Raw genomic sequence first — 71632 nt, 5'->3', positions numbered from 1 at the left:
CTGCAGTACTCAACTTTGTGCTGATAACCAACCCAACAGTGTCTCACACTCCATTTTACAGTAATAAATGTTTTAAGTAAAAATTACTCTTGGATATATATACAATTGGTAAAATGCGTTTTGAGGAATTAATCTCTGGCTAATCACCACGTCTGGAAACTGCACTGACAAAAAGTGTTGTTACTGTCTCTAGAGGCATTCCATGAAGTTTTTTGATTCCTCAGATAATCCTTTTCTGCAGTACAAGCAAGGGTATATGAAGAAGCTTGACATTCACCCAATTTCAATCATGTGATGATGGCATCAAAATGAGATGAGGAAACACCTGCAATGCAGGTCACACTTGGGAACGTACCAAGGCCCCTTCGTGGGCAATCCTTTCCTACAGTACACCAGCTGTGTGCATTCCCCCCTAAACTCAGACTAGTTTCTCCCAAGAGGCAGGATTGCTCAGGGATCACCATCTGCTGCACCTGGCTGGTGAGAGCAGCAGGGAGCTGCAACCCTGCACAGTGCTGCAGCAACACAAGGTGAGGAGCAGGCAGGGGCAGGGGCAATCCAGGAATGCAGACAGCACCAAAGCTTTCTTTAAGCTTGTGAAGCCTGGCAAGTCTCCAGCAGCCAGAGAGAACTGATTCTTTATTTCAGCCATGAACCATTCTTTGGAAAGAATGCTGGAGTTAATCTCAGAATTATAGGATTATTTAGGATGGAAAAGACCTCTAAGATGATTGAGTCTAGCCACTAACCCAGCCCTGCCAAGCCCACCACTAAACACTTTGTGTTTAGAAAAAGACTGGATGTGGCACTCGGTGCCATGGTTTAGTTGAGGTGTTAGGGCATGGGTTGGACTTGCAGATCTTGAAGTTCCCTTCCAAACTAGTGATTCTGTGATTCTGTCAACCATGTCTCCAAGTGCCACATCCATGTGTCTTTTAAATACCTGCAGGAACAGTGACTCCAACACTTCCCTGGACAGCCTGTTCTGATGTTTGACCACCCTTTCAGTGAAGAAATACCTCATTCTAAACCTTTCTTGGTGCAACTTGAGGCCATTCCCTCTCACTCTCTTGAGACAAGAGGCCAACCCCCACCCCACCACAGACTCCCTTCAGGTACTTATAGAGAAGGATAATTCAGGTTATAAAAAACTATTCTAAGAGTAGTTACTTGAAAACATGCAAATGTGACTTATAATAGAAGAGATTCTATGTTTATCTGTTTTGATTTTATGTTTGTTTGTTTTCCTCAGACACATACAAATTACTGAGTTACAGAAGTCTGAAGAGAGTAGAATATAATTCAGAAGGTTCATGTTCATAAATCCTGAGTTGACAGTGTAAAGCTGGCATACTGTGTGGGTCTCTGCTCTCTGCAGTGCCTTGCTGAAATCAGCTAGACTGTGTGTGGGTGTATAAAGCTAAAATTAGGGGGTTTTGACTGCCACAAAAAGCAAAGTGAGTGAGTGGGTTTGTCCCAGTTGCCTGCAGATAATTCTTTATGAATATTTACTTCCTTTAATCAAAGTCTGGAGTAAGTGTAGGATTTTATTGGAAATTTTTCTGACAGTTCGTGTCAAGCACTGTTTTATTGTATATTTTGGTCTTCTTACGTTGTTAGATTTTTTTTTTTTTAAATAAGCTGAAAGGAAATTAATGATCCAAATGATCGTTATTCTCTGGCCAAGAAATATGTTTATTGCAAGAATATTGCACTAGAGTAAAAGACTGCTTATATCCTGGACACACATATATATATATATTAAAAAGATTTGTATATTCTTCACATTTCACAGGAAAACAAGATCAGCTCCATGCCACCACAGTACTGCAAAGCTATTTTGCTTCACAGGCAGGCAAGCTGCCTAGCTGCAGCTGTCTTAAATCATGACTTTACATTTTCTTAACTCAGGTGGGAGCCATCTGAAAACTCACACAAAAAGTGAAATAAGGTAATAAGCATCACTTGCTAGGCTGTACTTTATGTGCAGCATCCCAAACAGGTTGAAGCAAGTAATATGTGATTCTCTAGTTCCCATAGCAAGTAAAAATACTGTAACTGAATCTGTCTTCATTAATTTCAGCCAGCATATGCAGATTTGTCAATTACCTACAGGTATACTCTAATCAGAATCACGTTGAGTTGCTTCCTGAAATTCTTCTTGTTTTCAACTCTGATCCATGCACAAACATAGTTTTGGACAGATCTTCTGTCACTGTAATTTGGGGTTTCTCGGTGTGTTTATACCTCTAGGTACAGCAAATACATAAGAAGTATAATTTCTCTCTTCTTTTTTTCTCCTTTAATCTCTCTAGGTATGTTGTGGCATTTCTTAACTGAAATACTGATATAGAACCTGTCACTCTCCATGAAGTGTGTTCCATATGATTCCATATGCGGTTTTAAAGTCAGATTTATTTTATTGAAAAACAGCGAGATCCCAAGTGGCTGGGAATTCAACATGTTTTATTTTCATATAATGACTAAGAGAAATCCTTGAGCAAGGTTGTATCATTTTGATATAATCAAGATCTGGGAGCCAGCTACTTAGAGAGAATCACTGGAGCTGGCAGCTTTCCTGAAATCTGATAATGGAATTAGCTCTTGTACTGCCTTTGACAGGTGACAGACAGTAAATGAGCAAACTCCATCCTGGAAATATCTATTCTCCTGTGTACTGTGGATGTAATGGAGGTAAGGCTAAATTCCCTTGTCTAGGTAAGTGGAATGACTGTTCCTAATGTAGCAATCCTGTTTTCCATGGCAAAGAGAAATGTACTTTTAGTAAAGCAAGCAACACCTTGCACTACTGCTGGTGTCTCATTCCTACCCTGTTATGTCAGATGGATTGGAAGATGTTTCCCTGCAGAGCATGAGCACATCTACAGCTCACTCCCTGCTCTAATGGAAAGGGAGCAAAGGGAGGATGTATTCTTCTTTTCCTTGGAATTGGAAGTAATTCCATGGAAATTAATGGAGCTTCCCAGCACAAGATGAATGTGAAATAACCTGGCTTAGAGGTTATAAATTAAGTGTAAGTGAAATTCACAGAGAGAGGTTTGGGCATTAAGAAGCCAAATAAAATGTGTTCTACTCGACTGGCTGAGAACAAAAATGAATCAAAATATTAATGAGTATTGCAGACCAAGAAATAAGTTCTGCTTCAATGCCTCTTTCTTTCCTCTTCTTCTGCTGTTTTCACACTGAGGTTATTGAGAAAGCTAACTCATATGATCTTCCTCATGCAAGTGATTAGGAGAGTCCTTTCAGACACAAATTATAATATCTGTGACCTGCAAGGAAAGAACATACTAAATACTCATTTAAAATAAGCTCCAAATTGTTAGACTAATTCATTAAAAAGAAGCCACAACATTCTAATTAAAAATGTGTGTCTTTTTGTTCTAGAAAATTTCTAAGGTAATTTCAGGTGATGCTGAAAGTTGTTGTGGAGCATGCCAGATATTGTATTCCACTAATTATCAGCACCCAGCCTGATGGGAATGAGGAAACATAAAAGACTGTGAATCAGTGCTTCTAAAAATAGCTCTGGTTACCCCTTTCCTCTTCAAAAGAAATATAAAACCTTGAAAAAGATGAGGCTGAGAACAAGGTGAAGTAGCTGAATGGAGCAAAGAAGCTCCTGCAAAAAACCGAATTTTCTAGAAAGTGGTTCTTTTCTGTCTGCCTCACTTGTAATAAAATAAGTGCCCTGTGTTGATTTAATTGCTGGACTAGTGTTGAGATGATAAGAGAAATCATACAAACCTAGAAAGATGCAGAAAAACACAGAAAATCAGAAATTTTGTTTAGCTGAAATTGATTTTTACTAAAAATTTTCTCTGCAGTGAACTGCTGCTCTCCTCTAAGTGATAATCCTGAGGAACAACTCTTATTCCAGAGCGACATTTGTAGCTGAGTTAATTTTTTGTCTCATATACATTGAAGGTTGCTTACTATGGGATATACTCTCCCTAACTGACTGCTCAAGCTCAGGACACACTGGAGTTTTAAGTTTTCTATAAACAGATGGGCATATATAATTATGTTTATGAGCTTGCACTGTGTGCTTGTCTTGAAATACATCTTATATAAAATTGTCAGTTAATAAACTTTATTTTCTGTTTTATTTCAAGGCTACAGTTGATCTGTCTCTGGTGCAAATTGGTTTTCCTCTTCCTAATTCGTGCGGGTGTGTTTGTCCATATACCAATCAACTTGTGCAATACTTCCTCTTCATTCCACATGTGGCCTAATTGCTCACTGGCTATTGACTGAAAAGAGGAGCAAGATTGTGCAAGCAGGGTAACAGAACCTGGTTTCCTTCCCAAAGTCAGCTGAAAGGGACTTTGCTTCAGAGGTTAAATATATCTACTTCACTTGGAGAGAGCTGTTATTACTTCTCTGCAGTTCCTTTTGCTGATTTACACTTGGAAATTACAAAAGAGTAGGAATATATGTTTTTATGGAACCTAATTTTGTATCTATTTCAGTTATTTGAAATTACCCTAAAGCAAGCATGTTAAAAGCCCCTAATTTTCCTAATGCCCCAGTTGTGTAATCGGTGTGCCATCTTTAGCTATGTGAAATACCTTTGCAAAAATGTTTTAAACTAGTGGCTGACAAGTTCCTTTACAAGTAATACTCAATCTTCTAAGCAGGCAGAACAATTTTTTTGTTCTTCCCAAATTTGCAGAAGGGGTAACGAAATTAAACCCACGTGATTGAGAAATGGTATTGTTCATCTTCTCAGAGTTTCCACAGATGATTAGAGTTATCTGATCCCTTTCACAGCTGGAAAATGCTAGAAATGCTAGTGTTACATTTTCAAGGTTAAGTTCAATAACTGGTCAAACTGAGAGAAAAACAGGTTTATGATCTGAATTCTTCACAGACTCACTCACCCCATTACCAGGGGCAATACTGGAGACTCTGGACCTGAAGGAGTTTATGGATTGTTTTGGAGGACTATTTGCTCCTCACAAATTCTACACCTTCAAAATAAGCAACACACTAAATTTTGAACCTGGGGAACCCATGTATTCTAAACCAGGGGTGTTCCAGTGCCCAGTAGCCAAGTTTTGAACAACATGTGCAAGCAACATCCCAGATTAATTTCCTAGACAAGAAAGGTACATTTGGCACTGTGCCTTAAAATCACAGAGGGATTTTCTCAATTACTGGAATTGTTCTATGCCACTGGAACATTAATTGCACATTCCACTTTCATATAATAACCAGTGTTTTTGCTGTTCATTACCTTGGCCATCAAAATTTATGTGCCATTTTGAAATCTCTTCTCTTATACCCGTTGTGTTACACATTTCAGCGGTGCTGGGGCTCAGGTTAAGCATTGCACCGTCATTACCTTTCAAAAGCTTCATTTAACAGCTAAAGTCTGAAGAGAAGTTGCACCTACTTGAACCAGTGCCTTGTCCACCTGGAGTCACAATGCCACAGATGAATTTTCTTCACAGGAATTCACCTTCCAATGAATGTGTCCAGAGCTTTTTGTTCATTTTCCACATTTGGGCATGCACCTTACCTACTTTTAAATTAAAAGTTTACCTATCTCCCCTTTGAAGCTGAGATAAACTCAATCCTTGTCAAACTCAAGCATGCAGCAGCTTTAAAAAAAGTAAAAAATGGCCTCACCTTTCAGAAAAATATAACAATTATCTGAAAAGTAGGGAATTCATTTGTAGTACTATTGCTTTTATATTTAAAGAGCTCACACACAGCATGTAATATCTTTGTTTAGGAACAATCAATCCAGAAATAAATTATCAGATAACCAAATTATTTGCATTTAGAGAATGTCCTCCAATCTGTTTTTTGGGAGGAAGGAGCAAGTCCCATTTATTTGAAAAGGGGATTGTCAATGCTTTCAGCATTGAGAACAATATACTTTGTCATTTGGTAGCATTTTTTAAAGTAACAAAAAGTAAGAATGAACTTATGTGTGGGCTATTTATTTAATATTTCATATACTTCTGATCTGCTCTGCCCTTTCTGTTTGTAAAATAGAAGTAACACTCCTTTGGTTTTCAGCTCTTTACAATGGTGTTTTCATGACAGGATTTTGCTGAATAATTTTTGGGAGATTTTCCTCCCTCTGAATGGTGCTGAAAAGGTTTTGTTTTGTTTTGTTTTTTTAATCAAGAGATATACAAGAGAAAACACAGTACAGTATTCTATCATTTTTTTCTGAAAGGAAAAAGAAGGTTACAATATTCAGGACTTAATTAACTTCCTTTTGACACTGAAAGGCATCAATAAAGTCCTTCATATTATGCCAAAAATTCTTCAATCAAATTCTATTTCCTGCATTGCAAATGGAAATGACTATTGCAATGAGAATTCACTTTCCTTTTAATAATACTGTAATGAATATGATAAGCCTGAGAAATTGGTTTTTTTACTTCCTTTATACTGTGCAGTTGAAAAAGCCAGACTGTAGGTTTGGGGCTAACCTAGGGAACTTTATCACTTGCTTCTCAGTCTACACAGTATCTCCAATTACCTACTTGATTTTTGCTAAAAACAAATATACACGTGGGTGGATGTAGAAGAACATTTTAAAGCAATGATGGCCAAGTGGCAAATAAGGTAAGTGTTCTAAAAGTTGCATAAGGATCCATGGAGTTAGGATTAGCAACATGATTCTAATAAATATTGATGAGGTATAATTTTTCAGTCAGCCTACAAGGCAACCTGCATCATTCTTTTGTAATTGAATTCAAATGACATCCTTTCCTACCGTCTTAATAAATTGCAATACTTTAAAAGGCTCTAACCATCCAAACCATCTATTTGAGATTTTAAAAGAAAAAAATCTGGCCTATATCTTATTAAATAAAGTAAGAAATACAGTCCTGCAATTTTATCTGATGATGTACCAATTATCTCCTAATAATTTTCCTTTGGGGTATTTTTTTTTTTCTATGAAGTATAATAAGGACAGGCTACAAAAAATTATTTGACATACAGCTAAAGTAGATGGTCCAAACTTTTAGGTCAGTTGTCTGTTATTGGAAAGAATAGTTAATTTTTAGGTTGGTTTATCGCTCATAACACCACCTTTCTAGTTGATTTTAAAGCCTGGAATTTCTGTTCTAACAAGTGTAATTAAAATGAGTTACCTTGGTTACAATGGATCATTAATAGGTGGAATCAAAACGACATTTTGTGTTGAGTCATTAACAACTGAGGCTTGCTCAAATAATGGCCATAGAGTGCTTTAAGTGTGCCTTTTACGCTTTAGTCACCTTGTAGTTTATTGAAAAGTGTGTTGAGGCTGTGAAGAGTGACCTGTGACAAAGAACTCAGTGTTCTCTCACAGGATCTCTGCAACACGAAATTGAAATGCAACCAAATACACATGGCAAATAAAATATGCTTTTAGAAATAGCTCTTCAGTATGGGAATAGGTGGCCAATGCCATCTGAAAGCAAACAGTGGAGACGTTGGGATCAAAAGAAGATGCTGTGAAGGAAAATCCTTGTTCTATTGATAGGACTGGCTCTACATTGAACTTCAGTCAATGTGTAGCCAGCTATTACACATGAGAGCTATTTTGGCCAATTTTAGTCTCCTTTCATCCTTACCTTGGACTTTCAGATGAGATATTCTCTGGTCATTTATTAGAAATGTAAAAATTTCAGATGTAAGAATCTTAAACTCTGAAGATACAATTAAATTCCTAATGTTTAGTAAGTTGTCTGAGCTCTGCAGTGTGCAGATAGAGAAAAAAAAAACCCAAAATATTTCTTGAAGAGTACATATTCATTCTAAGTTAGATCATAAAAATATTTCAAGATTCTAAAGCGAGAAATATGAAACTTAATTTCCCTGTTCATGGAAGAGGCAAATAACATATATATGATTTGCATTTATGTAAACAGAATGAAAATAATCTTTGATTTCAATACTTCTCTCTCTGTCTGTCTCTCCAGTTGACCTACATGGCATATAAGGTAATGGAGACAGACTGCTGGTTTCACATTGATTATTCACTACTAAATAATTTCCAGCTTTAGCTTTAGCATCTGGGAGAAATGAGGTACTTCTCTCCTTCTATTCTCTTCTATTTTCAGCTCTCCTGTAAAAAGAGGGCTTTATTTCCTATATTTTTGCTGGTTGTATACTTATCATGCAATATTTCAATCTAAGAACAGTCTCTTTTCACAGATTGAAAGCTGGTGCTCCTATTTATCTTTGTGGGAAAATGCTCTTTTTATCTCTGCTGGAAAATACAGCAGTATGTTAACAAGGTGCTATTTCAGAATCCACCCTCATTTTGCTCCACTATACCTTTTTTTTTTTCCCTTTTCTCTTCCTAATACGTGTAGTCTCTTTCACAGGTTTTGTTCTTTCTCACTGGGAAGCATTCTGTAATAAAGATTATTAATTTGGCTCCTTCTCTCTTTTTATTCTTAAATGTCATTCCCTTCTGTTCAGACCCTTTGACATTTTATCATTTTACAAACTGAGGCAACAGCAAATATTGACCCTTGCTGAAGAGTGAATTTCTGTTTGTTTTCTATAATCTGCTGAAGAGGCATATTGATCTTTGTGTTACTGGAACACTGGCACTGCACAGCAGCCAAGACATTCTCGACAGTGGTTTCTGGTTTCCTGTCAGGAAAGCTAATGCCATATGTCTAGGAAATGTCCCAAAATGCAGTGTTTTCAGAAAATAATTCAACACTTAGTATAGAATTTACTAAATGGCAGCTAAACAGCATCTAATAAAGCATTTAGAAATATAATTTAATGCCGTGCCCATCTCCGTGTGTGTTATGGCAATGCCATGATTCCATTTTGCAAGGCAGAATCTGGTGGCCTGCAAAGGATCCAGAGAAGGCTAAATTACCCATTTAAGGATTAACTAATTACCCTATAATTAGTGTCTGAGGAACAGATTTAAAGCTTTGTTGAATCATGAAGATGTGACAGCTGTAATTCAAACTTTGATTTTCACAGTTTCACACCCTTCAAGTTTGCCTATTGGAAACACAAGTCCAGATTTCATTGTTTTTTAACAGAAAAAAATCACAGTTGAATTCTGCGTGGGATCTATTGTAATAAAATAAAATGAAAAATCTTGGTTGACTTTCTACTTTTTGATGGGATAGTGGTGAAATTAAAGGGAAACCTTTAAGCTTTTCTTCATTATTAAAATTTTTATGATTAAGGAGTAAAGGATAACTTTGGAAGTAGTAGCCTCTCTGAGTTCACTGCTATAGATAAGATTTCATTCCTGGCAGGAAAAAGTTGATTAGGTAGTAGGATTTAAAGGGAAAAAGGTAATAATCTGAGATCAATGTTTGTTTTTTCTGCTCTCACATGGACCTTTTAATGACCAGAATATAATCTTATGAGAGAATAAAAAAACTGAATCTGAGAGACTGAGATGTTTGTAGACATTTCAACCATTGTCTGAGACCTAGTCTGTTCATTACAAAGACAATGGACTAGATGAACTCTCACTATCACCTAACTGCTTTTTCAGCAACAAAAATTGTTTCCAGAAATAAGAAAATTCAGGAAGGTAAAGCACACGCAGGAAAAAAAATGTGCTCTCTTTCTACTTCCCACCACTGAAATGTCTGAAGCCATCTGTCCTTCTCTTCCCTGGACAGGCCATCTGGAGCAGAAAAGATGAGACTTAAATCACCAGCAAGGCTGACATGCTCAGTTTGTACCCTTGTAAGGAAATTCAAATGCATTACAAGCAAAATTTGAGAGCTGATAATTCCAAAAATGGTATAAAACTTATTGTCAGTTTCATTTTATTTCAGTGACAACCTTTTCATTTCCTCATTAATGTAACATAATCCTGTTTTTAATGAGAGATAGCAGTATATAGAAGTATTTATAGCAATAGATATCTAAAGGTTGACCATAAACATGGTCAAGACTAGTGAACAAGCAGGATAGGTTCAGAAAGACTAAAGGGGAGGAAAGTCTTTTCATGTCTGTGGTTGTGATGCTGGTGGAGCAACCAACCACCTTACATCCCACTATTCTAACCATAAATCCTTAGCAGAAAAAAATTAAAAAATCAAAATAGAGGATTGTCCTGAATGACAAAGTAGGCATTGAAAAGCTATTATTTTTTAAAATTAATTTCAAATTTTAATTATGTAATTTAATTATTTACTGCCACTGTATCATTGGCATTTCTGTATCAGGTATAGAAAGTTCCTCTGTTAATTTATGGAGATTTGGAAAACTAACCACAATTTTGTCTGAAAAGTCATTGTACTTCTTCAGAATCAGGCAAAAGATGATTGTATCTGCAGCAGCCTAGCAGAATTGATACCTAGATGCTGTAGATACTTGCATCCTATTGCTGTGCACAGCTCTCACAAAGGTGATTTAGCAGACCTGCAAATCTATAGCAGAAAAGTGCCAGAGTGTTAAGAACCTGTGTTAATGGAAGAGAAAAGTCTAAATATAATTTTTTTTTTTCATAATAGACAAAAGAAGAGAATTGGAAGTGGAGAGTGACAAACTTTTGGGATGGGGATTTGGCAGTTTTCTTCTGCTGCTCCCCATTCTTTAGAAAAAATGGAGACCACATTTTCTCTGCCACATCACTCTGATGTGCAGACTTGGGTATACCCATAGACTTGGGAGAATGAGCAGTCTTTCAACACAAAGGTAACTCAAGAGTAAGAAGGAAATCATAAACTTGAGCTTTGGCACCCAAACCAATTTTTGAACAACAAAATGCACTGACATTGCTGGTTTTTTTCAGCTGCCCAGAACACCGAGCAAGAGTAGGCAATGACAATCTTGTGTCTTGACTTAGACATTTTATACAGCTGCACTCAGCATTTTCCCTTTTCCTGGGTCTAAGAATGCATTCAGTTTAAGCCTGCCTAATGACCAGTCAGTTGCAAAACCAAGTGGATTGTAAGCCTGAGCTTTAGCCACAGCTTCCTTTAAGATGTTCTTTCACAAGCCACCTCATATTTTGAAGTGATTGCTTATGCATTGTTTTGTTGTGTCTGAACATAATTGTTCAGTCTGAACTGCAGTCTTTAACCTTTATTAATATTCAGTAAACCTGTAATAATTGTAACTTTGGGCAACACAGATTATTAGTTGCTAATCCTTTTTAATAAAAATACTTAAAAATGAGCATAGGACTGATCTAATCACAGAAGTCACAGCATGGGCTAATGGATTCCAAGAGCATAAATAATGCTGGGTAAAAATTCTGTGAGTTATTTAGTCCTTCTTCAAAATGTAAGACTTCATCCCTACTTTTCTGCTCCTGGGGGCAGGTTGTCTGATAACTTCCACTGAAATTTGGCCTCTCCACATTCCAGATCTGTGTAGCACAACAGATCCATGATGTAGCTCCTATGTGTGGAAAGATCTCTATTATGCCCAAGCCATTAAATATTTCACAGATCTTGGTTCAGAGCTAAAATATCACGAAACTGTATTCCATTAACAGAGTGTTTATTTGCTTGATTATCTTGCTGTGATTGTTTATGCTGCAAAATGTTGAAATGCCCCAAATGGTCTGGATTCACACAGCTCCCTGTGTTGTTCCAGATACAGCAGTGATGTCAAGAAAGGGGGTGGATACATTTGCTTCTCCATGACTCAGTTTCTGTGATCAGTAGGCTGAGGGTTGAGTCCATCAGTAATTATTAAATGCATCTCCTCTGGCTCTGATTAATTTTTCTCAAAATTTAATTTTGCAGGGTATGAAAATATACTTCTTTTTATATGCTTTAAGCCTGCATATAGGTCAGATCATTTGTTTGGAGAGTTCACAGTTTCTGCATTTGGAGGGGAAAAAAATGTCTAACTGCCTTCTCCTAGCTGTTAGTTTTCAAAATGAAATATCCTGACCCATTTACTTTCCTTTGTACAAAAGCCACCCACAGATCTGCCTATCTTTATTCCACTTCTACTTGTACTTTTTAAAACTATGCTCTTTGAAGGTGCAATTATCAGAACTACAACCACGGATTTGTCCCTTAAAAGAGGGAAGTCTTTTTATAAAACACTTTCAAAGTATATTTCTGACTCGATTGCTGATCTGCCTAAAAAACCTCTGTGCACACAAATGACATAAACTCACTGCAGGATGGCAACAAGAATGCAAACATATTTTCTGGATATTTTAATCTCCCCCTTTCTGCAAATCCCCTATGGCTCCAGGATAAAGAGAACAGCCCTGGAAATTTGATAGTTTACTGTTGACTCTTAAAGCATTTGGGTCATTTAAACCCTTTCTAGACTTAGCTGAACAGAAGGAGCTCTAAAATCATCAGCGAAGAGTTTTGAACTAAGCCAAACCAAATGCAGGAATAACTAAAATGATCATATAATTTTCAGGAAATTAAAGCAAGAAAATATTTTCTGTTGAACCACAAAGAATAGAAATTAATAATTTCATTTTTTGCTGCAGGACTATCTACTTTCGGATTTTTTTTTGTTCACCTACTTTTTATGAATGTTGGAAAAAGAAAGGGGAAACAAAGAAGACAGAAAGGACTAGAAATTTAAGTAACAGGCCATGTAAATGTTGGGTAATTGTGTCAGTATTGGTTGGTCACTTTGTGCACAATTTCTCCAGTATAAACTTTTTCCTGTGAATTTAGTTTGCTTTCCACAGAAGCTGAGTTGAATTTTTTTTCCTTTGTTACCTTTATTGTTGTTTTATTTCAGTGACAAACTTTGGAAACTTTTGTTTAGGCAATCAGCTGGGAACACAGGGGAGGGTACTCAACAATATAAAAGGGTAGCTCTAGAAATTGTCATGACAAACAGAGAAAGAAAATGCTAACTCCAAAGTCAATAAAATTACCAATTTATCCCCGGTATAATAGAAAAAAGACAGAACAGAAGGATGTTGGTCTTTCAGTGTAGTGCACAATAATTTAACAAGTAATTTTGCCCTCCTAGGTTGTCAAGTCCTATTCTCTACTATCACTAAAACTCAGATTTCATGTTAGAAAATAGATGCTAAATAAGCTATAAAGAACACTTACTTATATATATAGAAGGTATTATGAATGAAAAACCTCTCCCTATCACAAAACTTATTTTCCAGATTTCCTGCATCTGATTTTATGTACCTTTGGTTTCATGTCACTAATCCTAAAATTAAATATAATTTCATACACATTCATTGATCTGTTTGATTCTCTCCCAAAGCATTCTGAAACACAGAACATATTTCCCTTGCATTTTTTTCATTGTCTCTTCATTACAGTTTGCATTAAATATTTGCCATGTATTCTGTCAAAAGATCTTGAGGGAAAAAGTAGACATTTGGTCAAAAAATGTTCAGATCCAAGATGCTGTTGGTGCTTTAGTGGATTTATTCTTGTTTGCTTTTTTAAAAAATATTTATCCCTAAGTAAATTTAAATATTTAAGACTATTGTGGTTTTGTTATATTGAGAACAGAAAAAATAATTTTATAATCACAGCTCATAAGAATTCAGTATTTATTACTGGTTTTTCCACAGACACTTGGAAAAATTATAGTTAACAAGTTTTCATTTGTGAAAAACTCTCTGAGCAACAATACACAATTAGAGCCTCTAATTAGATTTTGGCAGACTGATTTCCACAGCAGTTTTCTGTTGTTCTTATTAAGTATATGGAGCTCCATGAAACTTCATTTTAGTTACTCTGTTTCAGATCAAGATAAATTATTAGCATTGAGAAGTAAATGAAAATAGTCACATTTTTGCAAGATATAGACATCCCTACAATAGAATCAGCAGGTGCTAAATGTAAAAGAGATGTAAATTCCTGATGTAGGGATTATTTCCATTTTTTCCTTTATACAGACCATAGGATTTGGGTCCTCTTCTGTGGCTGGGACTTTTAGGTACCAATACCAGCAGTAAATAATATGAATAGATGGCTACCCTAGGGCTGCCTTAGAGTTTTATAGGATAATTTTTCTTTGCTGTCTTTGGGATATGAAGCAAACTAGCAGGAAAAACAAACCTGTTGGAGGCCCTGAGATAGTACTACAAACAGTCCCAGTTTGCTGTAGGTTATGCCAAAGGCTAATTTTGTTTTTTACAACAAAACTGATGCTATGGCCTGGAGACTGGAAAGAAGGTCTTGTGGCATAATGCACCACTAATCCATAAACACACTTAGAAACGAAAGGAAAGCTACCCACTGAAGGAAGAAGTTTTAGCTAACTCTAACAGAAGTAGTCTAAAGCTGTGATTCAAAATCTACTTTAAACCTAGAACTTTTAAAAAATGCAATGAAACAGAACAAAACAAAACAAGAAAGTAAACAAAAGAAATCCAACACCCTTCAAGATTAGTATTCTTTTAATGTAGTCTGGAAGATTCACTGGAATTTGTAACTATTTCTAGAATTTCAGTTTGGGTGTTCTTTGTATTCAGCACAATAGATGTAATACTCTTTCATGTCAGAATGTCTTACTTCCCCAAGGAGTAACTGCAACACTGTTACAATATTAGATTTTTTTTTTCCCAAACATATATTATCTTGAAATTCTGAGAGGCTGGTGATTGCTTGGTCAGGACAGAATTTTCAGAATTTCACTTGTTCTAAGGAATCAGCTGCATCAGCAATATTTGGGAAAGTGTTCATGCCCATGATTGAGCAAACAGATAATATTAAAGTCGACTATTTCTCTTTCAAAATATAGGGAAATTCATTTATGGCCAAAAGGTCTTGCTCTTTTTCTCTTGAGGACCAAGAGATGTGATGATTTTTTTTTTAAATGGAACAAATTAATGGTTACTTAAATGATAGCCAAATAAATGGAAAATTTTGTAGTCATAAATATAAGCGACAACAATTATGGCAGCATCACTATCTCCACTACTGTCACTACATGACTCTCTACATAAATGAGGTATTCATAAAAATATACTTATTAATTTTTAGCCCTTCCTTATTTTTTCATATCATAAGCAGAAAATCAGGAAGACTACTCTCAGGAAAACATTAGATTATTATTTAGGATTGCAAGACACTGAAGAATTTTTCTGAGGACAGAAAGGCTCCTTCAGCTCTTAAGAAGATTCAAACTATTTAAACACTATCTCATAAACTAAACAAAGCTGTTATTGAGAAGTGAACAAAACAGTGGAATTCCAACAACTGCAACCTTTGCTGAAGTTATCTGTGACTTATGCAACTTAAATGAGGCTGTGACAGAAAGCTTAATCAGAAAACATCTGTCTCCTAAGACATAAGATTCTTCTTTCTCTGAAGTCTGTTTAACAAACTCTGATTGCTTTTTCCTAATTGCAGTAGAATGAGTGAGACCAGATTGATTCTATTTATATATGCAAAGAAATTGCATCTCTTAGGATAAGATTTTAGCCACAAAAAACAGAGCAAAGCAAAAGTCCTCGAGTCTTCTAGAAAATCTTCTATCAATTTATTCCCCCACTGAAGTGATTATCGGCCAAACTACATGACTTAGTTTTGTGCTCTGGTTTTTAAGACTTGAATGACATTTTAAAAGTAAGGTTAAGGAAGGACTCCAAGAGTGTAAACTTATCCTGCAGTCCTCTCTTAGTATTTCTTAGTCACTCTCCATTTCCAAAAATGTTCTAAGGAACAGCTATTAACCCAAATGCAGCAAACAGAAGTTCCAGACTAATTCTGATGTCAGTATTTCAAGCCATTAAAATTCTGCTTTCTATAATAAAAATATTTTATTTTATTTAGTTAATGATGATTGTATCTCCTGCTGCATTTATTTTTCACCTGTACAAGTTACAATGAAATAAATCTGATGGTTCCCAAAACTACTTTTTTATCAGTCTTTCTTTATACTGCACCTACACACTGATAAAAATAATTTTTGCTTGCACTTTATCCTTGCTATGTAGATTTCAAACACCTATGCATGCACCATTTTAAAGGAATATGAACACCATCTACTGCAAGATATTGTCTTTTCCACATAAGATGCTTACAATAGTATGGTATAGCAAATAGTTATATTAATGATGCATAAAAAATTGCAAATTGCCTAATCTCAAGATGATAATTATAGAACCATAGAATCATAGGTAATCCTGAGGTCAAAGGGACCAACAGGGATCACCAAAGTCCAACTTCTGGCCCTGCACATGACAGCCCCAGAAATGACACCATGGGCAAAAGAGTGCAGTAAGTTTCAAACTTGAAGTTGTAGTACAAAAGAAAATCCCAAACTTTCTCAAAATACTTCCAATCTGACATTTGATTTAATAATGGGATTATAATGGGTGTAATGAGGTTAGGGCACATGACCCCAAACTTGAGAGTGATGTTATATTTTTCATTATTTATTGGTGTGAGTTTTATGTGTTTGTGTTACACATTGAAGAACACTTACATTCCCAGAGCCTAGATCACCCTGACAAAACTTGATTTAATCTTTAATAATAATTAATCGGTATTTTAATCTTTAAAAATCTTACACAGACTGTGCATTTACTTGGAATTATCAGGCCTCTTCTCATGCTTCTTATCCTGAGATTTTTAACTCCAGGCATTTTAACTCCTCATTGACCTTACAAGAAGGGTTACTTGTAAGTTGTGCAGGATCCTGGAATGCTTCTGCCCTGTATAACAAAGTGTGACTAATAAAAATCACGCTGCTAAATCCAAATAAATGAGAACCAAAGGTATTTATGAAAAATACCAACAAAGTAATTGCTACACGAAGGATTAATAATGAAACCATGTTACGCTCATTTATCAATTTTTATTACTACAATTAAGGAAAACAGAAAAGGAGAAGAAGAGTGTTAAAGCAGTGATGGCAAAAGATTTAAGAAGCAAAACCACAGGGAACATTTAATGTAATTCTCTGTAGTGAGAAGAAAGCTGATCACAAAATTCTGCCTGTGGCTCCAAAGGGGTTGCTTGGAACTAAGGGAGGTTTGTGCCTTGGCTGCAGTTGACTGAGTTTGTTTGGGGGACAGGTGGTGTGAGTAGGAAAGGGCTCTTGTAAAATATGTGAAAGAATAATTCTGCTTCTTGGGCTGTCAGTTACAGCCTAAATAAGGCAGATGGGCTGGCTTAGCTAAAAGTGAAGACAAAGTGACAGTCAGCAATCAGGGAGCAAATAGACATGACTTGACAGTACCAGAATGTAAAGATAGGGTGTAAGAAGACAGAATGATGTTGGTATATTAATGATTAAGCTTACAGTAAAAAAAGAAAAAAAAAATGCAAGATTTGCAAGACTGATGAGGTACCTTACTACTTTTTTGTTTATAATAAGTGTTTAAAACATGATGAGATGAAAAAGATGAATGACAAAAAATTGTGACAAAAACAAGCAGCCTTTCTGCCTGAAATATACAGACTATGGAGGCAGCCAGCTGAAATTTGGCAACTTGTGTAGGAATATTGATTGGAGCAGAAACAGACTCAAGACAGATCATTATGGAAGAGAAAAACAGCTAGTTAAACAAGAGTTTACTACAACTGATTCAAAGACTAGGTACAAGCAGAAAGAAATAACATGAACATGTGGCAGCAGATGACCTGGGGAGCAAAATGTGAGATTTTAATTTAGTATTGCAGTCTGCAAAACTGGATATAACATAGGCAGCACATTCATATGTGTATTCTTTTAACAGCCAGCTCTAACAAATGATCTAAGCAATACACAACTCTCTACCTCCTTGGATAGTCTCTGACACAGCTTCAGTGATATCAGGCTGGTATCAGGCTCTGTTCTTACTCTTGATGATGACAGCAGTGTAAGATACTTTTGCTTCCTTCAAGATCTTCTGGCATTCCTTCCTGCCTGTTGTCTTACAACACCCTATATCCACAATTAAAAAGTCACAATGGTGTGAGGTGTCACTCTTTCAAACGGATTCCAGAAGTGATCCAGATAAGAAGATCGTTAAACCTCTTCTTCCTCCCCTATCAAAGAAAAAAAGTGCTGTTATTTTCTCCAAAAGATCAGTGCCTTAGTTTTGTTAACAGAATATCTTTATGGACAATTGTGCCCATGCTGTGCGGGAAACCTCTTAATTTCACATATGAAGTTTCTATGGCAGCATTTGTTGGACTTCATGAAATATATGAAATTTTGAAATAACTGGCAGATCTATTTTTTATAGCAGCTTTGGAGACAGTGATGGTTTTGCAGCTATTGCTCTGATGAGACCTTTTTTGATTTTGTGTTTGCTGAAAGTTCACTTTTGGATGCTTAGATTGAAAACAGGAATAAGGAAAGAATCCTCATCTTCTTCCTAATAACCTATAATTTTTTAAGACCTTTCTGAAGAAATTCCATTGCGGGAGGAATCACAGCAGAGCAATACACATCCAATGGAATTTCCTCTTCTTACAATAATAAGCGAAGTGCAATGTTGTTGCTTATTCAAAGAAGTGATCTACATATTGTGCAGTAATCTTTTTACTGAAGAAAGTAATATTTAAAGAAGAGGCTTCAAGTATTATGATCAGAGCAGAAGCCTGCGTGAAGTCTTCTGCCTCAACTGTGAGTTATGCTGCTGCTCCTGCAGTGTCCTGCTGCTGGAGACTCAACATATCTATCTTCCAAAATTCCACAAACATTTCTATATATATGATCTAATATACTACTCCACAGGTTGTCTCATACTCATCATGGTAGTCTCTTAAATTCTTACAAAAGTGCACCTAACAGTCCAAGTGATCAAGCCAAAATTAATGTTGAGCTGGAGACATGGCATTTGCCTGTACTTACACAGAGACAGTGCTGTGTAGAGCACCACTTAATGCTCCTCCACACCAAAGCTGGTCTTATGATTTCTTGTACCATGGATCTCACTCCTGTATCTGACAAGATTCTGTGAGTTGTCATCATATTGGTCTTCTAATGTCCTTCCCTATGTTTATAGCATAGAAAAAGATCTAAAACTGTATTTTAAAAAAATCTAATAAAAGCAGAATGTGGGAGAATCATGTGCCAGTAAATACTCAGTTATTCCAGTTAGCAGAGTAAATCAATAGTTTTAATACATAAAAATAAAGGAGCAATGAAGCCACATTACAGATAAAATAAATTTTACTTTAATGTGAGATAGCAATAAGGCATAAAGACACAGTACATTTTTGCTACATAAACCCAAGTTCGTGTCCTATATTACTGTCAGCTAAAGCTTCAACTTTAAATAATACACATAAATAACAGTTCATTGTTGTATTCCTATGGCTGGTTTTGCACTCTGCTCAATAAAATAAATTACATATACCAAGTTACAAAGCTGTTACTAGCAATTCAGAAACCAATTTGTGACAAAATACATCACACAATCTATGCCTCTATCTGATATTGTAGTGTTTTAACCCCAGCCAGTCACCAAGTCCCACACAGCTGCTCATTCAACCTCCCCACAGCAGGACTGGGGGGACAATTGGAAGGGTAGAAGAAATTTCTAGAAGAAATTTCAGAAAATTCCTGGGCTGAGATAGACAGTTTAGTAAGGAGAGCAATTGCTGTGCACACAAGCAAGAATTGATTCACTGCTTCCCATGGGCAGGCAGGTGTTCAGTCATCTCCAGGACAGCAGGGTTATGTCATGTAAAGGTTACTTGGGAAAATAAACACCGTCACTCCAAATGTCCCTCACTTCCTTCTTCCCTCAAATTTGTATACTGAGCATGATGTCATGTGGTCAGGAACATTCCTTTGACCATTTGGGGTCACCTGTCCTGGCTGTCTCCTTCCAACCTTCCTTGTGCTCCCAGCCCCCTCACCATGGTGGCAGTATGAAAAGTTGAAAAGGTCTTGGCTCTGTGCAAACTCTGCTCAGTGGTAACAAATATATATCTGTATTATCAACTCTGTGCTCAGCACAAATCCAAAACATATTCCCATACAAGCCACTGTGAAGAAAATTAACTTCGCCCCAGCCAAAACCTGCACAGACACCCATTGCAATAACATCCATCAAAATATAACTGACAAGTCTCTGTTTCAGGTTTGAAGGAACTGAATTTCTCTCTCTCTTATGAAAAGTCTTACTGGGAAATCCTTGTCTACACTTTGCATCAAAGTGATAATCAGGGAAGCCTATGATGCTGCTGTTATTGTGTGGACGGCGTTCCACTGTACAAATAAACGTTCAACATGCAGCAAGGATTTGACTAATAAAGTATTTGCTTTTGCTTTTACTATCAGTTTTTTGCATTACTACTTCACTGACTAATCAATAACTTTGTATTTCTAGACCTGATGTTTACATGTCAACTAACTCAAGTTTTTTATATTTGAAATGTTATCCTGCAGAGTGTTTGGAAGCAGTTTGCCTGTGACTGAAGGAAGTGATAAATTTGCCTTGTCAGTCTAAAGGATAAACTCTATTTGACCATGAGCTGGGTGAACAAGATAATTTCTCTCTGTTATTATTGAAACAAGATCAAGAGTGTGTGCGTCGTGATGCGTGAGCATCCCCATCTCAAAGGATGAGGGGGAATGGCCTCAAACTGAAAGAGAACAGGTTTAGACTAGATATTAGGAAAAAAAAAACCATTTAATATGAGGATGGTGAGGACTGGAAGAGGCTGTGCAGTGAAGTTGTGAATGATCTATCCCTGGAAGTGCTCAAGGCCAGGCTGGATGGGGCTCTGAACAACCTGGTCTGGTGAAAGATGTCCCTGCCCATGCCAGGGCAGTTGAAACTAAATGGTCTTCAAGGTTACTTCCAACCCAAACCACTCTTTGATGATTACTGAAACAAGATGAAGCTATTAATAATATCTATTGCATAAAAACCATAGTGCAAGTATAGCGACTAAGACAAAGCTGTATTGGGGAGAGAGGCAACTCTCTGTTCTTTTTGCCTTCTGTCTGACTAAACTCCACACACACTAACAACACAGACCTGGATTCTGGTGCAAATGGATCCTGCTGCCACATCAAGAGTGCCCAGGCATGACCTGGCCTGTTGCCGACCCCTTGGCACACATCTATCCATGACAGCATTCTCCAGTGGGACAGAGCGATTACTGGCTGAACTCTATCACCCAGCAACTTGTGGCAGCTAAGTTCGTTGCCAAAGCAAGAAAGGACAGAGAATCGATATGGAGCTTCTGTTGCCAACTTTTAAAAAATACCTTTTTAAAGCAATGGCCTTGGGAGTGAACTGGTAACAGAGTATGTAGATCATCACATTTAAATTTAGCAAATCCTAAAGCATAAGTCTAGCAAAAACTTCAGACAATGCTTCCTATTCTGCTCTGTGAAGAAATGTTAGGTCACAAAAAGACAGAATTATGCAATTATCAGTGTTGGGAGGGACCATCTTCCAAGACAGGGTCACCTAGAGCAGGTTGCACAGGACTGCATCCAGGTGGGCTCTAAATGAGTCTCTGGAGGGGAAGGCTCCATGACCTCCCTGGCATAAGTTCCAGTGCTTGGCCACCCTCAGTGTAAAGAGGTTCTTCCTCTTTACATGTTGAGGTGACACTTGTTTTAGTTTATGGCCATCACTCCTTGTCCTGTCGCTGAGCACCACTGGGAAGAGCCTGGAACCATTCTCCTGACAGCCACCTCTGAGATGTCCATTTGCACTAATGAGCTCCCTCTCTGACCTCTTCCCTAGACTAAGCAGGCCCAGCTCCTGCAGCCTCTCTTCATATGAAGGAAGCTGCCAGCCGCGTTTCCAACTGCTCGGCGTTAAAACAGCTGGAAGCACAACGACATCCACCCGTGGCACAGGGGCAGCGCCGCCGAGGAAGGGAGCGGAAGGACAGGCACCAGCGCTGGAAAGCGGACCCACCGCGCCGTGTTCTGCGGTGACTGGGCACGGTAAAGGCACCCCCGCCCGCCGGCCGGCCAGACCCGGCGGTAGAGCCCGGCGAGCCCGGCGGAGCGGGGCGGGACGCCGGGCGGGGCCCGGCCCGAGCCGCCCCTCACTCCCCTCTCCCCGCCCCCTGCCCGCAACCCGCCGCTACCAGCGCTCGCGCGCGCACCGGCCAATCGGCGGCCGCGGGCTCGCTTCTCCCTCGCCTCCCATTGGCCCGCGGGGGGCGCGGGGGCGGGGCGGGGCAGGCGCGCGCCCGCCCGTCCGCCCGCCGCAGTCCCGCAGTGCCGCCGCCGCGCCGGGGCTCGCGCGCGCCACAACCGCCGCAGCGGCCGCGCGGCTCCTCCCGGTGCGGGACTGCGGCGCGGGAGCGGCGGGGCCGGGCTAGGCTGGGCTGGGCTAGGCTAGGCTGGACTAGACTAGACTAGGCTGGGAGCAACGCGGAGGTGACTCTGCTCGCCCGCAGCGGGGATGCTGCTGCCGCCGCGGCCACCGCCGCCGCTAGCATCGGGACTGCAGGCGGGAGAGCGGGTGGCCGCGGCGCCCGGCGGCATGTGAGCAGCGGCGGGAGCGCTCCCCGAGCCCCGCGGTAGCGCTAAGGGGGCCCCTCCCTCCCTCCGGCGGCGGTCCAGCCCTCCCGGGGGCGCAGCGCGGAGGCGGGCGGGCATCCCAGCTCCAGCCGCCCGCCGGGAGACAGCAGGAGCGGCCACAAAGCGCCGCCGCCCGCCCTCCTCCGCACGCCCCTGCCAGCCCCGCTCCCGGAGAGGCACGGAGGGGGCTCCCCTCGCCACCTTCTCGCCGCCCGATCCATGGGAGAAGCGGGCCGCCTCCCCCGAGGAAGCGCCGCCGCGGCTCGCCGGGACTGAGCGGAGCGGCCGGCGGCCGGCGCGGCGGGAGGATGCCACTGCTGCGGAAGGCGCTGCGCGTCTCCAACCGCTCCATGCTCGCCTTCATCTTCTTCTTCTCCTTTTCCTCATCCTGCCTCTACTTCATCTACGTGGCCCCCGGGATCGGTGAGTCCGGAGCCGCTCCCCGGGGAGTGCGGGCGGTGGTCACCGCGGGCGGGGAGGGCACGGGCGGCGCCGGGCGAGGGGCGGCTCGGCTGTGGGAGCGCGATCCCGCCCGCCCGGCAAGGGTCGGGGCGGCCGGCGGGGGCGGCGGTAACGTGCGCGGATCCCGCATCTTTGTTCTGCTGCTTTCAAACGCTCTAGAAGGTTCAGCTGCCATCGCGAGGTAGGTGGATGCTGCCCTTGCTTCTCGGGCTGGCAAAGTGAAGCGCTGAAGCGGCTCGGCGTTTCGTCGTGTTACGGTGGTATGAATCGGGAAAGAAGCGCAAAACTGCTGGAATCACTTAAATGTATTGATCTTTCAAATTTTTAGTAACTGCATTAATAATAAAGCCCGTGTGAACAAAAATGAAGGACCATTTTTAATATTTGCTGTTTACATCTGTTAGTGGAATCTCTGTCTTCACAGGTTTTACAGTATGGTAACTTCCTCTTCTGAAGGAACCACTTCAAAGGGAGACAAACCGTTGATTTAGAAGAACCTTCATAGAATAACTGTGCAAGTTTGTTTCTAAAACAGACCAAAAAAGGTGCTAGTTTCCTAAGTTCACTCTTCTGTTACTGGGAGTCCATCAGGCTTTTTCTCAGTGGATGATCCTTTTACAACTGGTTAGCATTACCCCAAAGCTAAGGCTAGTGATATCCTGTATGATCCTCTGTGGGATTTCCCTGTGTTGGGTGCCTCTGGATTAGGGAATGTTCCCTTTTTTTTTTTCCAGGCAGTGTTGCCACACTTTTCTGCACATCTCTGCTTATCTAAATACTTGCCAAATCATCACTCTCTTCATCCTTAGTGCTTAAAACTCTTACTACAAAATGTCCACACTGATGTGACCACTGAATCTTCAGGAATTGTTTCCTGTTGATAGTGTGTTGTGCTGTTTGGATCCCTCTTGTTCGCTGTCTTCTATTTAACTTGTAAACACTTTCAGGGTGCAATTGTTGCTTCTATACTTGCATAGTTCTATGTAGTTCACCTGTCGTTTTATAGTTCTCCCTTACTTATGTTCTTCCTACAATATTGGCAAGTCTGCCAATTATTCTTCTCGTTCAAATAAATAAAAAAAAATAAGAAATATAATATTTATAGGGTTGGAGTTGTGAGCTTTCTCATCTGTCAGTGTTTCCCTGCTGAAAGGGATGTGCTGTATTCTTCCAAGTGAGAACGATGCTGACGTCCATTTAGACATTTTAGGTCTTTGAGATGCTAGTGTAGGATACATATATAAAATCGACTTTAATTTCAAGTAATTGGTACATGATTTAAATAGCAAAGTACAGTTTCTACCTCTTTACAAGTAAAACTTATAATGTCTTACATAATGTATGCAACCATAGTATACTTTGTTACTTAAATGTTTCTTGCCAATGGATATTTTTTCAGGAAGTACATTGTCTCACTTGCCAAGGTTTATGCATTACCTTGTTCAGAATGAGAGCCTTTAGTGATGAGACTTAATTTCTGACTTCCTCTTCTCTGCTATTGGGAATTATACCTATGTTCACTTTGCTTTGTACCAGGAATGAAATGGATTCAACAGTATGCACTAAAAGTGTTTTTAGGGTAGGTTAATTAGGTCTGATCAATCTTGAGGGAAAAAATAGTCATACTCAAACTACTCTCTTGCTATCTCAGACACAAATACTGTAGTTGGCCCTTTCAAGATGTGGTTTAACAATCCAAAAATCTTGAGTAGTTACATGAGTTTGTGAGATTACACCTCTTTCCTCTTTTTCTGCTGATCAGTGCTGTACTGCCCTAACTATCTGGTTGTGTTGTGAACTCATCCAGCTGAAGTCAAAACCTTGAAATAATGAACTTGTCTGTGGCACTTCTTAGGTCCATCTTGAAATGCTGCTGTGCTGGTCTGAAGGCTCCTGGGGAAGAGAATATAGAAAATGTAAGGAAAGGGCAGTAGGAAAGTTTTATGTCTCAGCCTATCAGCCTGCAGATGTAACATTGATTTCCCATGAATTTCCTCCTTAAAATGTTGCTGTGTGGAATGGAGAGAAAGAAGGTCAGGTATTATCTAAAAGCCAACAAACTTCCTGGCAGTATAGTGAAAATGTAAGTTGTAAGAACAGCAGTTTTTCAAAGCACTTAGGAACACCCAAGTTTACAGGCAGATGATTCATCTAATAATCCTGTGCTGTATGCTCATGGCATTTACATATTGTGATAGAATAGAATATTGAGTGTAATGCAATAGATATATCTAAGTCAAGGCTGATAGAGTGTGTTTATGTGTGGAGAGGAGGAAGATTAAAGGTTATTGAAGCTCAGCCACCTGACCTGTTAGCTGCAGAATACATTTCATGAAAAGCTGCTAAGTCATAAATGGTTGAGTTCTGTCATAATTTTTGTGTACAGATATGTTTTACTAAAGATATATTTCAGTTCACCAGAACTACATTTTATTCCTCAACAAGCTACAAGGCACAATGTCAGAGAGGAAGAACATTCTAATTGTGTTGTAGGGAACTGGAGCTGCTCCCTGGCTGGCTTCTCTTCATGGTGGTCAGAGGAATTGAAAAGAGAGGGAGAAGTTGGATTCTCAAATGTTTTAAGGAGCAGCAGTGTACTGGAAGGTGGGAGAGGAAAAATAAGGGAGTTATGCAGCAGAATTTTTTCCTGAGATGTCAAAGTTGATTGAAATTTTGAATTCTTATGGGCTAATGGAGTGGGAGTCCCTCTTAGCAATCAATTAATGGCTTATCAAAGGGAAAAGACATCTGCACATGTAAGCCCTTAGCAGTGGAAGAATTCTCAAAGAGGTCAGTATTACATTCCTTCTGTCCTTCAAACTATTTAGAGTTACTGCATTTTTTTTTTGACAAAACTGCAAATTTTGTGACAAATGCAGTTTAGATCAACTTGAAGTATTGACAATTTGTTTAGTGGAAAGAAATCTTAATTACTTATTTTAAGGTATTTAATTATTGGTCTAATATTTAAAAGTTTTCCTTTGCACCATAATTACAGATATTGCAATTCAGATTTTTTTTTTGTTGTCGTTGTTTTGTTTAATTTTGTTTGTTTTTTTGAAGAGACCTCTCAGAATGTTAGTTCTTTAAGAAATAGAAGCTTTTATTATTCCATGTATTTTGTAATACAAGGGGAAGAAAATCCCATTTTCATGTTTTCAGTCATGGTTCTGTGTTTTGAGATGAAGACATCTAGTACTGCAAATAATATAAAAATATAGGGTTTAAATGATTTGAGAAGAATTCATACACCATGTGGGTTTGATCATGTCCCTGCTTTTCCCTTTTCTGTAAGTACAGATGATGAGGTAGAGGTGATTGCAGCCCTACCTCAGGACCCTGGTAGTCTTTTGTTAGTCAGAGGAGATGAAATACGAGCAAATTGATTTCTAACTATTAAGTAGGGAAGACAACTATTTTTCTGATTTTAATTTTTCCTTTTTAGTTCAGTGGATGCTTCAGAGGAAAAACCTTAAGGGATAGGAAGGCAAGTTAAAATGGTCAAAAACATTTCAAATGTTTTAAATTTTAAAATTTCATTTAAATGTTTAATGACACTTCTGTGTGATAGTCTCAAGAATTGAGTGAAAGCAGATAAGAGGTGCTGCTTCTCCAGAAAGACCACTTTTGTGACAGTACTTCATTTGGTGGTCCTCTGGAAAAAGCAGAAACTGAAATTTCTGATCTTGAATTAATAGTCTGTGATTCTGAAACTTCATTGAAAGTTGCAAATATTAATGTATTAGTTAAAGGCTGAAGAAGCTAGCTGAGAGCAGGAATATTTGGTGCCAATATGGGGTTTTTTTCAGTGTTATAAATAAATTTTCAGTGTTACAAATAATCTATGTCTCGTTCTGACAGAGCCCAGAGGTAGGTTCAAGTTTACATCCTTGAAAGGATCCAAAAATTAGGAGAATAAAACAAAATAACAAAGCAATGGTGAACAAGGGAGAGCATTTGCCAGTCTAATTTCACTTCCAAACCAACCTGAGTATTGCAAGAGACAGGTTTTTGGGGTTTTTTTCCTATTTTGTCCCATTTGTTCTCAGCATTATAACTGAAATTACATTGGGCGACGTAACAGATCTCAGAAAATGATCTCTTATTCTGTCCTGGGTTATTCTTTTCTGTTTTATTGCAGCAGAGAACCTTTGCCAGATTGGGTGGAAAAGAATCTTAGAGCTCTCCATATTGCAGGCAATTGTAGTCTAGTTTTTCAGCCAGAGAGTGTTTGACTACTGGAACAGGCTCCCCAGGGAAGAGGTCACAGCATCAGGCCTGACAGAGTTCAAGAAGTGTTTGGACAACCTTCTCAGGCACCTGGTGACATTCTTGGGGAGGTCCTGTGCGGGGTTAGTAGTTGCACTCAATGATCTTGGTGGGTCCTTTCCAGCTCAGCATATTCTGTGATTCTTGCTTGTCTCCTTTGGACATAATAACCCATGCAGTTCAAATAAAAGCTGGTTATGAAACAGTGCAGTGATCAAAGAAGATGCAGTCTGCTTTGACATCAATAGCTAAGAATCCCAAATGGTGAAATGAGATTGAGGAGGAAAAAACAGCTAACGTTTTCTCTCTTATGGTCTTCTGCTTATTTTAGTAAAATCTTGCTCCTTCTTTGTCAATCCTAACCAAAAGGCAGCTGTGCAGCCTACATGAAACTTGGAAACATCTCTATTGATTTTAGCTCACAATTTTATATGAATTTATTTCCTGTTCTATTACTAGGAACTAGTTTTCCTCATAGGATGAATGGTATCACTCCTTTTTGAACTTATGCAGAAATGGAGGGGAGTGCTGAAAATGCTATCAGCAAGATAAATGTTTATCATTGCTTCCAGGTGCTGAGCCCATAAATATGGGCACAGCCTTTGTGCTGATATTTTTTTCCCCTGGCATCTGTGGCAGTTGTGGTATTTCTAAAGACTTGCTGTTTGATTATAGGGTAATTTAGATTGGCAGGGGTGCCTGGAAGTCACCTGATCCAACCTCCTGCTGAAAGCAGATCCTGCTGATCGAATTGCTCAGAGTCGTGTCCAGTTGAGTTTTGAATAAATCCAGGGATGAAGATTTTATTGTCTCTCTGGGAAACCTGTTCCAGTGTCAGACAACTGTGAGAAAATTGTAATATGTAGTCATAATATCCCACCTTATGTTCATTGCCTTGTGTCTTTTCACTGAGTACTTTCAAGTGTTCCATTTAGTCTTCTCTGTACAGCAGCACTATATTGCTGAAGACAGGGAAAAAAAAAAAAAAAGGCATCCTCCTCTTAGCCATTTTTATTTAAGACTGAACAAACCCATTTCTTTTAGTTTGTGCTTGTACATAATATGCTTGATTTTGGAAGGTTTCTTCTGGGCTTGTTCTGGTGTTAATGTTTGTCTCTTACTGGGATGCCCAAAATGGATGTGGTACCCCAAGTACAATTTCACAATCTGCTGAATAGACAGCAGTTGCTTGTATCGATTTGCTGGTTATACTGTTGCCTTACTGTTACTGTTGTCTCTGTGTGCCACAATGATCGGTGGCTGCTAATACCTTGTCTGAGGGTTTTGTAATAGAGCCTGTGTATAGGTTTACTGCACCTCAAGGGCTGCAGTGAAGTAGGATTAATACAACTTGCTTGTTTCTCTTGTTGTGTAGAAGTGTCTGATAAAAGGCTGATGAATTTTGCAGGGTGTGGTGGATGTTCATGTTTGTATTTTTCTTTCCCTGTTATTGCCTTCTTTTATTTCTTTCTAGGGAATTATTATCAGGAGTCTCTTACAAGTTTCTTGAGTAAATTAAACTTGCCTGTCCCATTGTTTGATTTTTCTGCAGGGAAATGCCTGTAACTACAGAACTGGTTATTGTTTGGGAGCTATTTTCAGCTATATTTCATTATTAAAGTTCACCTGTTATTAAAGGCTTCATTTGGAGGCAGAAGTACTTTCATTAGCTACAGAGGTCTTCTTGCTTGCATGTCAGTTTTTCATGTCAGTTCCACAAATTACCACCTGTCAAATTGTAGTTTATTTTCTGATTAATAGGGACTTTCCTTTTACTCTTGTGAAAAGGGGAAATTGAGGTTTAAACACTCTGCTCTGCTTGATCTCTGATTTCCAGCAATCAAATGTTCCTCAGCATTCTAACTAAGGCCCTGAGCTCATTGTACCCACTGAACATGGATAAGTTTTCTGTCTTAATCTGGGACATGCAAGGACTTTGCCATTATATTGGCCCTGTACAGTCATTCTTAGCACGTGATGCTGAATAAATTATTGTAGTCCTGTCATTCATGACTGTCTTTTGCTTTTACCAACAGATTGACTAAACATGCATATTTATTTCAGAATCAGTTCTGCATTTTTATCTGATAGTTTTTCTAAAGCCCTTAGGTATTACTCATTATTAGTCAGGGAACATGCCTGCATAAGAATTCAATCAATATTCATTTTCTGATGTTGTTCTTAGTCAGATAACAGAAAATACCCAGGTACTTAGGGTGTGCAGCTAACTTCACAAGGACAAAGCAATTATGAGACCTCATGTGAAATGAGTTTTCACTTAAGCCAGCCCGTTATTTGAATGCATTCTTCTCATGGGTTGAGAAAGAGAGATTGTATACCCTGGGGACATTTGTCTGAACTAGGATGCCTTACTGACATGGCCAAAGCTTCAACCATTCCCACATCTGTCTGTGCTGAAAGATAGCTTATCTACTGGCTTTTGATTAATAAGACTATTAATGCAATTTTTGCTCATTTTTCTATAGCTCTTACTCTTAGGTAATCTTTTGTATTCAAATTATACAATGATATTACGGGGAGCAGAATTAAATGGTTATGATTTGTGTGGGATCCAGTGCTAGATTCTTGTGAGCACAGAGCAGAGATTGGCTTCAGGACTTTAGAATACAAAAGTTGCTTTTTTGCAAGGTATTGCCAATGGTCAGTTCACTTTCTTACATTTGTGGTTGTCCTTTACCTTCATTTCATTGTGCATTTATTGAATTATTCTACAGCTTACTGTATAATCAGCTAATAGCCTGAGAGTGTAGAATGGCATCAAACATGTTAGAAATTATATTTGACATTGTATCCTTTATCATGCTTAAAACTACTGCTGAGGAAAGAAATTTAGATTCAAATTTTGTCACTGTAGTGAGAGGACTCATCCATTTGGATATCCATTGTTACGAAGAATATACAGAGGTTGTCTGAAGTAATAAAAAACAATTTTGAAACTTCTCTGTTGCAGCTTTGTACATCATCATTTTACAGATTTGTACATTTGCAGTGTTTGAATGGTCACTGTTGCCTCCAGAAACACTGGCAGCTTATGTTTTCCTCAACAGGTTGAGGTGATTTATCTCTTTGTAAGATATTTTTGTTGTAAGGAGGTATACTTATACAGACTCAAATGCAGTCTCACTGTGCCTGTGAAATAAGATTGGATTAATTATTATTTTACAAATAGTGCAAAACTGCTATTAAATATTCAAAAACAAATCAAGTAAAGAATGTATTTCAAGGCACACAGGTTGTTTTTTTTATGTTATTGTATCTGTTTTAAAAACAACAAACATAAAACATCATAACATCATAAAAACATCATAAACAGCAAATGTGTAAGAATAAATTCCGTGTTAAGGAAGTTGAGCACTAACAATTGTGTTTGTTGTAAATTTTCATTTTTTAAATAGGAACCAATTTCCAGCAGTCTTACATTGCTTGGGGTATTTTCCTTCACTGCTAAATTGTTTAATGAATCAGTTTCACAGACTAAAGTCATTATCTTGTGGAAAATATTCTAGTCTCTAGAATTTTAACTGTGGTATTTCAGAAGACATCTTCAGCTGGCCTCTATTTACTGTGTATTTAGATTAATCATCTAATTTAATCTTTAACACTTCTGTGATAATTTGCCATGCATGAACTCTGCCAATAATGTATTTCTAACTCTAGTATTGCTGAGAACAATATCACATAACCTTGACACAAGAAGAGATCCATGTGTGACTTGTTCTAGAAATGCCCCTATGAGATGACTCCCCATTTACAATTGCTAGTGGGGAACTTTCTGTTAACCTGTTTGAGTCCACCAATTTTTATGCAATATGTTGAATATGCTTTTCAGAAGTCCCATGAAAACAGGTGTTGACTAGCAGAGGAGTAACTTCAGGGGCAGTGGTCATTTGTGAAGACCTATTCTCTGTAAAGCCACATTTGCTGCATTTGAATCTTGCAGAATCTGTGGGTTCTCTATGAAGATTTCCTATCTGAGTATTTTTTTCCCCGGAAATATCAGTGTATAATGTTGCTACAACTACTCTGATGATAGATAGTATTTTTTTTATTTTTTTCTTTGATGTCTGAGCATATAACTTTTTGTCAATTGCTTTGAAAATATTCTTGACATAATGCTTTTTTCTCTGTTTTTTGTTTGTTTGGCCTTGGATTTCTGCTTTAGCTTTGGCAGATTAAAAACTGCATCCTGAAATCAAATTTGTGACCTCCAAGTTTTGTTCATCTTTTGTTTGGCATTTAAAAATAATTTTGGGTAAAAATTAATAATTTTCTATGTTTTTAAAGTAATCGCATTTCTAACTTCCTAGTCTTGCTCAGAATGTCAGTAATTGACCTAGTTTCAACTTCACTTGTTATGTTGTATATTTTACTGCATTGATTACTTCTAAGTGTGTGGTGTATTTTTTTTTAGCTTTGGCTTTGGTGTATGAGTATAGCATAACTTACTAAATTCCTATATAAAAATGAGTCTTGTCCTTCTGTGAAGTTGTGGGATGATAAACTAACGCAGTATTGTGAGAAATGCTTAAATTTTTGGTGTGCTGCTTGGAAGGTGCTTGATTCCCTAATAGAGAATGACCTGTGAGTGATACTGTGTTCTTTAAAAAAAGGTGTAAATAGTCTTCAAGTGAATACTTAAATAACAAAAAGCTATCTGATATAGAACATTGAGCCATTTTTGCAGATATTTTTTATAGTTTTAGAATTAATACATTATCCCTCCCAACAGTCTAGCACATAAAACTATTAATAACTAGTGAGCTATAAAAACTCGAGATAAAAATGATTCATCTGATATTTTTAATGTGTCCTCTGAAATACAGGATGATCCCTTTAATGGCCAAATATGCGTTATCAGAATTAGTTTTAAATAATGCCCTAAAAGCAGGACTTTTGATGACTGTCATGTGGCTGTGTGTTCATGATTGCTGATGCAGATCTGAATCAATTGGTAGGAAAACTTCATCTGAATTAGTTATGAGCTCTGAGCTCACACTAGCAGTTGCTTGAGATGGAGCACTTGAGTATAGTATTGATTCCAAGGTGTCCTATATGTGTGTGTTGTTTTGTATTCCTCACTGCACTTTCCATCTGATTAACTTGTAAACTGTGTGACGACCTGGATTCTGTGTTTCTTGAGTCTGAAATTCTTTTTCTTATTTGTCATGAATCATGTACAGTGAAATAAGAAGATTATGAATAAAATTACTTCTAGGTGGTTACACTGTTAGATGTTTTCTTTGGTTACATGTGAAATTTTTCCTTCCCAGTGCGTGCTTTTCCTTGTACTGTGACAATGAGGTTTGGCTCAGATGCAGAAAGACAAAAGTAAAAGAAAAATCACAGGTTGGTTGAGGTTGAAAGGGATCTCTGGAGATTATCTAGTCCAACCTCCCTACTCAAGAATTGTCACCTGAAGCCCATGTCCAGAAGGCTTTAGAATATTTCTGAAGATATTCTCCACCATCACTGTGCCAGTGCTCCATCCCCCTCACAGTACAGGAGTGTTTCCAGGAGTTCAGGTGGAACATCCTTTGTTTCAGTTTGTGCCCACTGCCTCTGTTTCTGTCTCTGAGCACCAGCATAAAGTGCCTGGCTCTTTCCCTTTTTGAACCTTCCCTTCATATACATTGCATACATTCACAGCTGCCCTTTGTACACATTGATGTGACCCCCTGAGCTTTCTCTTTTGGGCTCAGCAATCCCTGCTCTCTCGGCCTTTCCTCATAGGAGCCCTGCTTCAGTCCTGTTGTTGGATGCTCCAGGATGTCCATGTTCTCTACTCCTGCACACTGTACCAGGTGTGGCTGGAACAGTGCTGAGTGAAGGATCACCTTGACCTGCTGGCAGCATTCTGATGAATGCATCCCAGGATGCTGTCAGCCTTCTTAGCAGCACATTGCTGGCTCACATTCTGCTTGATGCCCACTAGGACCTCCAAAGCCTCTTCTACCAAGCTGCTTTCCAGTTGAATGCCCCTCAGCATATTTTGGTGCATAGGATTGTTTCTCCCCAGATGCAGACATTTGCACTGTTCCTTGTGAACTTCATGAAGTTTGTGTCAGCACATTTCTCCAGCCTGCTGAGGTACCTCTGGATGGTATCATGGCTCTTTGGCATATTGGCTACTTACCTCATTTTTGTGTCATAAATAAATTTTGTGAGGTTATGTTCTGCATGCCATCCAGGTAATTAACGAAGGTGTTAAACAGGAATGAACCTGGTGTTGACCCCTGGGTTACATCACTGGTCACTGACCTCACCCATTGGGCTGGATGGTCAGCTTTTGGTCCAGCTCACCATTTGCTCAGCCAGCCTGTATATCAGCAGTTTGTCTACAAGAGTCTTACCTGACACAGTGGGAAAGGCCTGACTGAAGTCCTGGTAGACAATGGCCCCTGGTCTTTCCTTATCTGTCTTTCTTCAGAGAAGGTTACCCAATTGGTTGACTGTTCCTGATGATCTTGTCATTTATGTACCTGAAGAATGGTTTCCAGGGATAGCTGCTCCATCACCTTCCCTGGGATCAAGCTGATGCTGATCAGCCTGTACTTCCCGGGGTCTTCCTTCTAGTCCCCAGACACTTCTCCCACTGGTCATGATCTATCAAAGACCATCAGGAGTGGCTGTGCAATGGCATCTGCCATCTCCCTTAGTGCTTGGTACATCCCATAAGGGCCCATGGACTTGGTGTCCTGTTTGCTTAAGTCTTCCACTGAGGGCAAGAACACAAGCCTTCTGGCATTTTACTGTCTTCCTAGTCTTTGAGATGGATCTCTCAAGAGCTTGAAGGTGATTATCCCTGGATATTACTCAGCTTTCTTGTCTTCACTTGAGGGCCTTATCCCATGGGACTCCAGCACAGATATTCAAAGAGGCCAAAGTCTGCTCTCTTGACGTCCAGGATTGTGAGCTCTCTTTTGCTTCTTCCTGCCCCTAGGATCCTGAACTCCACCATCTCATCATCTCTGCAGCGGGACTGCCTTTGATCTTCATATCCCCAGCCAACCCCTCCTTGGTGGGTGTGAGGTTCTGCAGGTCACTTCTTCTCACTGACTGGCACTTGTGGCAGGAAGGTGCCATCAGGGCACACCAGGAACCTTCTGGAGTTTTATGTGGCTGCCTTCTGCAGTCAGTCATCCCCCACCCCACTAGAAGAAAAGCTGTGTTTCTCTGTTGCACATTTGGCCTGTGTGGGTTGAATACTTTGTTGCTGTTGCTGCTGGTTGATATGACACATGAACTGTGCTCTTTGTCACAGGTCTTTGCGAGCAGGCCTGTGCCTGCAGATGAGATTTATTTTTGGGACTAAATTAATATCTTTAATTAAGCCTGATGTTTTAGATTCTGATGCATCTGGTGCTACCTAAGCAGCTGCTGAATGACAGTGGAATAAACTGAGCAGGTCTGTTCTTGCAGCTGTGCTGGAGAGCCAGGTAGTGGGAAAAAGACAGCCTAGAAAGGAGGATGTTTTATTCCCAATTCATTCCTGATGTATTTGGGTAGAGCTGGATAGTGAGTTGACAAGCAGCTCAGCAAGAAAGAAGAGGTAGATAACAAGAATTACTGGATAAGAATGTGGCAAAGTTGCATCTTCCTTGCAGCAAGAGCAGCTCTTGCGTATTTAAGCCAAGGTGACAGCAGACTTTACCTGGTTGGGTTTTTTTTTTTTTTCAATGTCTTTTCATGGTGTCTGTTTTTGAGACAAATGCCTTTTCCAGCTTTCTCTTTCACAAAAGTCTTGTGTGCTTGTTCAAATTTTTCTCCTCTGTGTCAGTAGGGACAAGTTGTACTTCACTAAAGGGAAGATGTAAATACTTTTGCAGAAAATCTTGTTTTTCCAAGGTTTTATCTACATTATCTGGACTGCAGTAACATTTCCAATAAAAATTGAGAACATGTACATGGGCTCTTGAGTTTGTTGTGAACTTGTTTGAAAATTATTATTCCCTGTTCTTTACTGAGAGTAAAGAACTTTTACCCTTCTCATTGTTTCCTCCATCTCACTTCAGGGGAGTGAACAAGCAACTGGCTAGGAACTTAGTTCTTAGTCACATCAACTTACCACACTTGGTTTATGTGAATTGAGGTTATCTTTCTATAAACCTGCTGAAAACCTTATAAACCTTCTTCAGAGTTAAAAATTCAAGTGCCTTTAGCTATCACATTGAAAAGGACAATAAAGCACACAGTCTTCCAGAAGTTAGCTCTGAAATCAGTATTTACTAATGGCTTTATATTAAAAAAAAAAAAAAAAAAAACAAACGCTTTATTTTAGTGTTGGAATAGGAAGGGATTGAAGAGAAGAACTGTACCTATGGGAGAAAAAAAAAAAAAAACTTATTTGGGGAAAGGGATTATACTTATTTAAAATATGTAAAAGTTTGAAGAAAGAAAGTTTTTGTTAGCTAGGATTTTTTTTTCCTATTTTAAAGGCAGTTATACATATGGGTTTAATTTCAGGAAAGCCTTGAATTTAGAAATTTTTGTTTGAAGATAAGTAATTGTTCTAGGAGGAACAGATCAAATTGCCTTTATGTTGATTCACAAAGTACGAGTTTCTTCAGTAGGAAACTTCATATATGAATTAATTAGTTGTACAGATTCCTTGAAATGCTTAGTAGAGATACCTTAAAAATCCCAGTATTTGAATGGAAAACTACAAATGGCACTAAATAATTGGAACCATAGGGTGTTACTTTATGTGAATTGGGTTATAATTTTGAGAAGTTTTTGTGTAAGGAAATCTGAATATCTGTTGTCTTGAATCCTGGTAAAAATCATTTCTACCTGTTGTCAGGCCAAGATTGTAGCTTTTTTGTTTTCTTTTGGTTTTGCTTCGGTGGCCAGAAGTTGTTGAGACAACTTTAGGATCATAGCAGCTGTTTAAGTTTTACATTTATGTAAACTCTTGTTAACAAGCACAGCTAGTCATGCTGGCCAAGGGTTTGAGAATTACATGCCATGCATGGCACCTGGCAAGTTCAGAGCTTATCTTTTAGCTGTTAATATTTCTTGTTTTAACAAGGAGTTCTTTGAGAGCCAGGACAACTCCCCTATTCAGTCATTTAAAAATAAAGACATTATTGTAGGTCTTTGAAATACTATTCCTTGAAAGATTGTGCTGGTGTTTTTATCTCTGTAGGTGTTGATAGTATTGTTTGCTAATGTGGTGGAATGAATCACGGTGTTTTCCCCTGGAAATGTCCCCAGTCCCTTATTCACAGTCCTCTGCAGCTCTAGACTCTGTGTTGGACTATAAGAAGTTGTTGGTTGATCTGGAGTTACTTGTGTCAGGCCACTGGTGCTGGCTCATCTGATGGAGTTCCTGAGATAATTTTCTAACTTTTCTTTAATCCCTTTTTCCATTTTTCATCCTGGTGTGTTTAGCTCTTCCCTTCAAAGATGCAGAGCATTTTTTTGTTGTTAGGGGTTGCTAGTTACAAGGAGCCAAATATCCCCCAGACAACTGGGTGCTTAATGTAGATGAAGTGGCAGATGATCCCTTTGACCCTCTTTGCTACCTTCTGCAAATGAAATTTGTCCTTCCCTTTGCAATATTTCTTCAGCTCTCTGAATCCTGGGTAGATATTTGCCCACTCTCATATAAATGCAGCTTCATTTCTACATTACCAACTTCTGTTGAATACAAAGAAATGTCTTGAGGTTGTATTTGGGGCTTTGGGTGTGAGATTGAGACAGAAATATTTAATGCTGTTGTTATTAGTGACTCAATTAATTTCTCAGTGTTGATTTCCTCACCCTTGATGCCTATAATAAATATTTAATGTATAATTTTTAAACATTAATACTTTGAGATTGGCAAAGGTTTGTAACCATTGTGTAACTAAACATCTGTTTGGAATGTATGAATAACAGTACATTTTTACTGGAAGCTGTGTTAACTAGTGAGTAAAAAAGGGACAATTATGTGGGGCAAAAAGATTTTTTAGACTTTTTTTTTCCTATATTTCAGTAATATTTTTGTAGATCTATATATGAAACATGTATCTACATATGAAAATGTTTTTGTTTGTAAATCAAATTTTCTTATCAAAATTTTCTTGTCTCTTTTTGTAAGTTAAAGAGAATTTAAAGTGTCATATAAAATGTCTATTTGCAGTCTGTAGTTTTTGGGTTTGAATAGAGCCATGATTATGAATCCATTTTGTTCTTTTCTATTGTTGTCTGTTAGGTTTCATTGTGTGGACTTTCATCTCAAAGAATTATTGTTCACTGACCATGGATTCAAACACAGTAAAAGATGTTGTAATATAGATGTGTGTTAGAATAATTTGAAAATACATTATTTTAATAAAAATTCAAAATTGCTTTTTGTTTTATCAGCAACCACATATCTCTTTATGGTGCAAGCTCGTGGTATAATGTTGAGAGAAAATGTAAAAACAATAGGACACATGATAAGATTGTACACTAACAAAAATACTACACTGAATGGCACAGGTAAGAGTATTTCTTATTTAATTTTTTAAAAGGCCTTTTCTTAAAAAAAAAAAAAAAAAGAAAAAAAAAAGTGCTAATCATTAATGACATAAGTCATTTATGAAAACTTAGACCCAAATCCTACTTCTCTGAAGTTGGATTCAAGGTCAAATAGTTATTATTTACCAGTTCACTTTAGTAGGAAGTATTTGTATTATCTGTAACAATGATACTTGTGTTCAATTATTATTCGTCTAGTGCAATAAAATTCTTTTTAAATAATGCTGCTAGGAATTTGTGAACTAAAAATTATGTTCTCACCTTCATGATGATATTTTACCATTTCAGTGAGTAACATAAGTTTTCACAAAAATCAATTCTTCTTTTTAAGATTATCCTGAGGGAAACAATTCTAGTGACTGTGTTGCTCAAACAACAATGTATCTTCCAGAGAATTTCACCTACTCTCCTTACCAGCCTTGTCCAGAGAAGCTGCCTTACATGAGTAAGTTTTAAACTGACCTTAATGTTTATCTAGTAAATTAAATTGTATTTTAAACAAAAGACAGTTATTTTAATATAAAATATAATTGTAAGGAGCCTAAGTATATTACAGAAAGTAATGAATAAAATGTATCTAATAATGCACAATGATGCTTAGCAGAAGTTTGTCTGTAATTAATGTCTTACTGAATTTTTGGTCTCTTTGCTAATCAGCTTTACTATTTTGAAATCAAATAATTGAACTACTGATTTGTAAGAGAGAAAATTTCACATAGCTTCTGAAGTTTTTGTGATGCATTCCAGAATTCTAACCTCTTGTTTTTCAGACACCTGATTTAATCTGTGGGCTGCCATGAGCATGAGAAATTAATTAAATATCTTATATACCAGTTCAGATCCATATCATACCAAAAAATGTTGCTGGCAGCTGAACTGAATTCTGACCAAGCTTTCTTCAAAGAAAAGGGATTGATGTTATTGGGATAATCTTGATTCCTTTATAACTTTTTAAAAAATCTTGACTGAGTTTATTTATTGAAGGAAACAGAAACAGTGCATTTACCTGTGTTTCTTTTCGATAATGTCAGATTCTAAGCTTTGTTTTATGTTTTAAATAAATAGACCTGGAGCCAAATGTATAGATCAGTTGCTGTTGCTTATGAAACTAAATCATATACAAAAATGTCTTAAGCCAGGTAGCAATTAGCCCTATGGTGTGATAATATCCTTATTTCAACCTTTTTTGCTCCAGACATAGGGTTTGACTTTCAAAATCACATTTTTGAATAGTATTGAATAACTAAACAAATAAAACCAAATTATTAAAATATTAAATATTTTAGCTACTTTTGGAAACATATGTAAGTTCAGCAAATGGCAAATCTGGATAATCAGAGAAACAATATGTGATGGTTTTGCTGACTGAAAAATGCATATAAATTATTATTTTTAATGACACTTTCAAGGAATCTGGCAGCTGGAATTCTCTCAGATTAGTTCAAGACTAAGTAATTCTGCTAATAATTTCTCCTTGTTGCTGCTCTCCTTTCACCATCTGTTTTTGTTTTTGTTTTTATTAGTAATTGCTCTGTACTTCTTGCATCCTGTTTAATTTAATAGAGAAATAATAATTTTAATAGAAAATAATTAACTGGATAAATTGCTTTTCAACAAAGGGTTATGTGTTTCCCTTTATGGTTTCCATGTACACAATTTTAATCATCATCATTCTTTCTCATTATAATCTAAATAAAGCATCTCTGAAGATTTTTTTGATGTAATGAAATGTTGTAGGAAGTGCAAGATAGCCAGGGAAGAAAGAGTGTTGAATTGTGTATACTTGGACATGCTTAATTACTCCAAGGTTATTATAGAAGTCAGCTTTTCTTCTTTGCATCAGCTTGCCAAAATTATATCGTGAAAGGGGGATGGTAAAATCATATTTGGTCCCAAGTACATGTGATCTTAAAATGGGAACAGCTATTGCCCTTTTTGTGTGACTCAGTATAACAGGTTATAACCTACTGGTTGAGCTGTTGTAATTTGTAATCAAAATGCCTCTTCTTTGAGAAAGAAGCTGTACAAAAATCTGTCTCTTCCTTTGTAGATTAATTGATAATCCAAACCTTTCAAGACTGTATAGTTTCTAAAGCTCTTGTCATTCTTGAATTTTTTGCACTGCCTTTAATTTGATTCCTTTGTAAAGCATCATAACTGGCTTAAATCCTGGTTACAAAACAAATTAGTTTTGGAAAACTTCTCTTTTATTCACATAGCAGCAGTTAATACATTCCAGGATGAGATTCTCTCTTTTTGTACAATTACATTGCATTGGCTCATATTGATGTGCAATCCATTATAAACTCTACAACTGTCTGCATTCTGCAGCACAGCCAGGTATTGCTTGTTTTGTTGTGCATGCTTCAGTTTTTCCTTCAGTAACAAATCATCCTTTATTATCTTGAATTAATTTTACTTTATTGGTTTCTGGATCTATCTCATTTGTTGAATAATTTTTTTTTCTGATTTTCTTCAAGATTTTTTTGCTTTCTCAGCTTTCTTATTTTGCAGATTGTATAAATATGTTTCATTGCAGCCTGCTAGACACTGATGGAACTAGTGAATAATAAGCACAGTAATTTACAGAGATTCCTTCTCCTGTCCCCCACCAGTGACAGGGAAAAAATGCAGATTTCTATTCACTCATCTCTTGTGTACTTTTGATAGTACCAATACTTCAGGTTTTAGTATAGCTACTTTTTAAACACTCTGGATGGAATTTTGTCATGTCCCATGGAGTTAGAAGCACCTTTATCTAAAGGCTTTATCTCAATACTGTTCTGCCAGTTGATGTTTTCTTCTAATTTAAACTCTGTAGTCATCTGATCATATCTGAACTTTTCTCAGAAGAGGTATCTGAATCTCATCATGTGTTATTTCCTTCCATTTCTGGGGTAGTAATTGACCTTTATTTAGCTTTATTTTCCTTTTAGCTTCTCTATTTGTACTGAAAGGCACTTGTTAATTTTCTGTCTGTCTCTTGGTAGTTGAAATTGATTTTTTTTAAAATTTATTTTGTACATGTATATATACTGGTCCTTTGTTGAGTGACCTTGATTCTATATTTCATAAGATTTCTTTTTTGGGTTATTGAAGAGTTTCAGACACAACCATTATGATAATCTAATATTATTTTGTAATAATTATTTTTATTCTTAATTATTTTTAAATTTTTATTTAAATCTCTGTAGGACTAGCTAGAGTCTATCTATACAAGTTTTTTGGCAACTGCCAGGTTTCTTTTTTTCCTAAAATATTTAAATAAATATGGGTTTCTTTAAGTCTTCTCTTGAAATAGCTCCATAGTGTACTGTTACTGATAACTTTCACTTATAATTTTGCATTTAAAAAATAGTTACCTTCTTAATTTGCAAGTAGTACTGTATTTAATCATATCCCAAACTAAAATAGCTCTTGCAGTATCTTCTGCCTTCTTCTGAAAACAATAGTTATTCCTATGTTCCAAAAAATCTAAATATTTTAAAAATGTTTAGATAACCAGTCAATTCATTGACACAATCTATTTGGTACAAATAAGATCTTGTGGGTATGGACAGGGGAGAAAATGGGAGTGATTTTTTTGACTGGCTTTAAACCAACCCTCACCAAAATACTGAACTTTCTAGACAAAAATAAGAATATTTTATGGTGTTTGTGAGGAAGTTCTTGCAAGATTTTTATTTGATGATTTAGAGTGTAGTAGCTGCTGCAGAAAAACTTGAGTTGCTGATTAGTGAGTGTTGCATTAGTCTTCTCCCCAGATTTTCTTGATTCTTTCTATTTGCTTTGAGGGTATCTACTTTGAATAATTCTTTCCAGTTTTGAACTTTTTACACATGCATAAGCTCATAACTCATAACTTTCAGCTGTCAATCTATGTTTATATTTTCTCACAGTAGGTGCTAACATGACTTTTTTTCAGATCATACTGTGGTCTTTATTCAATAACTTACTTAATTTCACTCCTAAGTCTTTTGCAAATACTTTTCCCCTTGGGTTTATTAGTTCTACCAATGATAATTCTCAAATCCAGCCCATTGCTATGAATTTGTTTGCAGCAAATAGTGGTGAATTAGTGGGTGAAGACTCTACATGCAATGTGCATATCATCTAAAATTTAAATTGAGGAACTTTGTTGAGTGTAGTGTTGATGCATTTACTTTGCCAGTTCTGTGTCCTATGAAATGAGTATTTGGATATGGGTTTTATGGAAGGAGTGTTTGTTTTTGGAAACACTAAAATTCATTCTGTAAGAATTAAAGATTAGGAGGATAGTATAAGTTGTTTCTTTTTTTCTGTAGGTAGTGTAACTACCAGTTTCTGATGCCATTAGTCCATTGTATTCCTTGTAGTGTTAGGTCATTTGTCTTAGCTGAAATAAATGTATAAGTTTTGTTTTTTTTTTTTTTCCCTCTCTTTAGGAGGCCTTATTGATGTCAATATGAGTGAAATTAGTTTTGATGAAATTCAGCAACTCTTTTCAAAAGATTTAGACATTAAACCAGGAGGACACTGGAAACCAAATGACTGTAAGCCACGGTGGAAGGTTAGATGCTGATTTTCTGTTTTGGTTTATTTTTTCTTGTTGATATATAAGAATAATTTAACATTGCAAGCATTCAGTCTTTTGGTGCTATATATGTAGTATCTTATAGTATCTGTAGTGTGCCATCTGTGCTCAAGAGGAGACCAGCTTGGAGAGAAATTTGAAATAAATTATAAAGAACTTTTAGAAGTTCATTAGCTGTAGTTACTAAACATTTCATCATATGGATGCAAATCTGTCCTATATGTCTGTTGCTTGAAGTAACTAGAAGCAAATGAACATAAAAGGAAAATCTTATTTATGTTTTACTCAATTTTTTTTTCTTAATTATTTGACTGAGTTTCTGCGACACTTTCCTAGGGGAAACCAACATATAAAACACTGAGGGAATTTAAATGTAAAAATTGAAAAGCCACAGGAAATTTGATCTGTATTGAAAAACTAAAATTTAAAAAGAATGATATAATAGCTTTCTATTTTTCTTTTCCTGAAGGTGGCTATCCTTATTCCTTTTCGGAACCGCCACGAGCATCTTCCAATTTTTTTCCGCCATCTGATACCTATGTTGCAGAAGCAGCGGCTGGAATTCGCCTTCTATGTTGTGGAACAGGTAACAGCATCTACTTGAAAAGTGACTTTCAAGATTCCTTGCTAAAAGGGATTTGATATTCTTACCAAGATTCGGATGAATCCAGAATTTAAAAATTGTTACTCTACTCTTCTAGTCCCTTAAATGAAAAAGGAAAGCTCTGTTTTCATTCCTCAGCTTGAGCAGTGGCCAGATACATCATGCTTTTCTTCAGATATAGGCTGATATTTTGTAGGTAATAAGATGGCCTCTTAGAATCTATTGTAATTGTAAGTTTTTAAGGCAAAAAGGTTCAGCAGCAGTGTTCCTCAGGGCTCAGTTCCAGGGTCTTATGTTCAGTGGGTGCAGGAGCCAAATGCACCATCAGCAAGTTTCTGATGATATCCAGCTGGGAGGTTGTGGTTGATTTTTAAAGGATGGGATGCCTTGCAGAGGGTTCTGGATAATTTGGAGCACTGGGCAGTGATTAATGGGATGAAATTTAATAAGTTGGACTCTGCATCTAGGGTGGAGTAAAGCCAGGCACAAGTGTAAAGTGGGAGAGGAGTGGCTGGAGAGCAGCCCTGCACAAAGGGATCTGGGGGTGCTGTTTGGCAGCAGGAGCCAGGCTCACTCTTGGCTCACAGGAGTCAGCAGTGTGTGCCCTGGCAGCCAGGAGGGCAGACCCCATCCTGGGGTGCAGCCAACTCAGCATGAGCTGCTGGTCAAAAGAAGCATCATTGTCAATTTTGGGTTTTGTGTGTGTATGTTAGTGTAAGTTTTTCTCATAGTATTGGAATTTTTGTCTCGATTTTTACAATGTCTCCTTTGTTTTCTGTGTGAAGACAGGTACACAACCTTTTAATCGTGCAATGCTCTTTAATGTTGGCTTCAAAGAGGCTATGAAGGATGCTGTCTGGGACTGCATAATATTCCATGATGTGGATCACTTACCTGAAAATGACAGAAATTACTATGGATGTGGAGAAATGCCACGCCATTTTGCAGCAAAGCTGGACAAGTACATGTATATGTAAGTAAATAGTTTTATTCACATTGCTTCTTAAATACCCAGAAATATTTAAAAGAATATTAATTTTGTGCCACTATATACAGTAGGTGAAAACAACAAAGCAGCCTCCTACTATGCTATTTACAAAAATTAATATTTTGTTACTAAAAGAAAGATTTAAATTTAGTGTCTACATTTGATATGTTACTAATTAGAAAATATTGTTTATGATTTTCAGTGTTGAGCTTATTGCAGTGAGCTCGATCTTAAAAAAATAAAAACCTTGTATGTCAAGGAGGAAAATCTTACCTAATTTACTAGAAATATTTTCTGGCTACATAAACACTTGTGTTGGCTGTTACAAAAGAAAAATGGATAATCTGCAGCAAAATATCACAGGAAAAGTGTCTTTACTTTCTCATAAATATACACTTCTATTTCTGTTTCATACTGCTTTTTAAGCTGAAGATTTTCTTACTGCTAGACCATTTTGTATATTGTCTCAGTCTCTACTGACATTTGGTGAATGCAGTGGGACCTGCAGTTTTCTTACCTCTTCTCTTCTGTCAGTTTGCATTAATGATGTGTCATTTGCTTCTTAACCCTCTGCTATCTCATGACATTCTTGGAATCACTTCACATAAAGCTGTAGCTTATTACTTGCTACATGTATGTATTTGCTATCCTGAACTTTATTTGTGGAATGAATCAGCTTGACAACCTGATCAACTAACAGAACAAAAGCAATGCCTTGAAACCATGGCTCTGTCAGCAGTTGAATGTTTAAAGATTTCATGTGTATTTAAAAATAAATAAATTAGCACCTAGAGTATGTAAGAGATTTTATCTATCTTTTTATGTACTTATAAAACACTTTATGCACTTATATAATGTCTAAATAGGTATTTACAAAATTGATAAATTTCATAAAAACAAAACCAGACTTATAAAATACAAAAATAAATAAACCTCATTAAATAAACCCATTAACTGTCATATTCCAGTTGGTTTTGGTTGGTGGTCTGGTTTTGGGTTTGCAATAGTTTTTTGTTGGTTTTTTTTGAGGTATGTGGATTTTTTCGAGAGGGAGGAAGGGGGTTAAAATTCCTGCTCTTTCAGTTAAATGTTGAAAGGCAAATATAGTTGCAACCTTCCTCACATACTACTAAGATTTGTTTGAATCCTGTGTTTCCACAGAGATCAGAAATTACATGATTGTGTATTTCTATTTTCTTTCCTCTTGCATTCTGGAGTTATCTAGTGTGGCAGTTGTGTCCTAAGCAATGGTAAAACTCTTTGTAGATTGTCTTAACTCCTTGAAGGTTCCAGATTTGGAAGTATCTCCTGAGAGACTTTTGTTTTATGAAATTGTGTGCTGCTTCTGAAAGAAAGTTACTTTACTGGAGCATCTTCTGGGTTAAGGATGCAAGTTAATATTGATGGAAGTAAATACAGATACTTAAATGTTTTAATTTTTGTTTAGATTGTCAAAGTGTTTGAAGGACTGGAAATCATATTTTTATGCTGTGGCATAGTATGTTATATGGATAGACTGTTCATTTTGGCCAACTGCTTATTGCTTAATTGTGTGTGTTAGTAAATACTGTTGTTTACTGACAGGAAAGCCTGTAGATCCTTTTGATTCAAAAGTTTATCTTTTAAAACCTGGAAAATGTCTTGTTTTTTTTTTTAAATCAGCATGCTATTCAATGTTTAATATGTGATGTTAAACTGTTTCTCTCAAATTTTAACAGTTCTCTAGGATATAGTAATGAATTAAAATTATTTAATTGATGCATTACTGATTTGTAATTTTTCAGTTGATTAAAGAGAGTTTTATCTCTTTTTTTTTCTCTGAGTAGTGTCAACATAAGTAGTTTGAGGACTTCACTTAACACTTGAGCTATGGGTCTAAATCAGCTGTCTGAAATACATACCTGGTAGACTTTTGTTTCCTATGTGTGAACACTAAATGGAGCTATAGTTTTAAGAACACCCTTTATGCAAATCAGATACTACTGCAGACCTTTTGTTCAGTTCAGGGTATGTTACTTAGTGCTGGCAATCAGTGAACTAGTTTCCCTTAATGAATACATTCAGCCTCTGACCAGATCCTTAGTTTGAGGCTCTTGCTTTTTTGTAAAGTTATTGTTCAAAGAGTGGACTATCTGTCAAAGCTCAGCTGACAATATGGAATTTGTCTTTTGTTTTCAGCCTTCCATACAATGAGTTCTTCGGTGGTGTAAGTGGCCTGACAGTGGAACAATTCAAGAAGATCAATGGTTTTCCAAATGCCTTTTGGGGATGGGGTGGAGAAGATGATGATCTTTGGAACAGGTGAGTTTTGAGTGCTTAGGTCTTTCTTTGAGACAAATTAGGTGCTTTTTGTTCTGTCTCTTGTTACCTTTTAAATGGACAAATTCTACATAGTTTGCTTCAGAAAGGGATATTTGAAGGGATAAGTAAGATTTTATTGGTCTGGGGACAGCCAGCAAGTTTTTGAGAGCTGGGTCTTATAACAACAGGTTATACTAAGCAAAATAGCATCACTCTTATTGCTAGCATTATGAAAGACTATTCCACAGACATGAGTTTCATATCTTAGGGGCAGTGTTTGAGAGAGAATTTGTGAATATATTGATAGTTCCAGACTGGACAATGGACAGTCCTGCTCATGGCTTTACCAACTGTTCACAGTGAATGAGTCTAAACTGCTCTGAGCTCTGAAAATGTCTGCATAAATTAATATATAAAGAGATATCTTTTAAAAGACAAGAGTTTTTTATACTTTTTTCTTCCTATTTTCAAGCTTTTGTGCTGGAACAAGCAGGAAATATTAAATCTAAAATTATTATTATTATTATTATTATTATTATTATTATTATTATTATTATTATTATTATTATTATTTTGCACTTTGTTCAGCCAGCTTTTTGGTTGTTGGGTTTAGAGTGTTGCAGGTTTTTTGGAAGAGAATGTCAGTGAACATAAAGACTTAGCTTTAAAATATTTGATGTGCATTTTTCACTTTTGCTTTAACTTGTATGACTGGTTTTCAGAAGATATTTTTGCAAATATTTATGCAGGGTTCACTATGCTGGCTACAATGTAACAAGACCAGAAGGTGATTTAGGGAAGTACAAATCCATTCCTCATCATCACAGAGGTGAAGTCCAGTTTTTAGGACGGTAAGAAAAACAGAGAAATATTGAAATACTTCAGCTAAAGATGTAAATTTTTTTCTTGCATTCACACATAGGAATAAGCTGCCAGTTCTCACCAGTGTTATTTCCCCTTTGGTGCTAAAATTTGTATTTTCTTAAATGTTACGTTGCTGCTCAGATATTTTTATTTAACCATGAGAGAGACTAAATTTAATGTCAGGAGATATTATCATCATACCCTTTGATCCATAATGTAATTGTTCTGTAATATTTTGGGCATTAGTGCTGGCTGGGGTCCATTAGTTGGCTATTTTGGATATTTTGCAAAAGGAAGCAGTGCAGCTAGGGCAAAGGACTCCTGCATGAAAACTGAATTTAAAACTCCTCAAGGATTGGTTTTTTCCCTCATATTTCATTCTTTTCTGAGATACAAGTCTTCTCATTTCCTGCATAGATTGATTTAAACCTTTCTTTTTGGGGTTCCTTTATTTTGCTACAAAGATAAAAAAACACTTAAACTGGCCAGTAGATTCTGGCTGCCCTGGAATGGAATAGAAACTAGAATGCAACAGATGAGCTACACAAAAAATTTAGAAGGTGAAACACAAAATAAAGAGTTTATTATATGTTTTTTCAGGTAACTAGAAATACTGCTCAATTCTGTCATCAATGGATGTCTTTTTCTGGGAACATATTTTTTCTCTTTTATTGATAATTTCAAGTTATGAATAAAATTAGATGTGAAGTAGAGATAAGAAAATCTGTTATAGGAAATTAAGATATATATATATATATATATGGGTAATCTGGGGGGGGGGGGAACTTTTTTTTTTAATCACCTCAAATTTAGATGATTGCAAATGCAGGAGTCTCAAGAGTGAAATGAAAATAATTTCAGACATTTAGATGTATAATGAATGGTGAAGATTCCTAAATCTTCCCTGAACTTCTTAGTTGAATTTTATGGCAAAACATGAAGAAATTGAATAATCTTTAAAAATTATTTAGTGTGGGACCATAAAAAGTTTATGTATTGAGTGCCTCCATTGTTATTTGGTCGTAATATTAACTTGTATATATGACTACAAAATCTAACTATATTAAAAATCTTTAAAATCTTGCTTTTAAACCTAAGGTAGGTTATTTGATAATTTCAAAGTTCTGAAAAGTAGTTTCAGAATTTAAGGCATGCTTCAAAATTAAATGGCTGTTATAGTATCATGTCTATCATCAACTGAATTGTTTCTTGCAAATCATGTCTATCATTAACTGAATTGTTTCTTGCAAATCTTTCTCATTTTTCTTCTTCCAACCCCTTCTGCAGATACAAGCTTCTGAGGTATTCCAGAGAACGTCAGTACATTGATGGGTTGAACAATTTAGTATATACTCCTAAAATACTTGTTAGTAGGTTGTATAAAAATATAACTGTTAATCTCATACCAGAACTCGCTCCTGTTAGAGACTATTGATGGAAGTGGAATGGCAAGATATCCTACCAGAATAAACTTTTAACACTGGAAGCTACTGATAAACACTGTAAAAAAAAAAAAAAAAAAAAAAAACACCCAACAAACAGCAGCTTAGAATTAGAGATTTTTGACCAACTGATGATGCATATTTGGGATGAGAAGTGATTGTATGTACCATGCATTTTGTTCTGAAAGAAAAGCCAGCAGCTACCACTCAGATGTTTACAGCATGAGACTACTGTTCAAGCCTTCATTCTTCACACTCTATCTGAACTACTCAACTAAATAAACTGCAGTAAAGAGACTTGTAGCTTCTCTGGAAGTAAGGACAGAGACCTCTTCCAGAATTTTTTTATACTAAACTGTCCCTCCTCATATTTAAATGAATGCTTTTGTTTCTTTTTAAAATGTGTTTTGTAAATATGTGATGTAAATTAATGTGTGTACATTGCTTTTCAATTGTTCAATATTTTATGCTTCAGTATGTATTTGAGTGTGTTCTCATTTGAATTCTATAGGAATGTTTTTATTAGCATGAAAGAACAAGTGTAAAATGTAAGTATGCTTATAAAAAGGTTATACCTTATGTGAAATGAAGGAAATATTAATTGTTGGCCAGCTATGACTGTAAACTGTTATACTAGTTTTGAGCTCTAGGCCTCCTGCATATCTATATAGAAAAGTAATTTCTTATATGAACCTGCTAGAAAGAAAGGTTTTAATTTTATTTATTGCCAGCAAAATTGTATGATGCCCTGCCTGCCATTGAATTGTATTTATATGCATATTGCATGTGTATTACAGAAAATCTTGCAGTTGTTGCATATTATGATCTACAGGAACTCTTAACTGTTTCCAAGTGTGCCACTAGTGTCAATGTCAGGGATTTTAATGCCTAAAATGATGTGTCTGGGTGCGTACAGTATTTTGGTATTATTCTTTTTTTTTTCTTTTCTTGTTTCTTTTTTTTCAAATTCTAGTTAAACAGCACTTTTATTCCTCCAAAATCAGAAGAGCCAAAAATGTGTCTTCATTGGAAGAATATTACAGTTAGATTTTTAAGAGAATTATAAAACATAGTTCTATAGTTCAAGTGCTTGCAGTGTGGGATTTTCAGAAGCACAATGTTGGTCACACTGTTCTGCTGATGAGGATGGTGATGACATAAGCAGAACAGAAAGCAGACCAATCCCAAGTGCTTTTTAAAATTCCACTCCTGATATATTATTCAATATAGCTATTTAAGGGCCTATTCTGGTGGAGTGCTGAGTGCTTCTATGATGCACTGAGGATCCTCAAGTCGATGACTGTCAATGAGATTGAGGTTGCACAGTCCCTCTAAGGATTGGTCCTGATTCTCTATTTTTGTGGTGTTAAATGTAGGAATAACTAACCTCTTTCCTTATCTTCTTATTTTTCTCTTTGCTGGTAATGTTATGCTGCCTAGAAGTATCCCACTGCTAAGCATTATTATCTTTCCTTATATTTTTTTACATTGCTTGTTAATACAAAGGAAAAGGACCAGATCATTTATTTTCTATGTTAATGCGAGTATAGTGACCAAGATATATTAAACTGTTTTGTTTGTCAGTTACTCAACTCTTTAGGAACCAAAGACTGACTTCTGCTCCCATAAAGAATGGAAAGCAGTATATATAATAAGGATTGTTTATCCATAGAGTGTTCTGTAAGAGTGTTGACAAAGAATCCTAACTTTGAATCATTACTATATGTTGGTTTCCTGAATTGCTGCCTCAAATGGTGTGGTGCTTTGTACATTTTAAGTTTGTTTGCCATAAACACCTTTTATTTCTTTGGCATCCCAGCAGCAAATTTTGCCCTTAGCCATCCTTCAGTAAGGTTATGAGGTTAGCTGTAGGCACCCAAATATTTAGTAGAAATATTATTATTTAATGTAGTAGTGGAGAACAATTTTAAGGGATATTTTATGCCATACTGGAATTACCTTAATATCTAATAGTTAATCTAATATCCTTTAAGAATGATGTAATACAATGAAAAAAACTAAAAGCATAAAGTGATGAAAACATCCTTCAAAAGCATGCTTAAGTGTTTTGCTCACCTCCTGATAGATTTTTCTCTAAGTGGGTGTATAGAACATTCTGAAGCATATGGAGAAAGCAGAGATAATACACAGTATGAACAATTATATCTTCAAAATACAATTAGTTTGATTTCATAGGGGACTAATACAGTCCTTTAAGAACAGCTGAATAAAATTTTAAATCTCTCATGTAATTTTGAAGTGATTTCTGGTTTTCAGTACAGGTTCACCTACAATTTCACACCTATGATTATGAAACATCCTTTGGTACCATAGGTCTGTACTGTTTTCTACAGCATGCTTTTGTGCCCATTTCTTAGGCATTCTGTGAAATTTATGTGCAATTAAAAAAGAAAACCTAATGCATATATATGTATGGATACTTACATATATACATACTGTATTACACATATGCTGTGGCTGAACTAATATAACTTTACAGCTTTAAGTGATTGATCATGTATGGTCCTAGAAAAATGTGATTTAAATCAGTATGTGAATGGATTGTGACATATAGCTGAGTTCTTAAAAAGTTTACATTTAGGTGCCCCAAAATGATGGATGTTAAATTGTTGACCAACACTCTTCTCTAAATACCTTTTATCATTTTGTTGGGGTGTTTTAGAAGTTGCCATCTTAAATTACATCAAAATAGTGTTTGTATACTACCTGCTTGAACTCAGTACTCTTCTGTAGTGAATTTTAACATAGACAGTGCCTTCAAACAAAATAAATACGATGCAGAACTAAGCGTTGTGCACATTCCTTTGATAATTTCATGGTTCTTGTAAAATGTAGAGAGAAGCCAGTCACATTGGCTTTTGCATTGCTGACAAGGCAAATAAAGGACATCTTCAAGGAGTGACATGAAAGGAGAAGAAGAGGAGAGTATTTTACAAGATCCTGAAGGTCTTACAAATTAGCAAATGAAAACATTACAGACATTTTAAGAGTAGAATCTGCTTAATATGCTGAGATACTCTCAAGCCCATTTTCTGTATTTCCAACTTAAGTAGGAGAATATAAAAATACAAAGTCATTTTGCAAATAGGCAGTATATTGAAAAGCAAAATGTCCTTTTTCTTGGATCTTGCCACTCTATTTTTCTATTGTTATGTTTACCAATTGTTGTAGTCAGTTACTAATGAGCCAACTATTAAAAAAAATTAAAAGGATCCATTGCATATCAGCAAGCGGAAGTGTACTTAAGATTATTTTATTTGTAGAGGTATGTAAGATAGGCTTAATGAAAAAAAATGCACTGAAACAAATGCTGGGAATTTCCTGTGTACTATCATAGTTTTGGGTTTTTTTGTTGTTCATGAAAATGTTTGTACTTTTTTATCATTGTCTTTTATGAAATATAATGTTCTAAAGATTGTGTTGGTTTGTTTATTCTAAGATTCTGTGGAAAAAATATCATTTTTACTTTTTGTTTCTAGACAAAATGCTCGTTTTTCTAATGCTCAGTACCCCAAAGTAACAGCAAAAAGCAAAGGACACACCTGTCCATATACATCAGGTTAGGCTGTGATGGGATCAAGGCTTAGGCTGCTTAGGCTAGCAGGGTGTTTTCCCTTTCTTTGTATTTATAGGCTTTCATCTTTTGGTTTTATTAGGCTACGTGACTCAACCTTGCATATTTTTCCAAGACAGGGTTGCTATTCTATTGAATCTCCTAAGGGTCCTTTCCTATATAGGGATTACTAGAATGGGAATAGAAGGATTTATACATATTTCTCCTGGCATTAAATAGGAAGCTGATTTTCTCAGGATTCATCAGTTATCCTTATTTTTATTTGCATTTTACAGCTATTACAGAAGTTTGAGGTATGCAAGTATTTCTGGGGAGTATTTTAACTGGGAACAGAATTTTCTGCAAATGCATGAATAAGCTTCTTCAGGCATATTTGAGCAATGTACTTTTCTGAAACACAAATTTCTGGTCTGCCCTTGAAAGTGTCACCAGTTATGATACATTGGGAAACAAGAAAGAAGGCATTTTAAGTATGTGTAACCTGCTTAGCATCTTTAAATGGTGTTCCATGATGCTGTCACATTTACCTGCTTTCACTTCTATGTCTCCAAAATCAGAATTGAGAGGTGAGTTTATCTGATAATTATGTGGGTCCCTGAGTAAGTAATACCATGAGACTGCATCTGTTGTAAGCCTCATTAATAAAACATAGGAGATGGCAGTGGTGGATTATATTTTCTGGGGTTTTTTTCATGAGACACCTTTCACAGATATGTTTTGTTCAATTCCTTTGCAAGAAGAAATATAGTTTTTCAGCTTCATGGAAGACTTTGGTTTATTTTCAGAGTCCCAATAAAGGAATTTCAATACATTTTTTCCTAAGGTTAGTGTATTTTTTTCAAATCCTAAACTTTTACTCAGGCAATGTTGACAATACAGGAATGCAGAATACTTTTATTCAGAAGAGTATTTGAAAACTAAGTCAATGCACTTTTCCCTGAAGTTAACAAAGCAAATAAAAAACTTACTGTTAGTGATTTACTATGAAATCTAATGCTGTCAGTACAGTCAGATACTAAGTTGTTATAATTTATGGAAATTTTAATTTACACAACTGAATTTTCATATTTAATGTCAGCTTCTATTCCACTGGCTCACTAACTACTGCTGTAGTTGAGTAAGAGAAGGGACTAAGCACAACAACAATCTTGTAATGCCGGTTACCAGCATCATTAGCTGTGAACACCACCTGGAAAACAAAAAACAAAACAAAACAAATATGAGACAAAATGAGAAGTGATCTCTAGGTAAAAGCCCAGATGGAACCATTGTGATCATTGTATGTACATGACACTTCAGAAATATTCTCACTCTGAACTGTGACTGCCTGCAACACAGTTTTCCCACTGATTAAATGCCCTTTGTTAAAAATATAAATATGACATTATTTAAGACTTCATTAAATTTATTTATTATCCAAATTGTCATTGTCTTGTTGATACTCATAAATATAATAACAAGACTTTTCTTCTTGTTTCCTTAGTGATCCTTTATGAAGGTCTACTATTAACCCCATTGTTTTTCTTTATTAAAAAAGAAAAGCTAGCCAATTTGCCCAGTATTTCAAGTGTTGGAATGCTTTTGTTGCTCTTACCATGTTCTATTCTTCATGGAACAGAATTAAATAGTGCTACACTAGCTATCATTAGGCCAGAGTATAAAACACTGAGTTTATTTAGTTCTACTTCAAAATCCAGTGTTAGAGAAAGACTGCATTAGTTATTTGGCCACGTAATGATAATAACCTTACGTATGAATGATTTACCACAGCCCTATTAACATCTCCCTGACCAGCACATCCTGTTCTTTGATTTCTACTCCACATAATATATTATTTTGTGTTGTGAGATGAGAGGTGTCAGCTTTTAAAATAGACTGTTTAATAGTATTCTGTGATGCACAGCTTGTGCTCCTTTCAACATTAATAAAAAAGATTCATGCAACAACCAGTGAACTGAGCAAAATGTGTTCCCTACTGAGGCTTATTTTTATGAAAGAAGGCTCCTGCACTGTAGATTAAATTAATTTCCAGTCAGCCATTATCTTGATATACAATCAATTTACTTGCATGCTATAAATCTTTCATCTTCCCTTTTTTATTTCAGTTCCCACAGAAGGCAAGGCTATCCAGCATTCATCATTATTTTCTAGTATAAGAATGTCATCTTTCATTTATTTCAGGAAGACAGAAAACTTAATCCAGGTGTTTGCCACCTTTTCTCCATGGAGATAAGGAACTGCTGAGCAGATCTGTCACAGTCCAACAAGCAACTAATATAGAACTGCTGCTACTGAAAGGTCCTAGGAAAACACTAATGCTGTTGAGGGGAAGGAGACAGTCCCCAAGGAATACCAAATCCTTCAGCAGACCAACAGTTTATTTGTCCCATGCCAATTAAAGAGGCACGTCACACCTTTTTTTTTTTTTTTTTTCTGTTGTAAACTGGGGCTCCAAGAATCCAGAACATAGTACATACTTTTGTTGTCTTTAAAAATCTAAATTATGAACTCAGTCTGTAGCCATACAAATACTGTCTGTGAAAGGCAGATACATTATTTTCCCAGGGGACTTCACAGAGTACTCAACTTGTTGTCCCTCAGACACTTTGAATAATCACAAAAATAATCATGTGCTTAAGTAAAGGTAGAAGGATGGAAAACCTCTCCATAAATGACACATCTAGGAGCTTTGAGACTTATTGGAGAGCTAGTAACTAGGTTCTGTCATTAATATGTTGTTACAAAGCTTTAAGACTGTGGATTTAAAGTGTTAGTGTGAAAATATTTTGAAGTGAAAATAAAGTTCAACATGTGCAATTAGTAACTGAAGTCCACACATACTAAGTGTCTTTATTCTTTGTGATTGAAGTAGAGGAAAAAAAAGGAATACTCACATCAGCATGGTGGTGGAAGGGATTCAAGCCCAGACTCTTCCAGTAAGAGGCTGTATCAAGCTCAAGCTTGTATAACCCTGTTACAAATTGTTCTTTAGTTGTAAGCTCTGGGAGGCCTCCTTTGTCATTGGTTTGTCTGTGTAGTGGTAGAAGAACACAGTTTTATAGTTTGGTTAAAAGCTGGAAAAAGATGCAGTTTTTAGCAATTGAACTTGAGTGATGTGTGGCTTGAGTAATAGGATGAATATTTCTATTGATCCAGAATGGCTTATGTCCATCTGTATTATGGATGCCTCAGAGCTTATCTTGGCATCTGCTGCTTCCACAGTGACCACAGCAGATGGCTGCCTGCCATCTCACTAGCTGCATGGTTTGGGGGTGGGCCAAAAACTGGCATTATTGTTCACAGACTCTTGGCAGAGTCTTGGAGTTAATTAAATGAACCCACCCAGAGGGAAAACTTCACTGCTGTAAGCAATGTGGAAAGTCTATGATGCACTCACTGTATAGCTAAGTAGGGTCAACTGTCCTGATTTTTCCGTGGTTTTCATTCTTATTTAAATGTATTGAGTTGTTTTATCAGGGAAAATATTGTTTACAGTTGGCTATTAGAAATTTGAGATCTGCCATTTGAAATGACCGTAGGTCAGCTAGCAGTGTAGCCTCATGGAATTCCTTGTGGTTTGTACTGGCCTCAACAAGCAGGTAGGTTTTTTTTTTTTTTTATTTGAAGGTACTATCAGTGTTATCCAAAGCCCTAGTACTGGATGTATGAAACCATACATCTTTGAACATCAACCCATTTAGGGGTCCAGAAGCAATACTGAATGCTGTCTCTCAGACAGGTCCCTTTTTAGAAACACCTTTCTGTGAAATAAGTTTTATAATACTAAGGTATTTTTAGGTATTTTAGGTATTGGCTAGGTAATTTTTTATTGGGTAGGTTATCTACAAATGACAGATTTGCTATCTGTAACTGATACCAAATATAACTGATTTTGGTATCTAAAGACCACTGTCTTGTGTTCTAGATGCCAAACTTTTTTTGAACATATTTTGTTCAAATTGAATGCAGAGAAAAATAATGTCATTGTGCAGTGCATTACTTAGGATTTGTTTTTTCATGTGGCTTAGAAAATATAGAATACCATTTATATCTGACAAGATGCTCCCTAGTCAGTTATCAGAAGTTTTATATCCATTTAATTGCCTCTCTTTTTATTTGTCAGAGGTTTATCATTGCTAGATAACTGGTCTCTTCTCTAATAAGTTTTTTCAGATAATACCAAATGCATCTTTGATTGAGAACATCTGTTATGGGACCTCTTGCTAGCACTCAATTATTTATAAATTATCAAGGCAGGGGAGGTTGATTTAGTATTAGCATGACTTTTGCTTACCTTATTTTGAGGTTACTTTCCTCTTTGTTTCAAATGTTAAATGTGTTTTTCAGACTTCAGTCAACATCCAGCTGTTATGAGTATCTTTATATAGAGTCTCTAAGCTCAGAAATGAAGATAAGTGAACTGAACACTTACTGGAAAATTTCACACATCTACAGTGGAAGAATATGTGTGAAATTGTGTTCTCACTTGGGGGTGTGAGGCAATTTAAGTAGTACAACATGAATAGATTGTTTTCCCACATTGTACAAATAAGTGTGACCTACACTACACCTCTATTTTTCATGGGAGCAGTGTTGCTTGTGCCAGCCCACTCCTCCACGACACCAAAGAACCATATAAACAGTTTCAACTGGAATTTCGAGAAATGCATCTGAGTCTGGGATTCCATGGTTGAATCATGGGCTATGCCAGCTTTAGCCCTCAAGAGCCCTTTTTCACTATTTTTCTAAGGTGGAATAGGCTGTTAGCATACTTGGAAAGATCTCAGGTGAGACTTTGCATCTATCCTGAGGAGCTTAGTGTGGAAGTTGAATATTGCTTGAATAAAGAGTAAAGAATGCTCATTCTGTGTATCCCCTAAGAATTTTTTCTAATTTAATTTCAGACTATAATTAAAATTTGATTTTTATTTTTTTACATGTTAATATATACTAAAATAGAGGGCAATTAAAAAAAGTAATTGACATTTTAAATTCTCAATTATGTTTTTTTAAATATATGGTAATATTTATACTCTGGATATCCTTTTTTGTTATTTGAGGTGTGATTGCTTCTCTGTGGGGGAGAAGGTGAGAAAGATTTATCCCCAAATTTTCTTCTTTTGGCTAAGTCCTTCACCTTGAAGTAAAGAAGGCTATCAAATATAATGTGTTGCATATTCAAAACAGTTTCTTTTTAAAACTGTGTTGTTGTAAGAAATGAAAATCCATTTAGAAAGACAGAAAATGGCCAATAAAGGTAGGATTCTCAACCAGAGTCTTGGTTTCAAAATGTAAGAGTCTGTCTGATTCTTCTGGCAAGAGCACTGCAGTTCATTGCTGGGTACTTAAAGGTAATATAGACCTTTGCAATGAAATTAAAGAGAAGTGGTGACTGAATTAAAGGATAGCTTAAATTACTTTCGTGTGTTCATAGGAATTATACAACGTTATAAAACCATTTTGGCAGTTGAAACTGCAGTGCATTTAAAAGACCGTCTGCAGCAAGTTAATTCAATTGTATGTTATTTTTCCTCTGAGCAAAGCAGACATCTCACTTTAGAGAATATGGAACTGGTCTTTCAACTATTTGGCCTCTTCCCACTGCCTTTTCCCTCTTCCACTCATTATTTTAGTGTGACTTACTTTGAACTTAAGAGTTCCCAAGATCCATCAGCAGATTCTTTATATAATTTAACTGGAACGTTGGAAGCTGGACTTCCTCGGACTGAATCCACAACTTTTACGAAAAGAGGATGCTTGGCATCAAAGGGGGGCTGCAATAGGAAGAGAGAGTTTTTATGTTGTGAGAAGGGTAAGTAATGGTGCATCATAAAGCAGTAAGGAATATTATTCTTCAGATCTATAGTAGAGATAATATTTTCCATGAGAAGATTGCTCTGTGCTGAGGAAACATAATCTGGAGATTTCTGGGGGCTGGATATGGTGGAGCCAGGAAGGAAGATTCCAGGTGCTGTTGGGCATGTACACCAGGGAGGCACTGCAGCTCTGAAACCACATTTCTATTTTTTTCTTGGGAATAGCTTAGCTACACATCATCACCAGCATGAAGTTGTGACTAAATTGTGGCCTCAGCAGAAATAATTACATCCTCAAAGGTAGTGGTAATGTTTAAAAATCTGCCAACCCCTCCTCTGTATTTTGGAGTGGCAATTTGAGCACAGCTTTCTGGATTTGAGAGCCTCTGATTCCTTGTTGCCATAGAGTTATCTCTCTTGCCACAGAGTTACAGTTCTGCTGGAAACATAAGTGCCACATGCAGACTCTCTCCTAACAGCGTGGTGAATGAAATTTGTCAACCTTGGCAGCTACACAAGGGCAGGAGAGGAAACCTTCCTTCAAATACAGGATGGCTGGAGTTTCATCCCAACATATTCATCACAAGTAGTGATTATAGCCTGTTGTTTTACCTTTCCAAAAACAGAGTTGAATCAGGGCTTTGACCTTACCTCCTCCTGGAGATGAAGAGTGAGAAAATAGAGCTTTGTGGAACATGCTAATCAGGGATGATCTCAAAATAGCAGTCACTCATATCCATTTAATCATTATGAAATGAACTGAGATATAGATGGTTAAAAATTAAGAGCCCTCTCTTTCCTGCCCTCTTACAATGTGGGATGTTCCACAGGCCAGGAGCCCTGTCCAGTGCCATACCAATGTATCAGCATGTATCTATTCTGCCTGTATTCCCAGATTCCTTTCTGGAAGGCAGGGGCTCCTCACTGGTGTTACCTGTGAGGCCTTGGCAAGAAGGGCTGCACTGCTGACACTGATTTTCCTGACTTTTACACCCTGGGAGCTCAATGAAAGTCTTATTCCTCAACAATATTAGTCAGGTATTATTTTCCCAAAGATCAGAGTTGAGAGGAAAAATGTGTAGTTGAGGAGGGAGATGATGCCTTAAGTTTTAACTTTTATATTTTCAGATCCTGTACTGCATTAATGTGTGACTCTGAACTTCATACAAACTGTTAGCAAGTTCTCTTCACAGTTTAGTCAAACAAAGCAATCCTTTTCCAGCCTGAGAACCAAGGACACTGTTGCAGCTTCAGCCCAAAAAGTGTAAACAACAGGGAATTGAGGAGAGCAAACTGGGAGGATGGGTCTTCAGAACCTGGAGTTGTAACTGGATAATTAACCCCAGTATGTAAATGGAGAAAAACTTATAAAAGTGTGAAAACATGTGACCCATCATCTATCTTGGGTGGAGCCATGGCCAGGTTCTTGTACTGCCCAAGGTGTATCCTTTGAAAGCCTTTTAATAAATACCTACTTTATTCCTTTAACATGGCCTAGCCTCTGCTTTAGATAGCCTCTCAAGCCATCAGAGAGACAAGACTGTTGTAGGAGAATTTCAGGCTGAAGCATCTGAGTCTTTAGCTTGCCTTCCTGTGATAAATGAACCCTCTGGGAGAAGAGTCCTGACTTTAGCTCTGTTCTTTAATTACATGGGATTAGGCTGTAGTGGGTAGAGCAGTAAGACAGAAATCTAGAGAAGGCCTTTCTCCAGCATGGATTTTGTAACAAGAGCTGAAATTCCTCATAACACAGATTGTTATGTCGTGAATGATCAAGGTTTTTTTGTCTAGTGAATATGGTAGTTTTCCCTTTCTTGTCTTCTTGTTTTTCATGTAGTTGCTGTGTCTAATGACAAGCACTACATCTCTACCCATGCAGTCCCCTCACTAATCTCTAGAGAAGGAGAAAGAAGGACCAGAAAAGAGCAGCAGCAGAGAATGACAGTCAGTACATAAAGTAAAATCAAAATAATAGTAAAATAATAGAATATTCTTTATATGTATATATATTTTTTGCTTACACTAATTAAAAATAATAAAATGCAAGAATTTGGAGTACATCAGTAGAAGGACTTTAGTCCTGAAACACTTACCGGTGGTGCAGCTTCAGAGCAAAGTGCCAGGCCAGCTAAGAAAACCAGAAATACAGAATGAAAAGCCATTTTGCCTACCACTAGGAAGTCTGTGGCAGCAAGCAGAAACAGGTGGGAGCTGTGATTTTTATATCAAGGCCTCTGAAATGAAGCTACTTATCAGAAAACCCCTATGACTTTCAACACGTAAATTCATACTATTTACTTAGTAAACAATGAGAGAATAAGTAACCCATACAAACATGAAGCTTGTCTGTGAAAATAAGTATTTTCTATCTTTGTCTGTGGAAATACTGTGAACATTGCCTAGTTCAACTACTATGTCAATTTTCTTGGAAGAAATATCTATTCTCCCTTATTTTTCTCTTTTTATTGAGGAATAATGCTGTATCAACCTCATGTAACTGAGAGAAATGCAAATTTTTTGTCAACTCAGTAATTTCAGTGAGAAATTCTCAGTGGTTATGGCTTGGTTTGAGTCACCCATGTTTTTATATTAAGGGATTTCTTTTTGTGTCACTCTCCACCTCTAATAGAAGGCAGGTGGATAATCTGTGGGCTATTTTATTATCTAAGACATTCACTAGGAAGAAAAATATATTAGTTTTAGTTTTCAGCATGGCTTCAAAAAAAACCTACACACCAACTTCTGAAGCACATTTAAACAGTATTTTAAGTTGTATCACTTGTCCCTTAGATTCAGTACAAGCTCAGGACTTTCCCCATACAATCTAAATCAACTCCTCCAGAGGCATCTGGTTCAATACAGGGAAGTGTTGCTTCTTGAAATTAAACTTTGTATTTCTGATCTTTGCTCAGACATATGTACATACACTCTTTTTACTAGGTTTATCCTCTCATCAGATGGATGGCTACAAGCAGAGTAGGTTTTTTCTGTTTGTTTTGGTTTTTGCTGAGTATATCTATATGAGCAAATTTATGTCCTGTTTTGTGGGCTTAGCATAACATACTTCAAATGAAACCTACTGGTTTTCAAGCTCCAGGAACAGCAGGATCCTGTGAAATCCCCATACTTTATGACAGGTTCTGTTTTGAAACTGTTTGCATTGCTTACAAGAGTTGTGTAACTATGGTAGCATTTAGAAATCTGTGAAAAAGTAACCAGTGAAACGTTAAAGGTGAGCTTTTGTAACTTGTGAATTCACTTGCTATGCTGTCATCCCAGCAGGCTTTGGGTATAAACTCCAAGGTCAGCGGCAAATGAGTACTGAAGGTTTTTGGCATTTTTTCAGGTTTTTTTCTCTGTAATTTATGTAATCCAGTTAAAAATCAATTCCCCTACCTAAGGATATTTTAAACACAATAGGCCATGGTTTGCAGAAAACTCTGCTAAAGCCCTCAAAGTCTTTAGTTGGTTTATCAGCAACTTTATTTGAATCACAGTCACTCTACAGCTTACCTTTTCCTATTTCTAAAAATATGAAGAGAATAAGATGATGCTTCTCTTTTGGACTTCTTTTTAATGAGGGCTACAGATATGATTTATTAGACTTTTAACTGGAATGCACCTGTATTGGATAGCCAGCTGTGCGATGTCAAATAATTACTTTAATATCAAAGATGTTAAAAAAGTGCTAATTGAAATTCCTTCAGTATTTCCTAGATTGATTAAGCATCAACTTTCCTTCTGAAACATCAACCTGTTGAGGTTTATATGAAGTTTTAAGCAAAGGTTCTAGCACAGATTCTAACTCTTTCAGCTCTTTGGACATACTTATTTCAATGGTTTCTGCGTTGTTTGTTCTACTGCTAGTTATTCAGAATTTCACCTACTCACTCTGTGTCCTGGTTGATAGTAGGACCATATTTTCTGTGTGTAAATTTGGAGTGGCACAAATGACTTTTTCATTTTGAGTACATTTATTAGGTACATTTTTTAAGGTAACACAACTATATGAATTTCCTGTTTTGAGCCAATGTATTTGGTGAGACTTCTTTAAGGTAGTGGAGGAAGATAACAAAACTAAATCAAATGTCATCCCATGTGTATTTTTCAGATACCCTTTGCACTTCAGTGCAAAATGTAATATTTTAGAAAACAGTAAAATTTCACTAATTGGTCAACACTGTTTTAAAGAAGTAATATTTTATTGTCTTGTCTGAAATTTGCCAGGTTACAAAATGGAAAAAACAAAATAACTAATGTGGCAAAAAGTTATGCTTTAGCAGTAGGAAAAAAAGACCATTCCTCCTAAAAGCCTATGATAGTTCTAGTGGAGGAAAGTGTGAAAAGACAGTACATGTTTATTCCTGGGGATCAGTGACAACAGCAGTGGTTGAGTAGGAGAAAGGGCTGAGGAGAGCAGCGATGGTGTAGTGGCGGTGACCGGAATCGTTAGCAGTGAACACCACCTGGAAAGGAGAAAACTTGTGGTCATGGGGAGCAACATACAGTCAAAGCTTCCTTATTAACAGCTAAGCAACACACCCCACCTCATCTGCAGAGCACTCTGCTGGTTCTGTGCAATGCTTTTACCCTTCTGAAGGCTAATGCTGTCCTTACTTTGTGATTGCCAAGGACAGATATTGTGAGATTTGGACAGAGGTCCACAAAGAGCCTCAGCTGCAGTAGAGCTGGATGGAAATACCCACACCTGAGCCAGGAAAACTGCTTTGTGATGTGGAATGGGAGAGTAAGGGGGAGGCATCTCAAATGACCAGTAAGAAAGACAGGGGTGAAATTCCACCTAGGGAATTTAAATACAACCCCCATGTGATGTGTCCAAACAAGGTAGGCAGCTGGAGCCCAAAACTACTTTCTGTACTTCAGTGCCCCCTCCTGTTTTTAGCATCACTGATGATGGGTCAGTTTTTGCATTAAGAACTGAGTGGCTAGACTTGCCAGAACAGGGAGAGACCCTTGCACTATGACAATTCAAATCTGCTGCTCTCCAAATCATTCCAATGGGACTCAGGACACCCCGTACCCAGGAGAGTACTGTCACCTGGGTTAAATTCCAGCTTTGATTTTCTATTTTTTAAACCATGATGCACTTTTTGTAAGTGGACTAGAGAGTCATCTCCATGCCAAAGTCTAAGCTGCTGGGACATGAGGACTGCAGGCTTCAGTAACCTTGTACACATTTAGTCACTGAAGCTAGCTTGTTGGCTTGTAGGCTATTATGTCAAGGAAAAGCTGTTGAACCTAGCTGGAACAGTCTCAGTCAGACACTTTTAAGCACCTTCTGAGGTGTAGCCCTTAAAACTTTCAGGAATCCAAATGGTTAGGGAACACTTTTGATTTTTTGGTTTTTTTTGGTTTTTTTTGGTTGTTCATCTAAACCACCCAAACTGCACCTCAGGTTTTTATGGACATGGGACTCAGTCATTTGTTTTATTCTTCTAATATTTAAATTGGGTAATCTTAAATTTAATGACAGATTAAGCCTGAAGAATTTAAACAAATTTTTGGATGTGCTAAGTAAATGTAGTAGAATAGAGCACACAATAAATCAGTTAAGACTGAAAGGGAGAGACAGGATCTTATCATATTGTTGGCCTGCTTGTGAAATTTGAGTATCAATGAAATGCTTTTCCTTTTCCACTAGCGTTATTTCTTTACCTTTTTATACCTTCTTCTTGTTTTTTTTTTTTATTTTATTTTTTTTTACTGAACTTTATTGAATGATACTGAACATCATTTTAAAAAAGGCACACCAGAATAAATTGTTTTTTTCCTGTAATTGCATGTCATATTAGAATTCAGGGATTTTGATGTGACTGATACGGGTGAAATACCTATAACTTATTTCCTATAAAATTAGGGTGCCCAAATCACTCCATTCCTTCAGCATCAGTAAAAGCAGTCTCTTTTTCTTGGTATTTTTTTTTCCCTTGTGGTTTTTTTTTTTTTTTTTTTTTTTTTTTTTTGTTTGTTTAAATAAAAACACAGTGTCTACTTTTGAATAATGTAGCTCTTTTTGAGCAAGATTCTCTACAGGTATGAGGGTGTGCATGGGCACAGCTGCACCTTGGAAGAGCTGTGTCAGCATTTGCAGGGGAGTTGGCTCCTTCTTGTGGCTTAGCTGGATATGTACTGCTTTTATTTGCCCAGTGCTGTGTGGCAGTGAACCACTTCACTGAGTGATGCTGCTCCTTCAGTACTAGAGAGAATTTTTTTCTCTTTGCAGCTGATGCCACTGCACAGGCAGGGTATCCTGGTTATCAAGGACATTTGCCACTACTTACATCAGCGTATTCATGGAATGCAGAAAGCCCAAGTGCCTTCCAGTAAGAGCTGGTTTCAAACTTCACCATGTATTTCCCCTCTACAAACTGTTCTTCTGTCGTGAGCTCATGAATCTCTCCATACTCTGTGGTTTTCCTGCAATGATTAAATATCTATATAAATATTTTATACTGTCATTTAGATGCCAAACAGAAACAGTCAGTGTGGAATATTAAATAGCAGAGGTGCCAAATTCTACATTGAGCAGTTTCTAATAATTTGAAATAATTCCTTCCCTCCATGTAGTGTATGTTTTCATACATTGCAAAGCCTGTCCTTGCTACCAACTCACCCATATACATCACAAACCAAGCTGGCTGGTTTAAGGTACCTCTTTTAATATCATATTTAACTTTACCAAATGTCTACTGGAACCAAAATTACTGTCTTAGGAGAAGAATTGTCCTGATGAGAGGCAAGATGTCAAATCTCAAAATAAAACTGAGGAGAGATGAGAAATTTTATTGGAAAATTATTTTGCTCTCTAGTTATTATCACTGAAGCTCAAGTTAATTCCTATACACTGATGTGATTTTATGTGACTCTGAGTGATAATGTCTTGGAAAAGCAATTTATCATCACAGGATTTTAATAATTTGAATTACAATGCCTTGGTCAAAGAGCAAAAGGCCTTTTCCACTGGGTGCCATATAAATGAGCAATAGAAATTCCCAGCTCAGAGCTTATGTGTTCAGCTCATAACAAAAAACTGTGAATGAAGAAACTCCAGCAGCAAGAAAGAAGTACAGCTGGCACTGCACCCTATTTGTTTGAAAAGGAAGCTTTTCAAGCTTTGTATGACTTTAGCTGTTTAAATATTTACATACTTAGTTCCTAAACCCCATTTATCTCTTTTCCCTTCTTAGTTTCTGATTTTTTTAAGCTTTTGTGTTTGTTTGTTTATGTTTGTGTCTATTTCTGCTGACAAGATATATTTAATATTTATAGCACTTCATAATCACATGATTTAGTTGAAGGAAAAATGAAGAAAGCCTTGACTGGGAGAAGTTGTGGGACTTTCCTGTTTTATAGCAGAAGTTTTCTGCTAGGCAGAAAACTAACTTGAGGAGCAGAAGAGGAAGTGGAGAAAGCAGTGGGCTTTTCTTTCCCAGTCTCTTTCTCCTCCACTTTATTTGTAATCTTTTGTTAATGGTGGTAAATAAAAAAAGACTGAATGCCAGAGCTTTTGCTTAAATTAAGAGGTAACAGGATTGAAAATCCCATGCTAATTTTAATTTTTCTTATTTTGCAAGACTGACAAAATCTCACTGATCCAAAACATGTGTAATCAAGTGTATCCAGGGTAGATCCAGGTAAATCTGCAGAGAATCCAAGTCCTGCTTGAAACAGGTATCACAGTCCATTTGTAAAGTCTATGCATATGTTTTCTTTTAATTTAATTCGTAGTTATTGGTTTAATTTATATTGCTTTAATAAAATAAGAAAGAATTAATTCAAAAGTGTCCTTGAAGCTCTGAAGCAGAATTACTGAGATCCTGCAGAAGAGAAGATAGCAATCCACATGCTTCTTATAATCTGGATAGTCTAGACACAAAGCAATTAAAAGGAAAAATGGTGTCTGCCTCAAAGTCTTTGCTCAGAAAAACAAATTAATTTTAGTTTGAGATAAGTGTGGATGGAACTGGAATGGTGCTTTCCCTAAGGGATACTGTCCCAGAGTCAGATGTTAACCATACAGAACAGCTGAGAAACTGGAAACAAGCACTCCCTTAAAAAGGCATGCCCACTACCAGAAGTTAATGGCACTTCCTTATTTTCTGTCTTTATTAAGTGGCAGCCATTCAATGCAACTGGTCTCACAAGGAAACCCTTCAGCACTACTGCTGCACTGACAGCCAACAGGACAGTGTGTGATTCAGAGCCTGGAGGGGATTGGCACAAGGCAGAGGATGTTCAGCATTCAGCACTGGTAGCAAAATACTGTTTTTTTCTGAGCAGCACTTGTATTTCTGTCTGAGGGGGGACTAAATATAATATGATTCCTTATTCTTAATAGGATGTGGACTGCCAGCAGCTGCTGTAAGATGGACAGTTAAGTTAAAAAGCTATGTTTTCCAGTAAAGTTACTACACTGCCAGCTCACACTGTGATCCTGATCCTCTTTTTGACTATCTGGACCTAAGTTGTATATTGTGGCCAGGTTAAACATACACTGTCTGTACAATGATGTTTGTGAACTCTTGGGAGACATACTGCATTGAGATAAACTGTGTTTTCAGATGCAGACTGATGAGGAAATATTTCAAGCTTATTTTGGAGTTTAAAAAAAGAGGGTTGGGGAACCACTTCAAATAAACAGACGTCTCTTCTTTCATGACTTGTGACCTAGGTCACATGAAAACTGTGTTTGGTGACTGCAACTCTTGAACCACATGATGGAATCTAATTTCTAAAAATTTGTGAGGAGTGAGAAGGTCAAAGATAGTCATGGGAGAAGCTCATATAGAATCCAAATCACATGTTCTGTGCCCTAAACCTTTTCTCAGTATATGTCTTAACTCAAGTTGTCTCTTCTTGCATATTTTTGGGTAGAGTAATTTTGAAATAAGCCTCTTAATAAAGTCAACTGCTACTGCAACTCCCCAATGCCCCTTAAATACCATTACTGAAATTCAACAATTGCTAAGTACATTTGCTTAATTCCATGAAGTGTGCTTGCAAAGTAAAAACAAGAAAACAAAATGGTAAAAACTTAACTGCAACCGACATTTGTATAAAATGTAACTTTCCCATATGCATCTGCTAGATATTGTAAGTTCAAAATGTTTTTCACCTGACAGGAGTATTTACAGATTGTCTTCCTGGATTTCTTTCAAATTTTCAGCTGTTTTATCACAGGGAAATTCTGGCTTTTCCAAAAGAATAAAATTGTAATCACATATAAAAACTTGGTTTGAACAACTGTCATCACCTAAACTCAATGTTATCACTGAACTCAGCCTTGGTTATGATGCAAGTGAAGAAAAATGCCAAAATCTTTACCTTGAATAAAAGTTGTGATTTAATGTTCCTTCAGTGTCATCCCCCAGCAAAATGGTTCCCACTTGCCTAGGGTTAATCTTCTCAATTTATGTAGAAGAAAAAGTGATTAGATTTTCTTGAGTGTACTAACCTGAAGTGTCAACTTTAGACACTTCTGGAAGTTTCCTAGGAACTACAGGATTTGTCTCCATGGGTTTGTTGAGAGTAGAGTTGCAAATTAAACACTCTGCTATGTTCCAGAAGTGAGGGTATTTATTAATAACATTACATTTATCTGATTCTTCTGCAAATTCTGCACTTGATGAAACATTTGAAATAAATTGATTTCCTAATAATGAAAGGATTGCTCGCTAGGGGTGTTATCCTTGTCTCTGTTTTCCTTGAAAAAAAAGTGTCATTTTTCATGGAGTTTCTCTGTTCATTAAAGTATGTAAATCCATTTTAGGAGTCATTTATTCCTAGGTTAACATTCAGCACTTGGGAGTGGAGTTGTTTGTTTCTCTCTCAATCTTGTAAACTTTCTTGCTACTTTTCAATGGGGAAAAGTGGGTTTTTTTTCATTATATGTAAAAAAAAATTCAGATGGAGAGAAAGTTATCCTTCCTTATGGTCTTCTTCTCTGGGGTTTTATTTTTTTTTCTGCTGCTTTTATGTAAATTATGCTATAAAAATCCTAGTAAAAAACAGTTAAATGTATAATTGACTCCTGTCCATTATTGAGTTATTACTGTGCGCTTGAATTTTCTGCTGCTACTGAGACATCCCTTGAGTTATTTAAAAATTTGATTCAACAAATTGTTTCAATGGAAGTTAAATGTCTGAATACCTCAGCTATTTGAATTTTAGTAAATTATGTTCTTCTGTTACTTATGCACCTGTCACAGACTGAAGGTATTGTCTGACCCTCTGTGATGTCCTAAAGTGTTTGTAAGAATTGTAAGGATAGATATTTGTTGGATTGGTCAGTCATTGTAGAAAAAGACATTCAGAACTAGAGAAATGGCCTCAAACAAATGCTGACGCTTTGCTTCTGTGTTGTGTTACAATAGGACTCTTTAAAACTTTCTGGTCAAGGAGTTTCTTCCAACCAGCACATTTGGTACACAGCAGAGGATGAATAATGCACTCATTATTTGCATGCCTGCAGACAAAGCTTACAGAAAGGATTTTGTATGTGACTGCTGCAAATAAAGCTCTATATCCATTACATATGAAGATAGGATAGCCTGGATTACCTACAAAAACTGGCAAACAGGATTTTTTTTTCTTTCTGTAGAAAGGAAAGATACTGAAGCTAGGAGGAAAAATAAGCATTAAAACTAGACCCTTACAAAGATAAGATGAGCATCTGAACATATTTTTGCAATTAGCATTTCAGCCATGAATAGGTTCCACTTAAATCTAATGGATTTTAGATCAAAATTCATGTGCTGTGAACACTGATAATGTGGCACATGCGTCAGAAAACATATTTCTGCTTTGATCAGAGATCCATTCCATTAACTTCACAATTGCTTGCTCAAGACACCTTGAAAATGGCTCCAGAAGACCACACAACTTACCCAACAGCAAAGTCCTGCCAGCTTCCATCTTCAGCCTGTTTAAAAACTTTAACAGTTACATCAGATGCAGGGCTTCCTCTGACTGCATCCAGCACTTTCACCATAAGAGGGCATTTGGAATCAACAGAGCCATGGGAGACCTTGGGAAAAGGAGGAAAAGTTGTATAGGAACTGTTCACCAAGTCTGCAAAAATCTTCTCCCAAAGAAAAGGTGGATTCTAATTGCAGAATTACCATTCACTTAAAAGTGAGTCCTCTCACAAATGCTGCTCAAAGCTAATTTCCGAACATCTATTTCTTAAGCAGAGTATCTTAGATCTTTATACTGATAACCTTATTACACACACACAGATTGCTTGATCAATATTCAGAGTTGCTCTAAATGGCTCTAGGAAAATGGTATAATGTTATACCTTTATAATGAGATCACAAATATGAAAATAGCAAATTCTTGTAAGTGCAGAAAAAGTATTTTGACCAACAAAGAAATACATATGGCATCCTAAGACTGAAAGAATATCTGTCTCTTAAGCTTCATTACACTACCAGGAATCCTTAGTCATACCTCAAAAATATTTTTAGTGCTTTAGAGAAGTACTTGTTTGGCAAAGCTGCATCTTTATTGAGGTTATGGGATGTGAGTCATGAACAGATAGAAAGAAACGAAAAGAAAAGGTCACACCACATAGATCCCTGACCCTTCCATAATACCTTAAAATAGGTGGGTAAATGGCAAGAAAACAAAAAAAAAAGTTTAAGAGTTCTGAAGATGTTAATATAAAAAAGCCCAGAAATAACATTCTGGTAAAACCCAATGGTTATAGAATTTAATGGATGAGGAGGATGCTAGTCACCTAGAAAATCTAGATTAACATTCTAGTAATGATTGAATTTGAATACAAAGAAACTCACCAGTGGTGCAGCTTCAGAGAAAAATACCAGTCCAGCTAAGAAAACAAAGAGCACAGACTGAAAGGCCATTCTGCTTGCTGTTAGTGAGCCTTGGTGCCAGCAGCCAGGAGCTGGGGGGATTTGGGATTTTATAGCCAATCCAACAACAAAACAGGCTGCTTATTGGGTGCCCATATGACTCCAAAACTGCTGATTCTGATTATTTGCTTAGTAAATAGCCCAATCCTAGAGTCAGTCCATGAATAGCACTGCCATTGAAGTCAATGGAAAGACTGCAGGATCACTAGAGCAAAGAAAATAAGTAACGGACACAAACATGACCCTTGCCTGGGGAGATTACACTCATAGAAAGCCCTCCACAAAATAACACAAATGACCTTTGTTTGCCCAGAAATCCAACCAATTCTAGGAGAACTTCTTTACCTTGCCCTCAGGTTGTGCATGAAAATGCTCCAATGCTTTCTCTGCACCTGGCCCATGTTTCTTCTCAGTATATTCAGTGCTTTCTGAGGATCAGATTCCACTTAAGGATGCAAAGTCAGTATATGGCTGATGGAGTTTGTTCATTGTCTGGCTCAAGCAGGACTGGATTCCCAATCAGTATCCCTGTTTGTTGGAAAGGAACAATGTCTCTGTTTTGAGACACAGCTTAGATGGGATCTGACACAATCTGCAACCCACCAGAAGTTTCTAATGAGTCATCTTGCCCAACCTTCAGGTAGACACTGTCTCCTCTCAGTCACAGGGAAAAAACCTGTATGTAGAGAGCTGTCCCTTTGGGAAGCTAAAACTCTCAGAAAAGTGAAATGAGTCCTCTCTTGCACCATGCACCCCAGAAGGAGCCATGGCAGCCAGCAAAGTCTGGTAGCTTTAGTTAACATCTGGTTCTAGTTGCCAAACCTTTATTATGCTGGTAATGTAATAGTTACATATATGTTCGTATATTTTGACATTTGTAGGTGCACAAATATGCATTTAAGAGGTTTTTCAGGGGTGAACTTAAGTTGGGAGAAGTAATCTGGGGAAGATGGCTTGGTGTAGCTGGTTTTGTTCAGTTGCATCACATAAATTGTCCATACAGTACCTTGTGCTAGTTGAGAGACAAATTGCCCTGTTTAGCAGTTCCTTTCCCCTACATCCTAAACAACCCTGAACCTACATTCATTTTTTACTGGTTTCACAGTATTCTAACAAAAAGCAGTTTCCCCCCTTAACTTGAATAGGATTATGATGAAGGTCATAGAGAGAAATCACAGATGGTTTTCTCCAGAGACTTTCATGCCTTCAGGCTGCTTTTCTCTCTAGGCAAAGTTGCTTTCTGAGAAAAAAATCCATAATACAGTAATCTCCTGCACTGGGATCAAAGTCCCCTTTGTCCTTACAGCAAAGCAGGCTGATAGGTAACATTCTACACACACTTTGCCTGCATGTAAAAGTCAGTGCAAAGTGCCCAGTGGTAACAAACCATGCTGCAGTCTGATGCTCATGGGTTGTATTCAGGCCTTGGAAAGGTAAATGCTGCTCCTAGATCTGTGCAACAACATACTACTTCAGTATTTTGTTCTCATTATTTGTGAATATTTCTCTGAAGCAATGAAGCTTTGTATGTCTGGAAGAGAAATTATCTGTATTCTAGGGCAAGTAGGCTGTCCTGTGTTTTGCTATCAGCTGTTCTGCAAGGAAGTAACGCCAAGGAGTTAATTAGATTGGCACTTGTTTGCATGAGAAATAGCTCTCCTATGGGATAACTTAAAAAAATAATGATTTTCTTCTAGGTTTTCCTTCAAAATAGCTGTTTCTGAAAAACCAGGTCTACAGGGATAATACATTTCAGCTGTCTATATTATTTTGCTTCCCTGTTTTATAACATTGACCTTTTGGCAGCTGCTTCTTAGAGTGAAAAATTAGCATGAAAAATTCTAACCCCAATATGTTTTTTTTTTCCTTGTCCTTCATTTGCTGTTTTTTTCCAACTCTCAACATCCCATACATAACTCA

The 71632-nt window shown here is 37.0% G+C and overlaps 3 protein-coding genes and 1 long non-coding RNA gene across 4 annotated transcripts; 2 read left to right on the top strand and 2 right to left on the bottom strand.

Annotated features, from left to right (window-relative positions):
• Positions 1-2062: 2062 nt before the first annotated feature.
• LOC306799542 lies at positions 2063-4379 on the top strand. The gene is made up of 3 exons (XR_013773621.1): positions 2063-2115; positions 2623-2694; positions 4137-4379. It is a non-coding gene; the product is annotated as an uncharacterized lncRNA (long non-coding RNA).
• Positions 4380-22089: 17710 nt separating this feature from the next.
• On the top strand, positions 22090-51841 carry B4GALT6 (beta-1,4-galactosyltransferase 6). Its single transcript, XM_079301285.1, has 9 exons — positions 22090-22800; positions 37477-37593; positions 37964-38077; positions 42057-42181; positions 42675-42791; positions 43595-43782; positions 45976-46098; positions 46848-46949; positions 48250-51841. Exons 1-9 carry the CDS (start codon positions 22686-22688, stop codon positions 48395-48397), a joined length of 1149 nt encoding a protein of 382 aa, XP_079157411.1. The 5' UTR covers positions 22090-22685; the 3' UTR covers positions 48398-51841.
• Positions 51842-52866: 1025 nt separating this feature from the next.
• Positions 52867-60065, bottom strand: LOC306799791 (transthyretin-like). The gene is made up of 4 exons (XM_079301290.1): positions 59909-60065; positions 57643-57773; positions 54894-55029; positions 52867-53188 (listed from the first exon to the last, which is right to left on the bottom strand). The coding sequence occupies exons 1-4, from the start codon at positions 59975-59977 to the stop codon at positions 53081-53083; spliced, it is 444 nt and encodes a 147-aa protein (XP_079157416.1). The 5' UTR covers positions 59978-60065; the 3' UTR covers positions 52867-53080.
• A 1931-nt stretch (positions 60066-61996) lies between these two features.
• LOC306800575 (transthyretin) lies at positions 61997-69790 on the bottom strand. The gene is made up of 4 exons (XM_079302812.1): positions 69635-69790; positions 68723-68862; positions 64118-64253; positions 61997-62281 (listed from the first exon to the last, which is right to left on the bottom strand). The coding sequence occupies exons 1-4, from the start codon at positions 69701-69703 to the stop codon at positions 62174-62176; spliced, it is 453 nt and encodes a 150-aa protein (XP_079158938.1). The 5' UTR covers positions 69704-69790; the 3' UTR covers positions 61997-62173.
• Between the last annotated feature and the right edge of the window lie 1842 nt (positions 69791-71632).

This window comes from Erithacus rubecula (assembly GCF_903797595.1).
Source record: "Erithacus rubecula genome assembly, chromosome: 3".
Taxonomy (NCBI): domain Eukaryota; kingdom Metazoa; phylum Chordata; class Aves; order Passeriformes; family Muscicapidae; genus Erithacus; species Erithacus rubecula.
This window is presented reverse-complemented; position numbering and strand designations above follow the sequence as displayed.

Bases quoted from the DNA above. Each gene is read 5' to 3' on its own strand.
- B4GALT6 (XM_079301285.1), top strand. From the start codon at position 22,686: ATGCCACTGCTGCGGAAGGCGCTGCGCGTCTCCAACCGCTCCATGCTC. The intron at 37,594-37,963 runs GTAAGAGTATTT...CTTCTTTTTAAG, and splicing joins TACTACACTGAATGGCACAG to ATTATCCTGAGGGAAACAAT. The intron at 43,783-45,975 runs GTAAGTAAATAG...TTTTGTTTTCAG, and splicing joins CTGGACAAGTACATGTATAT to CCTTCCATACAATGAGTTCT.
- LOC306799791 (XM_079301290.1), bottom strand. From the start codon at position 59,977: ATGGCTTTTCATTCTGTATTTCTGGTTTTCTTAGCTGGCCTGGCACTT. The intron at 57,774-59,908 runs GTAAGTGTTTCA...TTCCTATTGCAG, and splicing joins GCTCTGAAGCTGCACCACCG to CCCCCCTTTGATGCCAAGCA. The intron at 53,189-54,893 runs GTGAGTATTCCT...TTTGTTTTCCAG, and splicing joins CCTTCCACCACCATGCTGAT to GTGGTGTTCACAGCTAATGA.
- LOC306800575 (XM_079302812.1), bottom strand. From the start codon at position 69,703: ATGGCCTTTCAGTCTGTGCTCTTTGTTTTCTTAGCTGGACTGGTATTT. The intron at 64,254-68,722 runs GTAAGTTGTGTG...TAATCATTGCAG, and splicing joins TGGCAGGACTTTGCTGTTGG to GAAAACCACAGAGTATGGAG. The intron at 62,282-64,117 runs GTAAGTAGTGGC...TCTCCTTTCCAG, and splicing joins CATTCCATGAATACGCTGAT to GTGGTGTTCACTGCTAACGA.